Below are 71,562 nucleotides of genomic sequence, written 5' to 3'. Positions count from 1 at the left end.
ATAGAGTTAGAGTTTTCCAACACAGAGACCAACAATTAATGAAGATCATAGAAAGAGTACAGCAAGGTGAAGGTGGTGAGTTTGGATTTGCCAATGATGGTGCCCTAGTGCAAGGTTCTAGGATATGTGTGCCCGATGTGGACAATCTCAGAGATGAAATCATGCGAGAGGCACACTATACACTGTACAGTGTCCACCCAGGTTCCACCAAGATGTACCATGATGTGAAAGATAGCTATTGGTGGAATGGCATGAAGAGAGACATAGCAGACTTTGTGTCCAAGTGCTTGACTTGTCAGAAGGTGAAGTTTGAACACCAGAGACCGTCAGGGAAGTTGCAAGAGCTCCCTATCCCAGAATGGAAGTGGGAAATGATTTCTATGGATTTTGTGACTGGGTTACCTCGTACCACGCGAGGATATGATTCGATATGGGTAATTGTAGACCGCCTAACCAAATCAGCTCACTTCTTGCTTGTGAAGACTATATATTCTGTGGCACAGTACGCCCGGCTCTACATTCGAGAAATAGTCAGATTGCATGGAGTTCCGGCTTCCATAATATCTGACAGAGGGCCCCAGTTCACTTCTCGGTTTTGGAGAAAGTTGCAGGAGGCACTTAGCACGATTGAACTTGATGCGGCTTTCCACCCTCGCATGCAGACGGACAGTCCGAAAGGACAATCCAAACACTGGAAGACATGCTTCGCATGAGTGTTTTGGATTTTGGAGGTCAATGGGATGAGCAGCTAGCTTTGGTGGAGTTTGCCTACAACAACAGTTATCACTCCAGCATAGGGATGCCACCCTATGAGGCACTATATGGAAGAAAGTGTAGGTCTCCTCTGTGTTGGACGGAAATGGGGGAAGCGAAGGTGCATGATGTAGACCTAGTGCAGAACACTTCAGAGATAGTTCCTTTAATCAGGGAACGAGCGACTTTCAAGATGGCGGAAGAGTTATGCAGACCCCAGACGGAGAGATGTGGAGTTTGCAGTGGGCGACTATGTATTCCTGAAGGTTTCTCCAATGAAGGAAGTCATGAGATTTGGAAAGAAGGGCAAGTTGGCACTTCGGTATATTTGACCTTTTGAGGTTACTGATAGAGTTAGAGCAGTTGCCTACCGGTTGGAGCTACCACCCAACCTTTCTCACGTTCATCCCATGTTTCACATCTCCATGCTCAGGAAATACATTCACGATCCTTCTCATGTACTACAGTCGGATGTAATAGAACTAAAGGAGAACTCGACATTTGAGGAGCAACCTGTAGCCATAGTGGACTACCAAGTGAGACAGCTAAGATCAAAACAGATCCCTATGGTTAAGGTTTTGTGGAGGAGCCAGTCAGTGGAAGAGTGCACCTGGGAGTCAGAACGGGACATGCGTAGCAAGTACCCTTATCTGTTCAATGTGTAATCATGTACTTTATTACGCTTGTGTAAAATTCGAGGCGAATTTTACGTAAGAGGAAGAATGTAACACCCCTGATTTTTTATATATTATTATGGGGCTTCGTGTAGGTATCCTCAATTCGCGAAAATTCGACAGTTGTCCGGATCTGTGAATTTCCGGCGAACAGAACCTACTAGGAAAAGTCTCGGGTGGATCGAGGTTTTGGCTACCGCACCATTGTCAGGCATCCGGCGTGTTCTGAAGTCGGAATCGGCAAAGGTAAACCCGACGTTGCTTTTTGTAATTTTCTAGTGCTTAAATAGGATTAAAAATCCATAAAATATTCGTGGTAACTTAGAAAATTACGATTCTTTTTGCAATAGCTTAGTAATATTTCTAAGGACATGAGGCGAGTTTTATAATTTTTAGAGCTTATTTGAGCAGTTTTTGCAAAAATGATCAATTATAAGGACTAAATTGAAATTTTACATATTGTGATGGATGATTGATTTGATGGGCCCAGGAGGGGCTGTGTGATGTGATTGATTGTGGATATAGAAGTGTGTTTTGAGCCCTTTTGCAGGTTGGGTAGGTCCTAGGTATAGGGGAGACTCTGCCGGATTTTCGGCACGACTTAGGACGTATTGGGTCTTTTCTTGATTTGTATTGAGTCATTTGTATTAAATAATTGTAATATAATTGTCGGTGAGCGATGCCTTCTTCCTTCTCCTAACCGCCACAGTAATTGCTGTCAAGTCTGTGAGTAAAATATTAATTTTAATTGTAATTTCGATATTATTATATGTTCAAGCATGCCCATGCATCACTTATATGCAAATATTTATGTAGTTAAACTCTAGGCATGATTTATGTTGCATTCATAACTGTTAGCGTGCCATGGATGTTGTTGTGGTAATTTGGAGCAGTGTGCGTGCGTTGGCGTGCGTGTGATGTGGTGTGGACTATGGATAGGACGGGTAGACACGGCTTGAGATCTTATTGGGACCGGTCCTTCGGGGTAGACACGGCTTGAGTTCTTATTTGGGACCCCGATTTGGTTATTAAGTGGAAGTCCGAAATGAGTTCTTGGGCACAGTTGGATTTAAGAGAGCTGTATAGGGGATCAGCTCCCATATATTATGATTGATGTTACAGGGTGCGTGAGTGCTCCAAATTACCTTTTTGATGTTATGATGTGAAAATATTGTTGATGTTGCATTTCACTCTACAGGGTGCATTAGTTTTAGATAGTTATAGAGATTATGGTTAAAATTGATATTTTACTCTCTGAGTCGAACGCTCACTCCTGTTCAATATTTTTTCAGGCTACAGGAGGATTTTATTGTGGTTAACCTGCTTTTCTCCTTCGCAGGTTGTTTATCAATAGTTTTGTAATTTTATTTACTTCTAAAATTTCTGCATGTGTTAGAAATATTTAAATGATTCGGGTCTGTAATATAAATTGTCATGTGGACCTGTAAAATTATATGCATGTTTGATGAATTGGATGAGGGAGCTGAGCTCCCATTTATTTTTATGCTGATATGAGTATGTGGAGGGTGAGCTGAGCTCCCCAATTGATGATATATTTTGTTTACAGGTCGGGTGAGTCAAAAACTCCCCGTTGAAAGTTCCACTTTATGGCTGAACTCTGTCCGGTTGGTTTCTTGAAATTGGGTCCAAATGGGCCTTAGAGTTGGGTTAATGAACAGTTAGGCTTACTACGGGCCTCGGGGGCTTTAGGCTGGCCCAGGTCCTAGTGCCGGTCCGGCCCATAGGTTGGGTCGTGACAGCAATAATTTTTCCTTGAAATTTTAAGTAAAAATTGGGATCCAAATATAGGGCCAGCTTGTTATAGTTTGTTTTTTTAATTATATTTATTTATTTTAAATAATATTTATTATTTTTAGTAATTTAAATAAATTTTATTTAAATAATAATAGTAAATAAATATTGTTGTATTAAAGATAAATAAATGTATTTATACTAATAATTAAATATATGAAGATATTAATATGTAATGACAAGATAATTTAATTTTAGAAAATATTAGAGGTAAATTTATTTAATTTTAAAAGTAAATTTAGAAATTTTAGTATAAATAATTAAAGTCAATTTAATTTATCTTTAAAAATAAATTTAAAGATAGATAATATAATTTATTAAAATAGGAAGAGAGATCATTTTTTTATTTTTATAAGTTATTAATATAAATAAATATATTTATTTTTAAAGGTTAAATTAATATTAAATATATATTTATTTTTATATTTATTTTTAATTATATTTAAGAATAATAATAAATGAGGTAAATAATTATTTATTTTTTAAAAAATATAGACAAAAATAAATAGCATTTTAAATCTAAATTTTGATAGTATTTTAAATCTAAATTTTTAGTGTGAATATAATAATTTTAGCGAAGGACGTATAAAAAAAAAAAGAATTGCTTGAAATTTTAGTTTTTAAATTATAAATTTATTAAAAATATTTATGGCAGTGCTGGCATCAATTACTATGGTTGGTTTCAGTTTGGGACAAACTTCGTTACAATCATATTAGCAGAAAAGTGCGAGGCAGAAAGATTGTAAGATCACATCACAACCAAAGCATGTCATAAGGATTTATCTGTAAAGATATAAAAGCATGATGATCATAAAGATCACCTGAAACTAGTGTTTGCATCATACTCTCTCATAGGCAAGCATCATGTTATATAACAGAAGACCTATCTATCTATGATAATCTCCGAGTATGGTTTTGGCCCATAGAAAACCAAAACAAGTAGATAGGATTTGTGATTGTTTCAGTAAATTTGCGAAAGATCTGCCCACCAGATTTTTCTCATCATCTTTAGTGTTGCTTGCATCACTTGCTCTTTGAAGTACACTTGCTAAAACAGTGTGTTCTTTTTCTTAATTGTTTTTTTCGATCTCTCTTTTCACAATTGCACTTGGGTTGAGGGTTTTAGGTTTTGGATTCTGAAGAGAAGAAACTGCATAGCTTTCTTACCCCATTTTCTCTCTCTCTCTCTCTCTCACTGTTTTTTTTTTTTTTTTCCTTCTCATCCCATTAGCTTGTCGTCTTAAAATAGCTAAAAGAGCAAAGGAAAGGACTTTTCTCTGAAAATTGGTGCTCAGAAGACCTGCCATGAACAGAATGTTGAACAGAGAATCCAGATATTTTAATTATGATGATTGAAGCAGATGACGAAAGGTGGCGAGGAGGACAGAGAAAGGGAAGAGATGGGCCCTAAAAAGCCTGCGATAGAAATAAGTGACACTGCACCAAAGAGTAATTTGGTTTCCTCTCTCTCTCTCTCTCTCTCTCTCTTCTCTCCCCTCGTTTTTGCTCTTATGTGGCTTTTTTTTTCTCTCCATTTTAAAGTTTAATGGGTCCATTTCATGTATCTCCCCCCATCACTGCAGAAGCTTTTTTTGGCTTTTAGGCACTTTGTTTCTTGCTTATATAATGAGTTTTCTGATATCATTGGTGTCCTTTTTTTGCAAGACCCATTTGTGTTTGTGAGCTTTGAGTCTCGGGCGTGAGAGTCCGAATTTTGGGGTTATTGCAGAGAATGCCACTTTTCTGATCGTGCAAGTGAAACCCACTTTTCTATTTATTTTTCTTAGTGGGTTTTTTTTTTCTTCTGTTTTTTTTTCGGCCTTTCAGAGAAAGTAAATGCCTGAGTCCCTGTTGGCTTTTTCACCTTGCTCTTTCTCTTTTTCGTTAAAAAAACAAAAGTTAGCACTGTTTTCTGGCTTTTGATTACAGTCTTTCATGGAGAAAGAGTAACCAATGACTTACTGGGAAGTTCATGTTGAAGTAGCTTGTCATGGGTTTTCTGAGGAAGCTTATATATAGTGTCAATCATCATACAAACAAACCACTTTGTCTTGCAAGTGTTGAAAGCTATCTCATGTCTGCTTTGAGAAATCCTATGAATCTGAATCAAAATTCTTCACTTTATTGCTGGCTGCAAAACTCTAGTTTCCCAGGTTGGGTTTTTCTCTTGGTCGGTGATAGCTCCTCAGCAAATGAATGAAAGGTCGGTTAGTTTACATGCTTTCAATTTCCTTTGTTTACTGATGAATATTTCCAGCATTTTTCCTATTTGTGTGTGTTGAAATTAGCCGCTCAGAATATGGGCACTTCCATGCATTTATTTAAATCACAAATTTGAGTTTCTTGGCTGCAAATTTTAATTTTCATTCCGTTTTAGCACTGGGTTTGGGTTGTGTTATCCATGCTTTTAGTTTTGTGTGTCTGTGTGTTTATTGGAAGCTAGTGGGATTTATAATATTGTTATAAACTTATAATTAACAGCTCGAAATATGGGCTTTTCCAAGTTCCTAATAGCAGTCCATTTTGAATTTGATCCATGTTATAATACCTTGAGTGGTAGAAAATGTCCTTGTTATCTTTCCTTGCTAGCCTCATCCCTTGTGCACAATTTGGTCACAGTTGTTCACTTCTTTTCTTTTTTTTTTTTAAAGAAATTTAAATTATGACATTGTGATTTATGTGTCTTAAGCATTGAAGGTTATTGTCTTATCAACTACTCCCCAAGCATGGTCTATGGTCTTTAACAGGTCTGGGTTTGTGTGTGTCAGTGGGCTTGTGCAGTGAACGTGATGTGAATGTTGTAAATAGGCTTTCAAAGTTAAAACCACTTTTTTGCATGCTTCCCTGGTATTCCAACCTTTGCGCTTTATTGCAAATTTTTCCAGGTGGATGTTACTTGGTATATAGATCATCAAAAGAACACAGCATATCCCCAGCAAGTGAATTATTGTATTTCCTGAGAAGAGTTCCCAGAGGAGTAAAGAATGAGGTTCTGTAGATGAAAAATGGTCTAATATATAAATTAAGCATGAGAAGATTAGATAATTTTGAAGCTAATGCGGTTTTGCCTCTTGCCTTGTGATTTTATTGGTTGGTCTGATATGATGGAGAGTCGTTTGTTTAGTGTTCCTATGGATATAACCGGCAGGAATTCCATTGCCATGGAAGGAATTGGGTCACAGATAACCCCAAACTCAGTTGTCCAGTTTGATTCATTTGACCTCAACAACCAAAACCAGGCCTTGGAGGGATATACAGTGCTTCCTATGTTGCGAGGGGCACCTGTGAATGGTCTCCATACAGATAATCGGGCTGCAATTGTCAATTCAGAGGTATTAGTTACATCTCTTGAAAGGAATATCATTAGAGGTGCCGAGTTTCAAGAACAATTAGTGGGTGGAACTTCAATATCTGGTCCTGCGTTTGCTACTCTTGTAGCCTCAAGAAATGGTTTTCAAGAAAATCTGACCAACTTACCAATTTCAGAATCTTCAATTTATCCTTTAGAGGTTTTAAGAACTTATGTTCCTAATGACTTCTCTAATGGTTTAAACTCTTCATTTGCGTCTTCTGTAGACTATGGGTGCTGTGAAGTATTTGGTGATATGAATGCTAAGGAGGAGATTAACCGATTTGCCGCTCCTGTAGAGCATTCTGGAAAAACCCCTATAAGGACAGGGTTTCAATCTTATTCATCCATAGGAACTCTGGAACCTAATAGCTGGATATCTACTAATAGTGTGAATGTGAGCACAGATAATCCTTATGCTTCCTGTCATTTTAGTAATGAGCTATCTTTAAGTCTGGCTACATCTCAGCCTTCTGCCATAAATGGGTCTCATGTCCCAGATCAATGCTCAGAGATAACTTGTTCTGGTGTAACACACCACTGCTTGAAAGAAACAAGGTTATGCTCAGAACGAACTTCTCCAAGCAGTAAGGAGCTTTGTCTGAGTTGTGGTTCTTATGGGGCTGGTCAATTCGCACAAGTAATATCAGGATCCAGATATCTTCAAGTAATGCAGGAAATACTTGCTCAAATTGCAACTTACTCTCTTGAGAATCTAGACCAGATGAGTTTATCAACCAGTGGGATCAAGATTGGGGCAAATATACCATCCTCTTCGCGTTACCCTATGGAGGGAAGGATGCATTTGATGGGTCCTGATGAATCGCCTAAGGTGGATGGTAGATTTGGAGTTCAAGTGGATCCAGCACTGCAGAAACGGGCACTGGAAGCAAAGAAGACTCAATTGCTGACTCTACTTCAAGTTGTATGGTGGTTAAATTAATTATTAGTACTATCTAATTCTGTGGTGGCTTTATGGTTACGTATCATGTTTTCTTTGAATGAGACTTGAGCTGCTCTTATTCTTCATTATAATCGATACAATATAGATATAATAAAATGTCAAACTAACTAGCTATGTGGATCGAAACTGAAACTGAACAATTCAAAATCTTTAACACCAAGCAATTTGATCAGGTCAAAAGTGTTGTTGTCCTTGACTTGCTGTTTTGGTTTCACAACTTTCACTACAGTTATACTTCTAATTTAGCTGCTTTCAGTACACTAACTAGGCATCATTGTCATACTATTTTGCAAGGTTGATGACCGATATAACCAATGCTTGGATGAGATACACACAGTTGTATCTGCATTCCACGCTGCAACTGAATTGGATCCTCAAATACACACACGATTTGCTCTTCAAGCAATTTCTTTCTTGTATAGAAGCCTTAAGGGGAGGATCAGCACCCAAATCCTTGCTATGGGAGCACATTTTGATGGTGGACGTGCAAAAGAGGCAGAAGGATCTCATGAAACTTCCTATTTCCAAAAGCAATGGACACTCCAGCAACTGAAGAAAAAAGATCATCAGCTATGGAGGCACCAGAGAGGCTTGCCGGAGCGATCTGTCTCAGTGCTGCGTGCATGGATGTTTCAGAACTTTCTTCACCCGTGAGCTCTCTTACTTGATGACATCGTACGCATAATGTTGTGCATGGCTTCAACGTTAGTGAAATGAATTTCAGAGGCTTAACATTATGCCCCAAGCTTTAGTTCTAATACATTTGGTGCATCTCAGGTACCCTAAAGATGCCGAGAAGCATTTGCTCGCAGTCAAGAGTGGACTGACAAGAAACCAGGTATATATCTTGGTTTCATTTAACCTGAAAATTGCATGTACATTAGAAACACTATAATAATTGGCTTAATGGGGAAATACATATGTAGTGATCAAAACATATAGTTTGATGATCTAATAATTTCTTTTGTGATATTTTGGTATATGATGAGAAGGTTTCCAACTGGTTCATTAATGCTCGAGTTCGATTATGGAAACCGATGATCGAGGAAATGTGTGCTGAGATGAACAGGAGGAAAGTTCGGCAAATTGAAGATGGAACAAATAGCAATCACAGAAACCACATCAGCAATCTAAGATTTAATGTGAATTAAAGTTGAAGGTAGATATGTATGGCAATGGGACAAAGCTTTACATATTGTTCAATGGACGTGAGGAGCAGAAACATTCATAAATTGGATTCAACTGTATATAATGCTCCATAAAGTTGGATATCACAGCAAAAATGATCGATTAATGTTTAGATGTCTCATCAAACAATCCGAATCCAAGTGAGTTAGATGCAATGGAATTATTTTTGTATGTTCATCGCCATCTTTCTTTCTTTCTTTCTTTCTTTCTTTCTTTTTTTTTTTTAGGGGTGGGTGTGGAAGAGGAGGGTGGGTGTATGGCATTTAATGTTTGTCTTGATATAGAAAGAAAATTGGAGGTGCGTCAATAGCATTTGTTAGGTGCCTCACCGGAACGGGAACACAATGGGGCTACAACTCCCACCATCATTATATGAGTGAGAGGGTGATGCTTTCTCAAGCATCAAAAAAAAAAAAAAAATTGAGAGGATGATTGAGATGATGATAGATGCCTGGCTGTTTTGCTTGAGTGTGTGTATATATATATATATATATATATATATATATATATATATATATATATATATTCACGGATTGTTTGGTAATAATTTAAATTTTTTATTTATAATTTTTATTTAAGACTTCAATCTATTAAATTATATATTTTAGTAAAAATTTTAGTTATATTAATATATATTAATTTTGTAGTATTTAGCCTAAATCAAACTAGAAATTTTGTATGTATAAATTTTTAAAAGATATAATTGTAATTCTTGACTCAAAAGATCATTAATAATGTGAATGCTTAAGTAAAAAATATAATTAAAAGTTGAATATCTTTAAAATAGAAATATAATTTACGAATGTATTTGATAAATTATTTTTAATAGTCATGTGGAGATAAAGTTGAATATTTTACTCGAATTTAATATTTTAAAAAAGACTCTTAATATTTTAATTTTTAATTATAATAATGTCTTTTAAAAATTGAATTTATAATTAAAAAAATTAAAATAAAATTTCAAACACAATGAAGATAAAAATAAATTAAAAGATAACTTAGTTTAAATAAAATTATTAAATGTTATCTAATATCAATAATTAAATTTATAATAAAAATATATTAAAATAAATTTTTTGAATAAATTTATTTTTTTTTAATTATATTAAGTGTCAAACAACGCTGGATACCAGCGTTAAATTTGGTTAACAATTTTTAGTCTTTAATAAAAAAAAAATGGCCCCAAATCCTCTCCCTCACCCTCTCCAAAACCCTCCCCTCATCTCCACCCAGAACACCGCCAACCACCCTGCCAATCCTCCAAATCCTTCACAACCGTCACGGTATCCTCCTTACACATCTTTCCACCAAACCATCTCTCAGAAGAGAAGTTTGCCAATGCTATACTTTGACAACTTTCCATCAGATTGGGATGTCAAATCTGTATGGCATTCATTCTCTATGTTTGGTCAGATCATTGATGTCTATATCCCTAACAGATTAAACCATAGAGGAAAACGTTTTGGGTTCATTAGAGCCCCTACGATTGTTCACCTTAATGAGCTTCTGGATGCAATCAATGCTATTTGGATTGGTACATATAAGCTTCGTGCTTTTCTCTCTTGAAAAGGGCACAAAGGTCTTGACATATGTCCAAGCATGCCTCGGCAGGTTTCACAGTTCTCAAACCTAGTTGTAGAAGGGAGATATGTGGCTTCTGAAAATTGTCCAGATGAAAACAAAGAGTGTTTGGAGCGTTCTGTTGTTGCTAAGGTTCAAAATGTGCATTCAATCCCAACCTTGCAGACACGCATTCTTTCTCAGCAAGTCTCATCAATAAAAGTTTCTCCAATGGGTGGTGATCAGGTATTTCTTACTTTTGATAATAAGGAGTTGATGGAAGAATTTTTAGCTGAAAAATGTTGGCTCCAACAGTGGTTTGTTGAGGTCAACCTTGGCAGTCAATTTACGCACCATCGAAGAGGCTAGTATGGTTGCGTTTGCCAGGAGTCCCGCTGCATGTTTGGACTTCCGATTTCTTCAATTGGGCAGGAAGCTTTTTTGGAGATTTCATTTCAATGGATTACCACACTCAAGCAAAAAATAGATTAGATTCAGCAAGGATTTTAATCACCACAAATCATCAAGGCTTTATTAACAAAACTATTGTAACAACCATTGACAACATGTGCTTTCAAATAATAGTATCTGAAGAACCATGCCATGAGATCTTTGCATGGAATAATCCTACCAATCAACAAAATCATTACTCATCATTAAAGGGCTCTTCTGAAGAATTATGGGCAAGAGAGGATGATGATGTGGGCTCTCACAGCCAATTTGTTGATGTGTCATCCAATGTGGTTGCCAATAATGATACACTTGGACTACTTTCCTCTGGTAGTGCCTCCGAGCCTATGGAATCACAACCTTTGCATGTTAAGCTTCCTAGCACATCGTGTCCTAAGCTGAGCTACAACTCTATTAATACTAGAATATTGGATTTCATTCCCCAAAGAGCAGCTGAGAAATTGGGTTCCCGAGTAAACGCCTTACCATCTTCTCGCATGTGTCTAGAGCCTTCCACTTTTGAAATTAAAATGATGACTAAGCAACCAATGCTAGAGTACCCTCCCTCTCTCAATGTAGAAGAGTTTGAGCATGGAGATAACTATCTATCTACAAGTTATGTCTCTAATGAAATTCAACACGTGGATAATGAAGTGGACTCTTCTTATGAGCCGCCCGCCTGCAATAAAGTTGGATCACATGATGGCAGCTCAAGTCTCTTAAGTGACTTACCATTGTCACATTATAAAGTTAATAGGCTTTTGAAGCAAAGAAAAGACTCGAGGGCTATAGTTGATTTATGGGACTTATATCCCAAACTTTCCTCTGGTGGTAAGTTTAAGCGTCCAAAATCTAAGCCCAATAAAGCCTCCACAGCCACTAATAGTGACATATCGCCTCCAAAATCTAAGGCCAATAAAGCCTTCACGGCCACAGACAGTGATATTGCAAGAATGAACCACCAGTTATGTAATACGCCTAATGAAGCTTCTATCTCAACTACTCTCTCTTCAATAAAAGAAGCTACGGAAACTATGGAGTTGGGCGAAATTTGGGGTTAATTTTCGATGGGGACCAAAATGTTTATCTTGAGTATCTTGCAAGCCAAATTTCAGTCGAGAGGTTACTTTGTAAAGCGAAGAATTGACTCTTCTTCATAGCTGTTGTTGCTATGCTATCTCATTCTAGGTGCTTTTGATTTTTTTCCTACTATGATGTTTTGTTTTTTCACTTGGAACGCTAAGGGTTGGCGAGCATTGATGCGGTTGATCTTGATCTTCAGGCTGCTCCTGGATGTGTTGGATTTTATTGGTATGCAGATAATGCAATCCATGACAACTAATTAAACGGAAGGAGAGGCTTGTACAAAGCGAATCAATAAGCCCAAGGAAGAATTTTAACTTTGATGAAGGGTCCATAACTTTGATGTGTTTGGAGAATCAAGTAATGGAAGAAAGTTGTTAAAGGAAGAGTATTGAATATTTTTAAGTTGCTATTTATTTCTTTGTTTTATCTTGCGTATATGATGGTGTAAGCAAGGGTTGGAGCTGATGATCTTCAAGATCTCCTCTCGCATTCTATTGATTTTTAGCTTCGGGGGTGCATCACTTCGACTGGAGATATCTCGGTTTGGTGTCTGCGTGCTATAGTTCATTTCTACGGGCCCTTGAGTCTTTTTTGGTGGTTTTATGTGATCTAAGTCTTTCTATTTTCCCTTAGTAACTGCAGAATGTTCTTGGTCCTTGCTTTGTGTGATTCATTTTTGTCTCTTATCTTGATGCTAAGTTTTCCTTATTTCATTTAATAAAATTTCTTGCTTATCAAAAAAACAATTTTTAGTCTTTAGCTTTCACATATATATATATATATATATATATATATATATATATATATATATATATTAGAATAGATAGCTTATCTTTTTAATAATATTAATTATTTAATTATATATTAACATTGATTAAAATGTGTTATTCATTTTTTAAAGAAAATTAAAATTTAGGAGTCTAGCGTGTATATTTAAGTAGTGGTGAGCATTCAATTCAAACCGAATCAGAATAAATGAAAAATTGAATCAAATCAAATCGTTCTATTTTGATTCGATTCGGTTCAAACTTATCGGTTTTGATTTTTTATTATTTTTTAATTTAGAATTTATTTTCAAGTTATTTGATCTATTTTTAATATTGGTTTGAACCTAATAACTATTAATCAATGAAATTAAACAATTTATATATATATATATATATATATATATATATATATATATATATATATATATAATTACATATAATTCATAAATTTTTTCATAAAAATAATCAATTTAAAAATCAATAAAATTATTCAGTTCGACTTAACTGATTTTTTTCTCTTTAAAACTGAACCTAACTAAAATAATCAAAATTTTTATAATATAAAACCGAATCGAATCTAATTATTTTAAAAATTAAATCAAATTATCGAATTAAAGCGATTTGATTCAATTTATTCGATTTAAATTAAATAATAGTCACTCTATATTTAAGTATTAAGAATTACGAAACACTCATTTTTTATTTTTGATAAAGTGTTTATATCGAACTTTTTTTAAAAATATTTATTCAATATTATATTCACACCTATTTTATATGTATCTATACGAGGAATTATTAGGTGTTCCCAGTGCACATACACCTTCTTTCACAATCATATGGGATTCACTCCCTGTATAATAGAAAGGATCCATTCTCTGTGAAAGAGAGAGCACTATTTTTTAGTGCTCCTGGTGTACCTAATAATTAGCCGTATCTATACATATTAAAAAATTAAAATTTGAAAATTTTTAAAATATAAAATAAATATAACTTTTCTTCATATTAATTATATTTATATTACTATTTATAAAATATATTATTAATTTTTTTTAAAACATATAATTCTTAATTTTTAATTTATATATATATATATATATATATTTGGGTAATCGCATTCTTCAGGAGCCTCTTGGAATTTTTGGCTTACTTTTTCCGTAATATCTGTGGTGTCTCTCACTCTCGTTTTGGTGTGGCGTGATTGTTCCTGTTTCCTATATTAATAATAATTGAGATGGCTTTAAATCATCACATCACATGCAGATCTGATTTGATTTGATTTTAATTTTTATAAATTATTTTTATTATAAAAGAATAATTATAAATATATTTTTATATTTATTTTTTAAAATCATATATATCGACTGTTGTCAAGAAAATAAATTATAAATTATTATGATGAGAATAAAAAATAATAAAAAAATAAAATTAATTCAGTTGACATAATCATAATTGTTTAAATTTTTTTCTATCTTACATGATTTCAAATTTATTATAACGAAAATTATTAAAATTTTTTATTTTTATTAGTTAAAATTTAATAATTTTATAATTATATATATAATTTTATTTTTTAAAAAATATTATACATTTTTATATATAAAAATTAAAATTATATTTTGTATGCGTTCATAAAATAAATTATAAATAGATTAATTATATATATATATTATAAAGTCATCAATTTTTGTTTAATATATTTTTTATAAAATTTAAATTTTTTAGTGAAACAAATACTTTAATTGATAGCAACAGTAGAATCCACCTCATAATCAAATACCTAGTGAAAAGGAAGGTCTCGTTTTCATGGACTCTTATAGAATTCCAGGAAAAAAGAAGAATCCTGAGAATATTCCAAGAATGAAACACAGGCAGTAGAGTTTTCAAGGGATTTCACCTTCAGATATATATATATATATATATATATATATATATATATATATATATATATATTTTTCTCTTATAAATAATGCAGGACACGATAGCGTTCACTACATGGTTCATGCACCATGTTTCTAGTGCTTGCTAAGCTGTAATCAATCGACGTTAATACGCATATAAAACCCCTCCTCTCGTTGCTCTATCACTCTATGGAAAATTTGGGAGGTGGTCGTAGCATAGCAATGGCGAGAGTTGTGGTGGTTTTCGACTTTGACAAAACCCTTATTGATTGTGATAGTGATAACTGGGTGGTGGAAAAGCTAGGCGTTAATGACACCTTTACTGAGCTCCTCCCTACCTTGCCCTGGAACTCACTCATGGTTCTTATTCCTATCCCTTTTTCATCATCTATAGCTTTTCTTCCTTGTTCAATTTCCTTTGTTCTTTTTGGTTATTTTCTGTATGCTCACTTGAAAAATGTATCGTTTGAAGCTTTAGATGTTTTGGTTTCTCTAGTTTTTCATAATGGGGGAAAAGATGGGAATGTCACAGGATTGAAGCCTTGAAAATTAGTCTTATTTAGTTGTTCTACTGAAGGAAAATTGTTTTGACTTGTTAGTTCTGAAATTGGGGTTCCTGTAAATATGAACTAAAGACTTGATATTGTTTTCAGGATCGGATGATGATGGAGCTTCACTCTAGGGAAAAGACAATTCAGGATATTGCAGAGTGCTTGAAACAGGTTCCTCTGCATCCAAAGATTACCAAAGCAATTAAATCAGCCCATGCTTCTGGGTACTAATGAATTGCTTCAATGGTTCTTTCAAGTCATTTGTGTCAATTTCAAGATTGGTACCACACCATAGTATGCTTTCATATATGCAACATGTGCTCAAACTTTTTTCAGGTGTGATTTGAGGATAGTAAGCGATGCAAACACCATCTTCATCGAGACAATCTTGAAACATTATGGGCTGATGGATTGCTTCTCTGAGATAACCACAAACCCATGCTATGTGGATGCAGAAGGCAGGCTGAGAATCTTACAGTACCATGAGTTCAAGTCATCTTCTCATGGCTGCACAATCTGCCCTCCAAACATGTGCAAGGCAAGTCCGTTTCTAAGTTTAGATAAGATAACCAAGATAAGGGGGAGATTTTCAACAACTAATTACCGTGTTGCCCTCTTATCAATAGGGTCTGGTGATGGAAAGGATGCGAGCTTCTGTTTCTGCTCAAGGAAAGAACCGGTTCATTTATGTTGGTGATGGAAGTCCGGATTTTTGTGCAGCAATGAAGCTTGAACAAGGAGACATCGTGATGCCAAGGAAGAATTTCCCTTTGTGGGAGTTGATTTACGGCAACAAAAACCTTATCAAGGCAAATATTCAGGAATGGAGTGATGGGGAGGAGCTAGGCACCAGGCTACTCGATTCAATCAACACCATCCTCAATGAAGAGAAGTGCTGCAGTGTAGAACCTGGTCCTTTGGTTCCAGTTTATTGTAATTTTCAGAGAGCTTCATCAATCTCTGCACATGATGCACAAACCATAAATGTACTCCCAGTTCGTCGCTAGATGGGGCCAAAGAGCACCATTCTTGTTTCCACTGCTGTTGATTATTTACGCTAGCAATAGCATGACTATCTTACTGATTTCAAGCTCTTATGGCACGTCATCCAACCAATAACATGCCATGTATTCTTTCCATCAGTATAGTCCATTCTTAGTTCTTACCTAACAATATTGAGCAGTTAATTATAATTAAATAAAATAAAATCTATCAAGTAATTACAAATAAGGACTGCCAATCATTTTAATATTTGTGTCAACGTAGCTTCCATCAGCAGCACTTTCAGATAAAAGGAAAGGGACATTCCACTTCCCACCATACATCGTCAAGCCTAAGTTTAAAAAGAAAAGTTTGAAACTTTATAAGTAGCCTGCTTGTTCAGCTTAGCACTAAGGGCTTTCAATCTTGTGAACAAAGAATAGACAATCAAATTGATTGACGTGGAAGCCAACTTGAGAAAGCAGGAGTTCAACATCCACCATTTATTGCTATTATTATTGCTTATAACTGTGAAAAATTATTTCAGGAATTTACAACTAACTGAATACTCCTCAACCTCAACTAACACTTGTGATTACAAATCAAAGAATGGAAACCTCAGCTTTCTTTCTAATATATTTCCCCTTTAATTTTTTTTTTTTCCTCTTCTAATCTTTATCTACAATCTTCTACAAATCCTCCCACATTTATCTTCCCCAAGCTATCAAAGAAAATACAATAAATAGACAACAAAAAGTATTCTTGCCATCCATCCATATTCTTTCAGACCTCCACATGTGTTCGAGTTTTTATTGGCTTCAACTTCAAGCCCATGCTTTCCGGTGAAAGGAGCTCAGGGGAAATGCACAATGGACTCAAAGGGCTTCTTGGGCTGACACTTAATTTAGGTGGTCTATACATACCGTATCCCATTAGAAAGTACTCCATTGGTATTAACATGGCATGGGGCTGCTCCTCTGTCACCATGGATCCACATGCCTGAACCTGTAGGTGCCCCCACCCTCCAGTAAATAAAACTCCTTCCACTGTTCTAAATATTCATGCAAACCAAATTTGAAAATCAAAGTATATACCATTTTATACCTCAACTAAGGCACTGTATCTTCTATCTAGTTTTGATGTCATGTGCAAAGCCTCAGAGTGAAATGGAGAGTTCTCCCCGACAAATATCAGAGAACGACAATGTAGCTTTCTCAGTCCTTCACTAATGTCCGGTCTCCTGCAAGACACAAGCAAAATATAACAATGTCATATCAAAAAGCTAAAGCACGTACCACAAGGCTCACATTAATTTAGAACATGTGGCAACTCTTTGCAGGTAAAGCAGACACAAAACAGTGACATGTGTCAGGGAAAACAATTGCCAACAAGCACAACACAGATTTGCATTATTTACATGTGTAAGAAAAACTATTTAAAATCAGCACCTACCCATTTAATGCTTCAAGAAACCGCCAAACATTTAAACTCTGCCTTTCATCCAGCAACTAACAAATGAAGACACAAATACCATCAAGTTGGCGAAGTAATAGCTTCCAGAATGCTGATTATAAGTTGATTTAATGTTCTGGTTTACAAGCATTTAGCATAAATAAGAGGGAGAAAATAAATAAAAGAAAAAATAAGGCCAAAGGGCTAACTCTTCTGCAGGCTTGGACAATATCTGATTCTGGTACTTGAGCACTACCACGAGCTTCCTGCTATTACCAATTAGAACCCAATTATTTAACCAATCCAACGCTGGATTCACATAATCTATCGAAAAACTAGATGCATACCTTGCTGAAATACCGCTTCAGCAACAACTCTTTCACCACTCCACACATGCCATAGTAGTACAGTAAGTTACAAATCACCTGCAAATAATTTATCATTATGTGTAAGAATGGGATTATGTCACTCTCAACTAATCACAAAAAGGTGCAGGTAAGGAACCTTATTACACAACCACTCTGTCCATGAGGGTGCTTGGCACAGGGGAGAAATAAGTATCAAACCAAGAACACGTTGCCTATATTTCATCTGTTGCAAAGCAAGACGGAAAAAAAAAAGGATCAGTAAATCCTATGAGTTGAACATAATTCTGAATCAATAGAGAACAAATAATGTGGATCATGCCAAGGAATGGAGCATACAGCAAATAGAGTAAGAATGTAAGCTCCAGCTGTGACACCCATACACATCACTGACCCAAGTCTGGAAAGGAAGAAAAAACGAAACAAACACATCAGTTTATTTATTCTTATTCAAATAAGCAAATAAACAATCAGTAATGGTGATGATGATTATTTACAAAACGAAAAGACAGCTTAAAGCCTTTTGTGTATAGTTAATGTTTATGGTCACATACATTTTAGAAAACTAGCCAGAAGCATCACTGAGCAATAGAAAAGAGAAATATCATCATACAATATGTCCAAAGCAGAAGATAGATGCTGTACAGAAACCCTGTAATCAGGCAACATTTGAAAGAGAAATTTCAAGTCTGTGGAAATAACATGATTACCCAAAATAGTTTAGAATCTCAGCAATTTGGTCTGCCAAGTCATCAACGGAAAGCACAGGGTCATCAGGGCTACTTGTCGCAGCTCCTAACTGCAATATTTCTTGAAGAAAGTGCCACATGAGAAACAAAGTAAAATCATAGTATTCAACAAATATGATAATTAGCAGTGCAGACATTAAAAAATAGCACACAAGTAAAATTTACAGTGAAGTGGCCAAAGCTACAAACCTCATGCCCAGGAGGACTAATGTGGTAAATGCAAAAGTTGTGGAGGAGCAAAGAACATGCTTCCGGACAAAAAAATAATCCTTGAAAACATGATATATCTATTCAAAACATACAGGGACAAAACTTAGTTGGAGCTTGACTGGTAGCTTCTGCAGAATACCAAATTAAAAAAAAAAAAAAAAAAAAAAAAAAAACCAAACAAAACATTTTGAACTCCATCTTGTCCTATGACTAAGCAGTAAACTGAACAAATAAACACTGAATTTCATGTATCATCAATTTCTAATCCAAAGCCCTAAGAAAATTGTTATAGGAACATGGATATAGATCCTAATATTTTCCCACATTGCCAGACCAGTAGATCTATTTCTTTTCCATATACTTACGATTTAGAGCTAAATCAGGATAAGTAATGAGTGCTGGCTTGTCCTGGTCTCCATATACAGAAACAGATACACAACCATGGCAAGTTTTGACAAGGAACTCCTGAAGGCACAATTCCAAAAACATTATTACTCAACTAAAAACTTAAAAAGTAAGAAATAACTGAATAAAAATAAGCTTTTTTTTCCAGCACATCTATAGTTCTTTTTTTTCTTTTTTTCTTTTTTTTGCTAAAATTAATGAAGGGGGAATTGTTACAAATTTGAACCCCAACAGCCACCCCTTGTAAGCTTTAACAGAACATGAATTCCCAAAACATAATCCTCCCATCACAGAAGCTCACCTCCTTTTGGTTGTCATTCACTTGTTTTGAGAAAATGAATACTTACTCAAACTAATTAAGTATATTATGCAAATACATTGCTTCACATGTGCAGTTGTTCTTTTCTCAGAAACCTAACCAAGCTTGCCCATTTAGGCATAGAAGCATTTCAGAGTTAGGAAATGTAGATCTTAACTCAAACTTTATATTCTTTAACTCCAATTAACAGAAATTTGGGTTGTAAGCTGACCAGTATTAGCATTAGAAAGACATGTTAAAGGTCTGTAGTGGCTAAGTAAAAATATACAGCCACAAACTAGAAAACCAGTATTAGCATGCATCAGATAAGATAATCAAAATGAAAAAGGAAAAAAAAGTTCCAAACTACTCATTTTAAATGAATTTGACAAAGCAAAAAACACAGAATTTAATCAATTTATCATGCCTTACAGTTTGCATTTCATATTGGAAAGAGGAAAAAAAAAATCCTCCCAAAAAGGAGCTTTGCAAATGAATCAAAAATTAGAGAATACAAAATAACATTAAAATTAAAACCGTGTGAAAATTACAAAATAAGCAATTAAAGAACATAGATAATATCACCAAGAATATCAAAATGCAATCAATATCTCATTTAATTTCTCTTTAATTGCGTACCAAACAGAAACAAAAAGAAAATAAAAAAAAAATCATTACCACGTTATTCAAAATATAAAAGATAAAAGAAAAATTATAGATACTTGAAACTTTATCGTTTCATTTATTTTGTTTTCCCACATTTCCTCAAGAACCAAACAGCTTTAAAGAAACAAACACTAAATGGAAGCATATATGCAAAATCTTGCGTAGTATAAACATGTATTTGCAAATGCAGGTTACCTTTCCACCAAGAGAGAGAGTCTCCATGTCAACGGAGACAGAATCGCTTGAATCTACCATTTCCCTCTTTTCTCTCTCTCTCTCTCTCTCTCTCTCTCTCTCTCAATTGGAGGGTGCATTGGGTTTGGCTTCCATGGTTTAAATATCAAAATCGCTCGCTTTCTCTGAAAGATTTTCTCTCTCTTTAATTTTTTTTTCCTCTAAAAAAAAAAAAAACTTAACTCGCAACTAGTCACCGACGCTCGATTATGCCATGGAGACCAGGGAGAGGAACTTACGATTCGAGCGCCCGTACTCGCAGGGGGTAACCTGAGAATGTGGTTAATTTAACCAGAGTTAGCCAAGCCGACAGTTTTTGTTCATTTACCATTTTGCCCCATTTTTTCGTTTGGATATCGACATGCATACTACCTTATTTATTTATTTTTGTGGCTTTAAGTTTGGTCATCCATTGACTTTGACTAACCTAGCATTACTTTTTATTTTATTTTAAACATGGCACTCATTCCTCATGTTAATTTAAACATCAATTATTTTATTAATTATTACTAATTAATTTAAAATATAAATATTTAATAAAAATAATACTTAAATTAGTCATTAAATATAAAATAATATTATTTTCTTATTAATTATTTCTCATCAAATATCTAATTTAACATTTTTTTTAACAATTTTCACAATAAATACACTTATAAATTATTTTTTTACCAAATATATTTATAAATTATTAACTATTTATGAGCATTTTAACCAATCATTCTCCTAATTTTTGTGATGGAAAGTCGTTTTTTGAACCACAGACTGTGTAGTTGATGAATTAAAAAGGGGTTCATTGCATGAAATGTTTTTGGTGCAAAAAATGTCATTTTCTATTTGAGTTGGTAAGTGTCATTACCATTCACCAGACAGTAACCCACTACATGTCTCTCTTCCTGCTGCTTTCAAGTCCTTTTAAATGCCTTTTGCCAAACAGTTTTTTTTTTTTTTTTCCCTTTAAAAAAACATTATATTATATTAACAAAAAAAAAAAGGTTTTCCCATACTAAGAAATTAAAATTTTCAGCAAGAATTGCCACTTCAACTCACACCGAATAGAGTTCCCCCAAGAACACCCAATTCTTACAGATATAAGGTCACCATTGTGTTTGATTTCAGTTACTTGATTTTAACTCTGAAGGGGTTCGTTCGTTTTATTATTATTATTATTATTATTATTATTATTATTATTATTATTATTATTTTATATATATATATATATATATATATATATATATATATATATATATATATATATATATATGTAAAGAAGAAACAGTCTCATAGATTCAAAACCATCGACTTTGGTGAACATAAGAATTAAGGGTAGTTTTATAATTTTTAATATCTATAGCGATATTGTGCCTAAATTTCAATTTATGATATAAAATCTTTTAGAGTTTGTTCACTCATTAAAAATTGAAATAGTTTTTTGAAACATTTTTATAATCAAACTGAAAAATAGAGTTTTATATTTATATGTGAATTTTTAAATTTTAACTAAGTATTTATAATATTAGTTGTTTTAATTTTAATTTAATTAGAAATCTAATTTAATATATAAATAATATTAAAATAAAAAATATACTATGTATAAGAAATATTCATTCATTTTATTGAGTAATATTTCTTTAATTAAAGTTAAAAGACAATAGATAAAATTTACTTATCTCATAATCTATAAAATAATTATCTAAATAAGTGAAATTTTCATGGCATTAAAAGAAATTTAAGAGGTTTTTGAGGTTAAAATAATGATCCCATTTCAGAATCTAAAATTTAGGGTGTATAAATATAATTAAAAATTAAATTATTATTTAAATTAAACTTGCTTGAAACGAATTAATAAATTTTATAATTTTATATTTCGTATAAGGAGATTAATTGTTATTTGAAAGTCTCCTTTTGTAAACTAAATAAATAAATAAAATTTCCACACACCATAAAAAAAATAATCAATTTTACAACTAGCCAAAATTATTTATTATTAGTAATCAATTTTACAATCGATTTTGTGATTTCTGTTATTTTTAGTAAAAAAATTAATTTTTAAAATGTTAACAATCAATTCAAGAATCGATTATCAAATCGATTGCTATTAGTAATCGATCTATAATTAAATTTTAAATCGGTTGCTAATTGATATTAAAAAAATTTTAAATATACTATTGAAAAATTGATTACTATTAGCGATCGATTTAAGAAATTAATTACTAAATTAAAAAACTCTCTTAATTAGATCTAAAGTTAACAATCGATTTACAAATCGGTTGTTATTTGCAACCGATATATAAATTGGTTATTATTTATAACTGATTTTTCATCAATTGCTAATAGCAATTGATTTTTATAACCAATTACAAATCAATTACTAAATTTTTCTCCCTAAAAATTTCTACCCAATTTTTTATTTTTTTCATTTGTAATCGATTATAAATTGGTAGCTAATAACAAATTTCTGCCCAAATAAGTCTTGATATTGTTGATGGTATTATTTCCTAGTGGAGTCAAATTATCTAACGAAATTTGAGTTCTTTATTTCCTATTATAAATGATTTAATTAAAAGTAAAAAAGGCACTATTCATTATTTCATATTAGAATTTTAGCCTTCCTATTGCCTATAATCCATTCACACGTGGGAAAAAAGATTATATGGCTTTTTGACATGTTTAATGAATTAAAATTCATTTAAGACAAATATTTATGATTACGAAATAATAATTTTTTTTAATAATTTAAATGATGAAATAATGCAATTAAAAATAGATAAAGAAGTCTTATTCTTGAAAACTATATAAAAAATCTATTATTTACAAAAAAAAAAAAAGTTTTATCATAAAACAACATGATATAAAATATATATATTGCTGTGAATAATTTTTAATTCAAATGATAACATTGTATATGATGATCATAACAATTTTTTATTATATTAAAATGCTTTTAATTAAATAAGTAGTTAATGAAAAAATATAAAATATTGAGTTCATGGATCACTATTAATTAACAATAGATTTAATAATTTTAAATCCTTAACTTAAAATTCTGATTTCACAATTCATATTTGGATTAAAGCTCAATTTAACCCTTGTATTTATTATGAGAATTTAATTTAATTCATTTTTAACTTTTTATCTAATTTAATTTAAAAGTTTAAATTTAGATTCAATTTAATCTAAAAATCAAGAAAATAAAGAAATTGAGCTTATTAATTTTTAAGCTTAAATCAATAAATCCAAAAATTTAGTTTCTTTTTTGATTTAAATAAAAAAATATAGCTCATAAATTTTAAATTTTGGACTAAATTGATCTTAAATTAAAATTTTTAGACTAAATTAGATAAAAATTTAAAAATGGGTTAAATTAAATTTCTCTAATAAATACAGGGACTAAATTAAACAATTTGCCATTCATATTTTAAATTGGGCAAATTTGGAATATATTTTGACTAAGAAAAGGATGTTCAAATGTCACCAATAAATTTGTATTGTATAATTTATTAGTTTTCACTATCATCCCTTGGCTTGGGATTATGTCCCGTACAACCTCAACCATTCATCATTTTTGTCATGATCATCACCCATTACATTTTGCCATTATTCTTAGATATATGCAGCTGTAGGACCACTTCTTCTCCAACATTTTTATTCTTTTTTTTTTATTTTAATTTAAGAAAAATCCATGACTTTACTCAACAGCGTTAGCCTGCTTAATAAAGATAAGAATTCTCTTTCCTTGTCAATTAGGGTTTAATTTCACTGAGAAGTACTCTAAAATTATTTATTTTAATTATACGAAAGAATGCACCCTTAAAATTATTTAAAAAAGAATGCACCCTTAAAATTATTTAAAAAAGAAGTTATACATAATGCGTAAGAGCTCATTTAAGAATACTCATAATTATAAATTTTTTTTTTAACTATTTTTATGATTATTGTCATCAATGTATTCTTGGTAAGAAATAAACTCAATTTGCTCTCTGTATTTTTTAGGAATATCTAATTTAATATATTTTTAATTTTTGATCTAATTTAACCTTTTACTTTTTGTTTAAGTTTAAATTGGCTCAATGTGTAACTCACTCACTCGTGAGTTGCTTTTAAGTAATTAACTAACTAATGTTGATTACTTAGTTGATCATTTTTTAATGTTAATTAAATAATTATAATTAGTTAGTTTTTTATATTTAACTTTTTAATATTATTTTTTAAAAATAATTATTATTAAGTTTAAAATTAAAATTAAAATGACTAAAACTAAATTTAAAATAAATAAGTTAAAAAAATTTAATATAAAATTTAAATCAATAAATCAAACCAAATTAAACTAATTTATTTTATTTTATTTTATTTAAACTATTTTATTTTATTTTATTTTATTTTTCTAATTTAGTTTAATTTATTCAATTTACTATAACTATCAATTTTTAAATCTAGTTGAACTCACACCTACCTGCTACCTCTAGACTCTGATTGGATATAAGAAAAAGGGAGAGAAAAGAAAATAAATAAGATGAAATAAATTGAGGTTGTTACTTTTCATTATTTGAAAATGAAGAAAAAATAAGGAGATAAAGAAAAATAAAGATTATTTTACTCTTGTTATTTTCTCTCTAAATTAGAGAGAAAATAAAGTAATTAAAAGGAAAATTTGTACTTTAATCGATGAAATTATATATATATCCTTATTTTTTTATTTTAACTTTTTAATTAATTTATAAAATTAAGAGTAAAATAGTAATTTAAAAGAAAAAATACTACTTTATTTTCCTTCCCATCTCTTCTCAAACATGAGAAAATAAATTTTATTTTTCTTCCTCTCGTTATTTTTCTCCTATTCCAAACAAAGAGAGGAAAAATAAAAAATAAAAAATAAAAAATATTTTTCTTCCATTATTTTTCTTCCATCCCTATTGCATATTCAAACATAGCATTAAACTTGCTAGTACACTAATTTTTTTTAATAAATATGCACAAATATTTAAAGAAGGAGGAATGCACTATTTAATAAAATTATAATAATTTTCTTCCATCACAAGACAATAATTTTTTTTTTCTTTTTATTCCTAATCATTATCACTACCAAAAATGATGAACAAGTGTTGGTGGTATAGATTATACAATTATTAGCATATTTGCATGGATTATAAATTTATAATAATATTGCACCAAAAGACGAGAGTAAATTCATGCACAAGTCATCATCGGACGTAGTGGCCTACTACCATAAATACACCTTCGTTTATTTATTTCATTTAAATTCTTTTTTTTTTATTTATCCATTGATGTTATGTTATATATTAGGCAAATATTACGTATGTTCTCAATTAATTTCTGCTACATTATTTGCATGGTAAACAATTTAATAAAATTTATTACTAAATATTTATTGAAATTATTGTTTACGTATATGATCATTACCATAATTAAATACGACATTTATAATTTTTTTAGTTTTTGAATAGATATATGTTTAAGCATAATGAAGTCTCATTTACTTTTAAAGACAAATTTATTAATGAAGTCATTTTCATAATTATATAAAGATTTATATAAGTCACTCGAACACCTCAGAGATATCGAGAAAATTGTATTCCCTTTATTCATAAACAATAGTCACATCTAAAGTTTTCACGATAATTAAGAAAAAGATTAGATAACATTATTTTCATAAAAAAATACTAAAAATTTACTTAATTATCATTTTTTTGAAAATATGATGAAACGAATATCAACATGATAATTAGTTAGTTTAATTAAGAAATAGATGATAATATTAGTTTTAAAAAATATATAAATATTTATTATATTTTATAAAGATAAAAGGGTAAAATTGAAAAAAAAAATAGTTAATTCTCCTTAATCTACTAAATATGACTAATAATTTTAGATAAAATAAAAAGTTAAATTAGCTATTATTTATGAACGAATGGAGTAATTCGTTAAGACATCTAATAATTATTTATACTTCATTGACCAATCAAAGGATGTCAATTGTTTTTATCACCATATCATCCCATAAGTTTAAAAGCCTTTCGAAATAGTCAAACAAAGATAGGTGATATTCCAAGTGAATAATTACCCTCAACTCTATATATTCTTCTCTCAATACTATAAGACTAAGAGAGCTTTTGTGTTATTTTGGATGAGATAGTCCCGCACTTGTCCTCTAGTCATTTATTGACTTAACCATTGGAGGATTGAGGCCAAGTTCATACAATTTCAATGCTAATTGCCAGTGTAAATGTGAATGAATCAACAAAATGTGCATGGAATCAAACTCAAGTAATAAAGGAATCAAAACGCTCACTATGAAGCAGTGATTAGTGAGGAACTTTGCAAGGTCTTGAGGATATACTCTTTTCGTTTGCCTTACCCTCAATAATATGCTTGACCGTGTGGCCCAATACCTTCTTAAGATGATTGTCACCAAAACAAAACCCTAGAGGAAAATGCCTATGCATGATGGCGCAAGCAAGCCCCTTTAAGTTGATAGCTTGAACGATTGATAAGGACAATTTCTAAGGAGCTGACTCAACAGTCAATTTGATTGGCAAGGGCTGAAGAAGACGCTATGCCAGGAATAAAAAGTGGCAGAACGGCTGTAGGACCTTGACCCATTCCCATGGGAAAGCACAAGAGAAAGGTATAGGCTCGACCTTCCTCGTTGCTTTACCATTCTTTACGAGGTCTATGTCGAAGAGGAACTTCCTTCTCTCCCTCATTTCTTTTAGCTTCCCCTCTTCCTCTCCTTAGATCTCTTGCACGCTTACGAGGCTCTTCATGGGATTTTGTTACACTTGGCTGCATTTGGACCAGTTGCTATAAAATGTCGTCGAAATTCTAAAGGCCAAACCAATCACCTTAGCATTTGGAGCAACTAAACTTGATGGTCCAACTTTAATGTTTGTTAGATTCTCCACATACTATCTCACCCAATTTTCTAGCTCCTCACAATGAGGGCTAGCCATTCAAGATTGGTAATCCTCATCGGCCATGTTCAGGCCAGTCACCTCAACGAAGCATTAAGAGTTCCCTCTAAAGAAATCTCGATCGTGGAAGAGGGACCCATAGAGTTAGTAGCTACAACCAAACCAGTAATGAACATTCATCAAATCGATAAAAAATATATATATGTGGTGATGATGAAAGGACAACTCAAAGAGGCAAACGAGGATAAATTGGAGACGATAATATTTTATTAGCAATTTCAAACCGAATTGAAACAACTTACTAATATATTTACGAAAAAATCTTACTTATACCTTATTTATTATGAATTTAAAATATAAACTGGTGGGATCTATGTATTTATTAAGTAGGTCTCATCATATGTCTTATATCTTAGATTCAAATATATTTTTAATTGTTTATAAAAACATTTAAAAAAAAATTGTGGACAAGTCTGAAAGGCCGATGGCACGTCCGCGTAGGCAAAAAGAGCAAAAAAAGGTTGGTGAGGTGCTCTGAAGTTTAAGGGCAATTTTCTTTTGCTTTTGATTTAGGGCTCTCATCTCGTGTCCCTCAAATCTGCAGAGTTATTACTATCACAAGTGAATAAAGTAAAGTGGCATTGATTTGGTGCCTAATGCCAAATTTGGATGGAAATTCAAAATCAAACTCAGTCCCTTGCCTCTTCTTCTTCTTCTTCTTTATTAAGCAAAGTTTTGTGTGTCCAAGTTGCTTTAGAGGAGGGATTCAAAGCCATAATTTTCGAAACCTACCCATCTCGTAGAAGCTATAACAGTATGAATAACACGTGGATGAAGTAAGTGTGTTCACACTCGTCCGATCTACAGAGAAAAGTGCCCATTCCACAAGCATGGCTCTTTTATGGCTCTTTCTCCTCTCTGAATTGATATTGTCATAATTGCTCCATCCACACCACCCCCCTCTTTTTTATTTGCACATTTCAAATTTTCAGTAACAATATTTTTTGACTGAAATTTTCATTAAAAGTATTTAATATTTCAATTTATATATATATTTTAAATAATTTTATAATTAATATTTAATTTAAAATTGTTAAACCTATTTTTATATGAAAATGTATTTATAATAACTAAATTTTAATTTCCTTTTATGATAAAAAGGGGAAATATTTCATTGATTGAAAGAAGGATATAAAAGTGAAATGAAATGCAAATCAATATTTTTATTTTTATTTAAATGAAATTAATCACTTATGTAAAAAATAATATAAAGAATTTGATAAATTCGATAGTATTAATAGAGCATATTAGTAGGCCAATAAGCAGAATATGCGCTCTATTTTTTAATTTTGTTAATTTTTTTATGAATCCCAACTATGTAACTTTTAAATTTAAATATTTTACTAAAATAATTTCTGCATCTTGTAAAGCATTTTTATCAAAAAAAATAAATTATCCATAAATACACAACTTCTCAATAAAGAGAAATAACACTATTAATATAAAAAAATAAATTGAGCCTAATTCAGCCCCACAAGTTAATCAATGATAGAAAATTTACTTAAATTTTATATTTAATTTAAATATTTTGTTCTAAATCAATAAAAAAAATGATGATTAGAGGAGAAAAATACAAAACATACACTTATATTTATTAATAATAATAAATTTCTGAATTTATTTACTTAATATCTATTTATAATAATAGATGTCGCCACATTTTAATTTTTTTTTAATATCTTATATTTTTCAATTTAAATAAATAAATACTGGACTTTGACTATTTTAAAAAAAATGAAAAAAAAAAAAAGGAAAAGGTTAGAGCTTATCGGGATGTGAGTGAATGTCGGCAGACATTCAACGGCTCCTTTCAGGATCCCAGCTCATCAATGTACTAAAAGCTAGTTCTTTATTATTATTATTATTATTATTATTATTTTGTTAATTTTTCCATCTATATATATACATAAAAGCTATATATGAGTTGCCACTAGCTATAGTTCCTCACTTAGCTTAACAAAAATTTGACATTAAATTGTCACTAGAAATTAAAAAAAAAATTCATTTCTATTAACTAGATTCTTTTAGCAGTTTTAAGTTCTTATGAAAAGCCATTATTATCATCCATGAAGCACAACATGTGTTGCTCAAATCAAAGTTCCATCTTTCCTTTCTTTTGTTCAGAAGAAGGGCGAATTCAATTAAGAAGGCTTGGTGGTTATTCTAGCCCAATGTGCGTCGAGCTTTGTCATCCATTTTCTTCGGTTAACATCACAGGCCTCTGTAGATTTTGAAACTGGAGACAACAGTATTGTTCAAGTCCAGCCCATCATGACCATAGAGCAAACAGCCCAAACACCACAACACAATCAAGACGCCTATCTCAGTGTTTCTTTCCCATTTTTTTGCACATACAGAGTTCCACAATTGTGCCAAAACATGATTACCATTCGTACCATCTGAATGTAAAGTTTGTTAAATGTTAAAAAGCTGCTTGTTTGTATAGTTTATACAATAAACACCTAACATTCAACTACTTCCACGTTGCATACCACATTGGCATTTTTGATATAAAGCTAACATCATTAAGGTCACAAAAGAACAGATACTGAGCAAAAAAGCCATCATGGGATGTCAAAAATGACTTCCTAACTACAGCTATATGATAATACATGACTACGATCACAGGCTAATGCATTCAGTAGCGGTTGAGTTTTGGTATAGTAACAAATATGACATCTGAGAATAAACTCTTTGTCAGCATCTTTCCAGCTCAAATGACATAAATCCACCAACCACAGAAAGTTGGATGCAGAATCTTTGTCCTCTAGCATTGAAGTCTCTATCAGAGAAAGCATCCCACAACCCAATAGCTGCAAATGCAAGTTAGGCTACAATCAAAAAAGTTCCTATCCCATTTCCCCTAGCGCGTAAGTGTCATAAAAATACAATCACCGATGATAAGCATCTTCACATTTCCATTTCAACTTTCAACCAATACTATTGCTCCATGTATCCTGTGCGTTCACCAGTCACTAGATCATTTACCTCACTCCCACTAGTCAAAGCATCATCGACTTCCAATGGTAAAACCTTCTCCCTCACTGAATTTCCAGTAAGATGACATTTAACAAACTTAACTTGTTTATCCCCTTCATCCTTTCTCCCTTCTTTGCGTTTCCTCGTCCCATTAGTTTCCATTGCTTTCAGAACTCCAGGACCACCGAAGAACATAGTGTCCTCAAAATCAACCATCTCTAGATCACCATCAACTTTATCTGCCCCTTTACCCTCGTTAACACCATAAGAGAAATTATTTTCCACCAAATTCTTGCCATCTGACTTAATAACACAGAGCCCATCCGACTTAATTTTTGCACAGATATTGGAGATGTCACCATCAAATACTCTTACACCTTGATCCTCAAGAATCATTAGCCACTCTGGAAATTAGAACACTTCAAGAATCAGATAAATATTAATTCCAAATGCTATAAAATATCCGAAAATGGAAAAGAGTTGCAAAATGGGTGGCTCCTCTCTAAGCAGCTCCTACCCAAATTTGTTCACTTAGCAATGACAGTGGGACATGTCTCACTATAGAAGATGGTGCCACAGTGTACTCAGAAGGACAGCTGGTCAAGTAATTTAATCCTCCACTTTAACAAAGATACGACAGAGCCTCTCCATATCATAACATGCTTTCTGAGAATCATAATCAGAAAAGACAGTGCAAAAGATGCTAAACCTCTTACAAATGAGGTGAAAAAACATAAGCGTAGAGATAATTGAGGAACTCACTGATAAGAGCTAGAGGATTGGAAACTTTTGGTGTACTTGTTTTGCTCTGTATGCCAGGCAGACTCATAACCCACTTGATCAATTGAGATGGTAGAAAAGATGCAGAGAAAGCTTGTACATAGGAAAAGACTTTGGTCTGGTTACCATTTTCCCTATGGCCAATCAAATGATAGACGGATTAGTTCAGATGCTCTAATAAACAATTCCTGCCTCAACTCCAAAATCTTCTATCTCCATACCAGAGAAATCGGATGGCACAGTCAGCAACAAACAACCATGCTGTAGCAAGATTCTTTAAGCGTCCATCAGGTAGATGACTCCCTTTATGAGGACCAAGGAAGGAATGCTCTGCTATTATTGCAGTATCATACAGGATTTCTCGCAAAAAAACTTCTTCTTCAGAATTCTGTGACAAGAAAAAGAATATATGAACTCTTTCTGTTGTTCACGCAGACTAATATATATGACAAACATGGAAGGATAAGCATCAAACTATAGGATATAGCAAAAATTTAACAGCATTACACCATTTTTGTGGCATCAACTACCTGAGGTCCTCACTGGCATCATAACATGGAAACAGATAAAAATGCATTTGGAATGAGTTCTAGTTGAACATTATAATTTTGATATACAATAACTTGAATGATTTTTGCAGCCATGAAGTACGAATCAAGGTTATTCACAATTTTAGAGGCCTAAAAGCCAATGACTTGCATCAAACGAAGCCAAAGTTGTTAAAGGCACACCACACACCCGAGTGCAAGTTAGCACCGCTATCACTAGAAGGTAGGCAGCACTAATGAGGCAAGCACAAAGGCATGCCTCACCAATAATTGATTGTGCAGCTGCTTTTTGCTTCTTTAAAGTTATTTCATCTAGAAATCTCTACTGTTGATTTGGGTACCTAAGTGACCTTACCATGATCTCATACACACCAAATCAAATTAAACTAACAAAAAAGAAAATAAAGTATCCAACACTGCTTAGATCAGATTTTCTATAACACACAACCAAGTTCGCTTTGATATGGCATTTTCCATCTGTTATGAATCTTATATTCTAGAGGTTTCATTGCATTCTCTACAGTTAGACAAACCTGTATGGCTCTAAAATCTACGTTATATTTTCAAAGATTTTCTACATGTTACAACATTCAGCTTAGGAAGTTACCCAATGCTCAAGGGCAAGATAAAAAGTTGTGCAAAAAGCTATTCCTTGTTAAGTTTAAGCTACAAACATGGTTTGGGTACTGTCTACCAGCCAAAACCTGTAACGGTCTACCTTGTCTGTAGTCAAACAATTGATCCACGAAGACAGAAAAATAAAAGAGTTGTTATAACTAAAATGTAAAATACTGACCAATAAGGAGGTGACAGATAAGACTGGCTCTAGGAGCATCCTGAGAATGGTGTCTGCCATGAAAAAAACAGTTGATCAGAAGGAAGCCATATTTAACATCTGGGCTCTAGTGTAAAACAATCGCAGGTCCTTTACAGTATAATCATACAGTTTTTAAGGTGTACTATAGTTATACTAGGAAAGTAGAGATTTGACGACATAGTATAATCAAGCTATTTCAAACTAACAAATAAAAAATTTTAATTTTTCAGGTTGATAAAATGACAAAAATCAATTCCCACCAACGAAGTGATAACTTCGAAATGCAGTTATCGTCTGAACTGCCCAGCCGCGTAATTCTGTCTCCAGCTCTGCCCTTGAAATCCCCAATCGAAATTTCAAGCAAAACATCAATAAGAAAGTTTCACTCATGACAATCCCAGCTACGTACCCAATCTCACATCCGTCACTACCCATTATCCCTTTACGAATTTCATCACTAACGAGAGGAAAAAACACTCTCAACTCTTCACCTAACTTACAATTCTCCCCAATTTTTTCAACTAGCCAAACGCGTATCAAATCCATAAAACAAGAATTCAAAGCCTCAAATTCATCGTTTTCGTTAAAATTGGTGCCAGAACAAATGCTAATATAGCTAAAAATCACTTCAAATAAACTCTCAATCTCTTTCGTGAAAAGTTTTCCCTCAGAAACTAAACTATGCAGTTCATAGATGACTGGAGCAAGAACTGCGATCTTCTTAACCGCATTGCACGAAGAAGAGCAGGAAACCAGCAGTTGGAACAAGTCCTTAGCTACTACGACTTGGTTTGAAGAGTTTTCAGCGGTAAATTTCGTGGAGCGTAAAGTCAAAGCGGCGTAAAACCAGACGATTTCGAGCGGTGGATCGGGCAGATTTTGAAGAAAGCGGGAGAATATGGAGGTGAAATTCGAAAAATCGGTTGCGCCTTTTCGGTATTCGATTAAAAATCGGTCAACGGATTCTTTAAGCATGGATTGGAAAGCGTCTGGGTTTGGATTGTATGCGGTTCGGTTCATGTTGATAGCCAAAATCGAAGGAAAATGGAGCTATTTTGGGGTAAAATGGAGCGATTTTGGGGTAAAATTGATGAGTTTTGTAGCTTTGCAGCGTTTGCAGAAGGTTAGTGAGCAGCAAATGGGAGAAGAGTATAAAACCCTAGGTATGCGGGATGGTGCAAGGACTGAGGAACTGGAAAAGGAGAGGGAAGGTCGGGGCATTTTGGTAACTGCATCATGTTTTGAATTTGAGCCAGTGAAAAAACATTCATTTTTCCCCCTCATCCCACTCGATCACCATCCATGGTAAATGGGATGTCATTGTGGGCTTAAAGCTAAACTAAATCAGGGAAGTTTAATTTAGCTTAAGTCTAATTTAGTTAAAAATTAAAAAAATTAAGAAATTAATTATAAAAATTAAAAAAATTAATTATCTTAATTTTTAAATTAAAATTAAGAAATTAAAAATTTTAGTTTTAAAATTAAGAAAGTAAATTTTTTAATTTTTTATTTAAATCAATAAATTTAGTTAATAAATTTTAATTTTAAAGTTTAATTGAGTTTAAATTGAAATTTTTAATCTAATTTAGACAAAAAGTTAAAAATAACTAAATTAAACTTTCAATAAGTATATAAATTAAATTGAACATTTTATCTTTATTGTACGCTAAAACTATCAATAATAATAATTACAATAAAATCATTTTACCTGAATCTAAATCTAATAATATTTGAATTTTAATTCTAAATAAATTAATATTCAAAAAAATATTTGAACTTGTTTAATTTTAAATACTTTAATTAAAAATCTAAAAATATTTTTATCGGTAATTTATATTTTAAAAATTTAAAAGTTCTATAAATATTTAAATTCTATTTATTTAAAATATATATATATTATTATAAAAAAATACATATTTCATTTTTAATCAATTATTATTTATATAAATGGGAGCATATAAAACTCAAATTCGATCTGAATCCATTATCCTCAAATTTAAACTTATTCCAAATCTGATTATATAATACTCAAATTTGTTCTATTAGAATTCGTTAACACCAATAAGTACTCGACTCTTGAATCTTGTAGAACCTTTAAAAAGCCTATATGAAAGTTTTCACCGATCTTTAAAAGCTAGAAAATTTTACATCTTAAGAAATATTGTAAGGATTTTCACTTAATATTAATAAGCTATAAAATGGGAATATCATTGCCATTAAAAGGAAAAATAAATAAAAGATGCAAGGTCTTGTATTGTATGTTCGAGATGATTTATTAATAAAAAGTATTAGCTCTTATACATGATACATACAATTGAAATTATATCAATCCTCTACAATATCTACTTCTACAATAATATATATTGCATGCCAAGCCTACATTAGAAATGTCAATTGACTATGAAAGATTTTACCTTAGTGAAATCGACATGACTATGTTATTCAAGCTCATAGCATGAAACTTATTGCGTTGGTCCCTGATCACTTGAAAATCTATGGAGCTAGTGTAAGATTTACTCCTATGATAGTCTTTTACTCTGAAGAAAATGCTAAAATACATTAGTCTACCAAGAAAAAACCCCTCTTTAAAACTTCTAGAGAGAGAATTTGCTCTCAACTCTTTTCTTTTGTTCCTTGTAGCTATCGGTTTAGCTGAGTGAATATGGTTTTTGTTTTCCTCTCCTTTGCTCCGACAGGGTGTTGACATCCCTCCCCATCCCAGGTTGGTTGTTGATGGTGTAGGTTTTGGCTTTGGCTTGCTGATCTTGAGCTTCAAGGTGGGGGAGACATGCAAAATATCAGGTTGTCTAATAGAGCTAGGTTTGTGAAAATTTGGTTGTGTTTGTGATTTCTTAGGTCTGCTTTGGTGGGACAGAAATCAACATATTTGATGTCAGTATCTCCACGATTTATAGTCTTTCTCTTAGTTGAAGATGGTCCCTAAAGGCCACACAAGATTAAAATAGTAAGAGAGCTCGCTATCACTCTCCTAGCCATGCTTGCAGGTCTGAACTGGAGGTGATTGCTTCCAGTGGTCCTTTAATACTTTGAGACTTTTGGACGGTGGATGCTCCCATCCCTATTGATGGTCCAGCTTGTTGAAGGTTGAGGAGCAGCGGCACAATTCTTCATCACCCTTCGCAGGGCTGTTGGGTGGAATTTTGGGTTGAGCTTTTTCTCTGTGTTTGATCTGTTTTAGAGCTAGATTTGGGCCTTCCCTTCACATTTGTCAGTACTGTAGGCTCAACTTATGTACTAACATTTCTTGTAATTTTCTCACAAAATAAAACTAAAAATTAAAAAAATCATTTTCAACATTTTTACATCACAGTCACATACCCTATATATTTTTGCCTTTCCACCTCAAGAATAATTAAAAAAAACCAGCAAAAAGGAAATCGAGAAGCGTACACAATTAACAAAAATTAGCAGTAAATCCAATTATCAGCCTAAAAGCTACGTCGCATCTTTCACTCCGTCATTATCTGCCGGACTCGTAAAAGAAGAGCAACGGAAGAAATTAACAGAGGGCCATCGCGATTGAGAGAGGGAGAGAGTGGGTGTGTGTGTGGGCGCGCGCGCGTTTTCTATGCGTGGAATTTCGTTAATGTTCTTCAATCTCTGTGCTTCTGGTTCTAATGGTTGATTAATCAGGAGATATATCTGTTTCAAATGGAGATTGTTGCGGGTCGTTGATTTTGTTGTTCCGATTCTGAGTATCTGATCGGTTTTGTTTCCGGGGATTTCTTCTTGTCGAAGAGACGTGGAGCAGAATGAACGGTGCCGGCAGTGCGGAGGCTGCTGCGTTGGCTTCCGTGGGGGTGCCGCTGCAGCCGTTGGAGTGGAAATTTTCTCAGGTGTTTGGAGAACGTACGGCTGGTGAAGAAGTCCAGGAAGGTAGGATATTTCTCTTAGGGATTTTTTATCATTCATCTATGATGTTGGATTCTCCATTTAATTATTTCTTCGTTGTTCTTTTATTTTATGTCATTTTTTTTTTCAAATTCTGATTTAGTCTTGGGTATAACTATTGGTTTTGGTGTCAAATTAGTATCCATTGGGTATGGAACCCCAGCTGATAGACAGTGTGGGATTCAGTTTATGAGAATCCGTTTATCTGTTTCTATGTTGGTGAATGGTTTCTGAGTTGGTCTTTTTGTAGCTTGAGAAGTGTGAGTTGAAGCAATGTGGTGTTGGTGAAGTTTCAGAGACGTTATGCACATGTTGATTGATATCTGAGGAAGGATTTGTGAGGATGTTAGCCGCTGGAGTTTTGCTGCATACAAGAGTTACTTGTTTAATGAAGTTAATCCCAATATAGTTTATTGTATCAATGTTGTAGACACATGGTAATATTCATACAGGTCATTTGCTCCAAATTGATCTCAGAAATTGGGGTTTAAATTTTCAATACATTTCAAGACAGACTTTAATCCTAGAAGCTAAATGAAAACCAAAAAAGCATTTGCATTGGCTTCTGATAAGTGAGGAACCAGATTGAAATTATATTTTGCTATTGAATGAGTGTTTTGATTTCTAAACTGATTTTAAATTATTCAGAATATAGCAGAGTATCAAGAAGTAATATAAGTGGAAGGGCAATTGTGAGAATAAATTTGTAAATCTCTAGGATATGGTAGCTGGTGATGAGAACTTGAGGAGGTTATTAACTGAATTTGCTGGTTTGCAACATGGGATTGGGATTAAAGTTCAACTGACTTGAATGATATTACATGGTTGATATTATGATTTGTGCAATTAGAATTGCATCCACACTGTTTAAGAGCCTTTATGTGCCCGAGATTCATTTCTTCTGGTGTATAACCTGCTTATCAGTTGAAAATGTTGCAACACTATCATGCTGTAAAAAAAAAAATGAATTGTCAATACATCTAGGCTTGAGTGTAAGGCCTAGGTTGGAGGCATTTTTGTAGTAGGATACTAGGTTTAATTGAAAAAATAAGGAAATGAAGAGCAAGAAGACCTAGATTACGTGAAAACCTTATTAAGCTGTCAAGTCAGCGTATCAAACTGTTTACAACTGTAAATTTGGTGCATCTGCTTCTGATTGTGCTTGTGATGCATTATTGGAAGAGGAAGTTTAGATTTTATTGTTTAAGAATTCTATTAGGTTTAGAATTTATTAGTTAACTATTCTATTAGATTTAAAATTTCCTAGTTAGGATTGTTTTTTATATTCCTAGTTTGTTTTGATTTAGTATTCCTACATGGTTACTAATAGGACTAGTTGATAAACTATAAATATCTATGTCTAGTTATTTTACAAGACAGACTCTTATTATGATATTATTGACAATTGAGAATTAATAAGTTGAAAATTAGTTTTGCTAGTGAATTTGTTCCTCTTTCTTTGTGTCTTGAGAATTTGTTTCTCTTGATCCCTTTGTTTTCTTCCTTGTTTTACATCAGCTTGCCTTTTTACTGAGGTAGAGTTGTAGAAAATTCAAAGTGTCACAATTGAAAAAAATTCTTGTGCAAGCTTGCCAATGGCCGAAGCTGAGACTTGAAGTAGGGAACAGTAGGATTACTATTTCATTGTTCTTATAGGTTGGTCGGTAGTTAAGCACTTGTACTTTTGATTTTCTTTGTGAATGTTTATGTTTATTGGTAGAAGTTGTGCACTAGTGGATGCGAACCTAGAACTAGCTCTTATTTCTTTTACATTGATGTGTCCTTTTGGCGAGTGAATTAACCAAATAGGATTTGCCCTCTTGAGAGATATTTAAGGCATAATTCACTTCCTGACATTTTTTCTTGGAATTGTCTAAGCATTTGAGAATTATTGCAATTGCATATGATAAGAACCTATTGTCACACTTTATTTTATCATTGGCTTTTTTTGCAGTTGATATCATATCTGCTATTGAATTTGATAGAACTGGCAACTACCTTGCTACTGGAGATCGTGGTGGTCGGGTGGTTCTATTTGAAAGAACTGACACAAGAGAGGTATGCCAAGTTGTTTATTTCTTTCAATGTAATTTTCTTTGATGTTTTTAGCCGTGTTATGTGATATAACAATGAAATAAACTCACTTTGTGTAGCATGATGGACAACGAAGAGATCTAGAGCGGATGGATATTTCTATCAACAGGCATCCTGAGTTCCGGTACAAAACAGAGTTTCAGAGTCATGAACCTGAGGTGTTTCTTTTATTTGTTTTTTTGGGTGTTTTATGTGATTAATAGTTAATCAAATCTATATGTTTCAATTCTTTTTGAATTCAGGATTTGATAAGTACTTATCTGTTTTATATAGTTTGATTATCTAAGGAGCTTGGAAATTGAGGAGAAAATCAACAAAGTTAGATGGTGCCAGTCAGCTAATGGTGCCTTGTTTCTTCTGTCGACTAATGACAAAACCATCAAGTTTTGGAAGGTAAAGGCATCTTTCAACTTGTGAGATTTCACACATATCAAGGGCACTGTTGAAGCTTTTAATTTTTTCCCCCATAGCAAATTTTAGCTAGAGCATTATTGGCATACAAGCTTCATTTTAAAAAAGTTTGTATCTTTATGAAAACAAAAGATATGCTACAGGGTAGAGATAGGAGTGAATCTTTGTAAATGGAGTCTAAAAAGATACAGCCAAAAAAATGCAAAATGAGCTCTAGAATACAAAATTTCATTTGCAACTATAGAAGAAAGTTATACAGTAAAGTGTAATTGCTATATGGCTCAAAGGTGAAGGAATAAAAGTTGGTTTGGGTCTTAAGTTCAAGTCTTGTTTAGCAAGATGCAGGAAATAAGGGGGTTTGTGTTCTAAAGTAATAGCACATTCTTTTAACATGACAGTTTGCACAGCACGTTGGAAGATTTTTTTTTTTTTTTTTGGTCCATTGACTACACAGGGCTAGTAAAGGAAACATGGTTGAACCACGTGAATATTGCTACTTGATCAACTAGGATTTATCAACCACCCTTTAGTATTGCACCTGTCTAGCTTGGTAGATTCTTTCTTTTTATCTAATTGAAATGCTTTTGTTGTCGTCTTTTATGCATCTGTATGCCTTGTGGCGTATAATGTTCAGTTCTTTACTCTTGCTAGTAAAACAGTTTAATGGGTTAAAGGAATCTGGAAAAAAAAAACTTTGACACTTTATTTACATTGGAAAGTTCCTAATCCATGTAGTGTATTTACTGTTGTATAGGTCCAAGAGAAGAAGGTCAAGAAAGTATGTGACATGAATGTTGACCCTGAAAATGCCACAGGAAACGGTCCTATTCTAGGTTCAAGCATGCCAACAAGCTCCAACTGCAAACAGTATACTGCAAATGGAGGATCATTGGATGGACCTTTTGGTTTTCCAAGCAATGACTTTTCCTTCTCACCTGGGGGAGTCCCAAATCTACATTTGCCTATGGTACTTGTATTCAGTCTAGGACACTCGTCCCTTCATAGAAATCAAGATTTTGAAGCTTTCTCTCTCTCTCTTTCTCTCTCTATTTTACTTACCTTTGGTTCTAACAACACTTGCATCTGTATATCTAGTTGACCTGTCATGAAACGAGCATTGTGGCTAGGTGCCGAAGAACATATCCTCATGCCCATGACTATCATATTAATTCCATTTCTAATAACAGGTGCATTCACTCATTTTGTTAAATGCATATCTATTTCTTTCTTGTTGCTAGATCCTTGTCTTGAGCTGCCATCTTTAAATTCAATTATCAAAGTGTTCCTGCGCACGTGCTTAATTTTTTTTTTTTTCTGATTTCATATTTAATTTGGTACATGATCTTGGAATCATGTGAGATTGAGGAGAAATTATCTCTCTCTCTCTCTCTCTTCTTGTTTTTTTTTTCTTCACTTTTTAGAGGAAAATGATTATCATCATTGCGTGTTTTTTCAATTTTCATATCATTTTGGTGCTTATACATTTTGAAATTGTTGCTATATTGCTGAAATGTGTGCTGTTTTTACAATCACATCCATGGCATTTGTCATTCCTGCTAATTCCTTTCTTTATGTTGTAGTGATGGTGAAACTTTTATATCAGCTGACGATCTAAGAATAAATCTTTGGAATTTAGAAATTTGCAATCAAAGTTTCAATATTGTTGACGTGAAGCCTGCAAACATGGAAGATCTGACTGGTGGGCGTCTCAACATTTTGTGTGACACCCTGCATATATTAGTTTATTAATTGTAATCATCTAGGAGTTAAGGGAGTAAACAATATTCTGGTTAAATAAATTTAGAGCCTTATACTTGGTATACGGTCTTCCCCACATTCATTCCCGATTTTATTTTTCTTCCATTCCCCTTATTGAAGGCTGTGGGATTTGGTGAGAGGCCATTTTTCTGTTTCTCATTGTTTCTTGCTGTTGTCTACACTTGATCATTGAAGCTTGTTACTTTCTAGTAGAATTTTAAACTTTATTCATTTTTTTTGGCCATATGTAACTATTGCAAATATTTTTACTATGTTCATATATGCAGAGGTGATAACATCAGCAGAATTTCACCCAACTCATTGTAATATGTTAGCATATAGTAGTTCAAAGGGCTCAATCCGTTTGATTGATATGCGGCAGTCTGCTCTATGTGATAGTCATAGCAAACTGTAAGTTTTCTGGGTTATCTTGGAATGAAACATCCTTGTAACTTTGAAGGCTGCATAAGATATCTTTTCATTTTTTTAGGATTGACTTCTGTAATTATTCTTCTTGTTCTTTGCCTTTAAACTCTGTAATGATGCAGGTTTGAGGAAAAGGAAGTGCCTGGTTCAAAGTCCTTTTTCACTGAAATAATTGCCTCAATCTCAGATATTAAGTTTGCCAAGGATGGAAGGCATATACTTAGTCGTGATTACATGAATCTCAAGGTTCTAGTTTTCACATTGTGTTATTAATTTTTCAATCTCTGTACTCTGTTTCAAGCTATACACTGAAATTTGCTATCTTGCCTGCATAATTTGTTAATGCAAGGTGCAACTAATTTCTAGAAGATCTACACTTATAATATTTTTAGTGTTCAGAGTAAACTAATGGGAATGATGAGCAAGTGGAGTAAACTAACGGGGATGATGAGTAAGTCTTATTGATGGAAAATTAAACACGATAATGGGGGGATATGTGAGTTGTACAACAGAAAAATTGTTGCATCATGGCATTGTAGTTTCCTTTGTGCTTTTAATCCATTCTCTTCCACCATGGCTACCATTCTCTCATGTAGTTTGGATTTCTTGATTATCAGTTGTGGGACATAAATATGGATTCGGGGCCAGTTGCTTCATTCCAGGTTCATGAATATCTGAGGCCTAAGGTGGCACCTTATTCTGAGAACCTTTTGTTGAGTTTACATGGCTTTTAACGGAGATAATGTTGAATAAAATCCTGTCTTATGTAAATTTTGTTCCTGGATGGCCAGCTTTGCGATTTATATGAAAATGATTCCATCTTTGACAAATTCGAGTGTTGTCTTAGTGGAGATGGGCTTCGAACGGCGACTGGTTCTTACAGGTGTGTGTTCTATATATTGAATGATCTGTACTATTGTTCTTGTTTTTAGATGATCTACATGTCATAACATATGATGTCTTGCTGTTTCTGTGATTCTAGCAATCTATTCCGTGTTTTTGGCTGTTCCGAGGGGAGTACAGAAGCATCAACATTGGAAGCCACAAAAAATCCAATGAGGTATGTCTGAGCATCTATTAATGCAACAGAGTTTATACCAAGGATTTGTCTACTTATTCTTGATACACAAAGCTTGGTATTGGCGGACGTTTGACTATTTACCTTGTTATTTGAGTAGAGATAGAAAAAGTGTATTATCATGTTGATTTTCAGATAGATAAATTGACTATTGGTTAATTTATATCATGCACACTTCCAGGAGACAAGTTCAAACCCTGTTGTCAGGCTCTTCCAGATCTCTGGGCACTCTTTCTCGTGGCTTTAGACGAGGTCTGTGCTTGCTGAAATATTACATTTTATATGGTCTTGTTTAACATCTCAGAATATATATATATATATATTTGGTTAATTTTATTCCACACAATGGACTTAGGTGCCAATTATTGTACAATCATGGTTTTACAAAATCCTTTCTAGAAAGATAAATTAAGATCATCTGTTAGTTTTGGACCTTTGGCCTATGCCTTCAGTTTATTGTTTCTCAATTTTGCCAAGTTCACTTGTGTCAAGCAATCTATTTCAATTGTATTGTCATCTCAGCCTAGCCTAGAAAAGCACCTATTATGGAAATTTTTGGTTTCTGTGCCTGATTTAATTACCATCAAATTAACTTTGTTATTCTGTAATTTTTTTTTTTTTATCTAATGACTTTAAAAGGAGCTGACAACACTGGAGTCAATACAAATGGGAATGCTTTTGATTTCACAGCAAAGTTGTTACATCTAGCATGGCATCCAAGTGACAACTTACTCGCCTGCGCCGCATCAAACAGCCTTTACATGTATTATGCATAAAATGGTCTGGGAAGATCATGGACTTTTGCTTCACAAAACTATGGTTGCTACCTCTGGCAATGGCTTCCCTGCCTTATTTCCTAACACAGATGCAGAAGACACACCCATCACCAGGGGATGATATTGCTGTTGTTGAATTATCAAGGAAGTATATAACTTTGGCTCTCATGCAGGCAGGCATGCATGCATGCATGCCCCGCTAATTATATTCTTTCACAAGAAAAGATAGTCTTTCTTATATTTCTTCCTGGGTTTAGGTAAAAATGGAAATGCAATCTTAAACAATGCTTCTATGTAGTGCTGCAGTGCTGCTGCAAGGTTTGAGACTGATAGGATTGTTAAAATCCAATCTGGCAAAGGAGCTAGTAGGGGGTGATCAATTCTCATTGATGAATTGGTCTTCTACGTTGTACCATGAGAACTTAGGACTCAAGGCTTGTGAAAATTTTATCATGATTATTATTTCATATTCTAACCATTCTTTCTCTTCCACAGAGTTTGCTGATTTTTTATGATCTTTGCCAACGCAAGGCCTCATTCGAATCATTCTTCTAAGTTCAATTATGATTGCCAAATTATGTAAGGGTGTCCATATCTAACAGTTTCAGTTGTGACTCTCGATTGATTTTTTTTTTTTCATCTGATTGAAGCCACCTACCATTCCACGAACTGAAGGATAAACTTCTGTAGAATGTACAATGTAGACTAATTCAAGTGCTTTGTCCATGCTACTATGTCTCTTTCTGTGTTTACAATATTGATCTGGTTGGAAATTAGAATTTTACAAAAATTCAATTTAATTGTTCTTTATTTTGTTAATTTTTATATTTAGAATAAATGATTTTAATTTTTTTTTAATTAAAAAAATTATTTTAGAAGAAATAAAAATTAAACATGTTTGTGTAAGATTCAATTAAATTCTTTTATTATAAATTATATATTCTAAAGTATGAAAGATGAGTTGCTGAAGTTACCATGAGCTATAAAATGATAATTTGATATGATAGTAATCTCGAATTCACTATGGAAGGTGTTTTGCCGGCATCAGCATGCAATAGGCGTTGTATTTATTTCCATTATAGGCCATAAACGAAGGGATTAGTGTTTTTGGGATGCGTCAGTCCAGTTGCAATTCCCTTTCAATTATTATCGTTTAATCAATAATGACATTATTTAACAACACTGACAAATGGCCAAAGGGATTGACTACGATCTCTCAAGAGGTTAGCTCCTGGTTCTGGGTTTCGTCCCGTCTGGTCTAAGGTTAGCCTGGAGCTTCTGTCCCAGCTTACCTTCTCCATAACCTTTCCTTTTTGTTTCGTTTCCTTCATTTAACCATCATTCGTCTTTTGCCTCTCATTTATTACGCTGTTCTCATTTATTTCTACTTATCTTCTTAATTATCGTCACGTACCCTGTTTCCCTGTTTTTCTACCATGTCTGACATTCCAGAGGATATCTCTGAGATTATTAACAAAGCTCAACAACTAAGCTGCCAAGGGACCATTCTAAAATTGAGTATTGGGAAAGGACAGGGGGTTAATATGTAGAAGAAAATTCTAGCAGCGAAAATTTTTACTGCCAAGGCTTTTAATGTAGCTGTTGTGAAGGCTACATTGTCGAAATCATGGAAACTTAAAAGAGACTTAATGACACAGCCAAGAAGAGGAACATGTTTGTCTCTACTTAAATTATGTCCTTCAGAATCAACAATTGTCTACTCGAAATCAGCATATCGCTATTCGGGAATGGCTGCTGGACTTGGCCTTTAAAGAACTCAGTTTCTTTGAATCACTTTTTTGGGTTCATGTATATTGGCTTCCTACTAACCAGCTCAACTCTCATAATGCAAGGATCATTGGGATTTCTTAGGGAAATTTATGGATGTGGATTTAATGCAAGATGGACTGGTTGGTTATCCCTAATTCCTACATAAAGCTGTTATAGCCATTAACAAACCCTTTCTTATGAGGTTTAGGAACCAAAATTTGATGGCTTTCTTCAATGGATCTAATTTTGCAAGTCGGTAACTTGATTCTTAACAATGAAGAATATTTTACTTAGTCTTGAAGAACTTAGCTGGATCAAATTGGCTTGGTCAAAAGACTTAGCCATGAAAAATGTCCACAGCCCAAGTTGCCTTGATGTTAGTTCAATAATATTAATAATAATGATGATTATATAATTGTCCAATTCCTTACTTGCAAAGGAAATTGCCCACTTTTGGTTTAGAAAGGTGAGCCAAATTTTGTTGGCTATAAATAGGAGTTGATACTCCATTTTTTCAAGTAACCATTTTTTGGTAGGCAGCCCAATTTTGAGAAAGAGAGAATTTTTCTTGTGAAGTTTTGGGTGTAATTGGATTTATGGGTTTAAGTGATTTGCCAGAGAAAAATATTTAGTACTTATAATTATTTTTTTCGTAATAGAATATTTATTTGTGGATTAGGCTTATACAGAACAACTTTAAATTTTGTGTTCTTTAAATTGTAATTTATTATTTTCTTAACAAATTGGTATCAGAACCGAGGTTCATGAGATCCAAAATAGACAAGCACAAAATTTGAGGTGGAGCCATTGGATTGGAAAAATAATTTCAGTTTGTGGCAAAATACAGTGAAGGATGTCCTTGTACAACAAGGATTATTTAAAACTTTGAACGAGAAGCAACCGACAACTATCAAAGATTATGATTTGGAGAAACTTCAACAAAGAGCAGTGAGTACGTTTAGATAGACTTTAGCCCCTGATATGAAGTATAATGTCTTAGAGGAGACTTCGCCAGTCGTTTTGTGGAAGAAGCTAGAAAGCATATACATGTCCAAATCACTCACAAATTGCTTGTATTTAAATAAGAAATTGTACGAACTTAAAATGAAGGTACTGATATTAGAGATCTCCTCAACTGTTTCAACAAATTAATTATCCATTTGACTAGTGTTGGTGTGAAAATAGATGAAGAAAATAAAGTCTTTTTGCTTTTAACCTCTCTCCTATAATCTTACAAAAGCTTGGTGACAGTCTTAATATTTGGAAAAGAGACATTGAAGATGGAGGAGGTTACTGCAGTTATCTTAGATAAGTTCAAGAATACAAGTAGTAGCAATGATGGTGGAGCTTTTGTAGCGATTTCTAGTCATGGCAGAAGTAATACATGTGGAAGCAATTGGAGAAAAATAGTAGATCAAGCTCGAGACCACGAATAGACATTGCAAATAAGGAGTGTTACTACTGTCATTAGTAGGTCCACATTCAATATAATTGTAAGAAGATGAAAGAAGACCTTGTAGAGTTCTAAGAATTTAAGAAAATTCGTGAAAAATAAGAAACTGCTACAATTGCAACTGAGGAAGAAATTGAATGTGATATTTTAAGTGTGGATGATTGTAATGAAAAGACAAAGGATCCGTTACAAGATGAGTGGTTAATGGATTCTACTTGTCCTTTCAATATATGTTCAATGAATGAGTGGCTTGATAAAATTGAAGTAAAGAAAGGAGACAAAGTAAAGCTAGTCATTGGTAAAAAGATGGAAGTTGAAGGCATTGAAAGAGTGAAGATCAAGTTACAGGGTGATCATATGAAAATATTTGATAAAGTGAGATATGTTCGTAATTCTAAAAGAAACTTGATTTATCTTGGAAAATTGGATTCCTTGGGTTATGTGTGTTCTATTCAAGATGGAGTTATAAGAGTTAGCCGGGGTGCTTTTGTGATCATAAAGAGCAAGAAGCTTGGTGTGAGAAATCTCTACAAATTGAAAGGTAGCACATTTGTTGGAAATCTACAAGTTGAAGCAAAGGGTAATATCGACAAAAAGGAGTGAAAAGAATTACCCAAGTGTAAGTTGACTTTTACATAAATTGTGAAGGCTAATTGATTGTTGCAAGAGAATTCAAGTTAAGGTGGAGATTTGGAAGTCGGTGACTTGATTTTTAACTATAAAGAATTTTTTACTTGGTCTTGAAGAACTTAGCTAAATCAAATTGGCTTGGTCAAAAGACTTAGCCATGAAAAATATCCACAGCCCAAGTTGCCTTGACATTAGTTAAATAATATTAATAATAATGATGATTATACAACTGTCCAATTCCTTACCTGCAAGGGAAACTACTGACTTTGGGCTTAGAAAGGTGAGCCAAATTTTGTTGGCTATAAATAGGAGTTGATACTCCATTTTTCCAAGTAACCTATTTTTGATAGGAAGCCCAATTTTGAGAAAGAGAAAAATTAGAGAGAATTTTTCTTGTGACGTTTTGGGTGTAATTTGGTTTGTGGGTTTGAGTGATTTGTGAGAAAAAAAATATTTAGTGCTTGTAATTATTTTTCTCATAATAGAATATTTATTTGCGAACTAGGCTTACGCAAAACCATTTTAAATTTTGTGTCTACTGGATTGTGTTACACTTATGGTATGATGGGCCATCTCAATAACACAACAGATTAAAGAATTCCGATTGAGAGGAAGCTTCTATCTATTTCCCTTAGCTTAAAGTTACACTGAACCACAACCTAGCAAAGAACCCTCCTTCCACCATTACACAAGTTCTTCAACCAGGAACCTTGTGTATGATCTACCACCAATTTGTTCCTCCTCTAACTCACACTTGAATAGATAACCTAAAGATTCAACCACATACCTCACAATCAAACATGGAGGACACTAACCATGAACTCCGATCAAATCCTTTGGTTTCTCCACAACTTGAACTGCCAACTACACAAATCGCCATTGCACCTACCAAAACCACCTCGCCAAACTAAAACCACAACCCAAATCCAATTTTCCCAAAAATAGCAACCTAGAAAATGGAGATTTTCCCCCTTCATGCTTCTTTGTGCCATATGCCACATGTGATACCACCTACCATCTGTAAGCCATAGATTAACAACCTAGTCAAATCTCTGAGATGTTTCAATAATATATGAATTCAATTAGGAAACCCTATGTCAATGCAAATCGGCTCTTTGAGAAATACCTTTTCTTGGTATATCACTTTCAAACAAAGACAATTAATATGTTGTAGTCTCCACAGTTCCTATGTCCTCTCTTTTCAACTCGAGAAAAAAAATGTTGATAAGGCTTTCTCTATGGCTCTTTGCTCTACTAGGGAGGGTCTACAAGATACTAAACCTCAGAATGCAAAAGGATCTGTATCAGTTAGGTAAAATAACATCTTTTGATTTACAAGTGTTAAACCAATGGACTCGCTAACTATTAATGCTTAGGCCCAAAAGACCTCCCCATCTTAAGTAGGCTACAAAAAGAATAGTGCTTGGCAGAAAGGGAAGATGGACTTATTAGTGAACAAGATGCCTATTATCATCCCAAACAATCAGTTACGCCCAGAATAAATTTTTCTATGGGATGTTTTAATTGGCATTACAGTGGAATTAACTCAACCTTTTAAGGGTGAGGTGTCTCTAGTGATCAGAGTGGTGAAGACAAAATTAGTGTTATGCTGGTTCACACTTGGAAAAGAATGGCTTGATCCCAACACTAGTAGTAAGGAATAGTTATCCAAGAATTACAAAAAGAATGGGATGGATCAGAAGTTAATATTGATGTTCAGTTGAATGATTTGAAGGAGAAAGAACCAATACAAAAGATAACAAGGAATCACTACCTAAAAAGATTTGCTCCACAACCACTCGCTTTGAATTGTTGAGGAAGGCCAACCAAAAATGGCCCCACTAGGAATAATGAACCTTTTATGTTGGAATTGTTAAGGATTGCGGAATCCCCCGACTGTTCATAACTTAAGAAGGATTCTCATCAATGTGTGTTTTTATTGTGGAAACTAAAAATAGAATTAGAAAGGTGAAAATAATTCTCAATTTAAGTGTTTTTTTATTTAGTAGTGGTTGGTCTTCAGGGCATAACTAAAGTCGTTACTTTTGTTTGGAAATCTGCATGTTTGATCTTATTGTGAAAATGGTTGGATTCTTTATCCATGCTAAGATTGATGATGTAAAGCTTGGAATTAAATGGAATATGCTTCTTGTTTATATTAGTTGTGATGAAGCTATGATGGATAAGCAATTCAATTTTTTTATTAATTACTTTCATATTTTCAACCACTTGTTAATTGCATGTGACTTTAATGCTATTCTAAAATCTGTGGAGAAAATAGGGGGCAATAGTTAGCTGACACCAAGGCCTTTTTTATTCAGGAACTTTGTTGAGCAATTGAATTTGATTAATCTGAACTTTAAAGGGCCATCGACTACGTGGAACAATAGGCGTTCAGGTCTCTTTAACATTCTGAAGCATTTTGATCGATGCCTTGTATCACTTCATTAGTTCTTCAAATACCCAAATGCCTTGGTCCACCACCTTCAATTTGTTGAGTATAACCATCACCTAATTTTTGTTGACATGGATCCTTCCATCATAAAAGTCATGAAGCAGTTCAGATTTTATAGTCATTGGTAGGATATCCAAGAAGTAGAAGAGATGATAGTTGAGGCTTGGGAATCAAACACCACTGGTTCAAATTTATTCGGGGTTATTTCAAAGTTGAAGTTTTTTAGGTATGCATTAATGAATTACAACTGTCAAAATTATAGAAACTCCAAGGAGGCAATCATTTGCCTTTAAGACCAACTTGAGCAGTGTAAAAGAAGTGTGTATGGCTGGGATTTGGTTAGGGTGAAACTATAGAGAAAGAACTTGAAAGGAAGGGGTGAAATAAGGAGCAATATTAGGCACAAAAGGCTCATTAGAAATGGCTCAATCTAAGGGATAGGAACACGACTTATTTCCATGCCAAGATTCAGAGGAGGAAACGAAACTCAATTGTGTAGTTGCAAGATGGTCACCGGAATCAGTAATTTTCCCTGTAACATATCCAAGGTATAGTCCTTAATTATTTTTGGCATATGTATTCCTTATCTTCTCTTTCAAATTTTGTAGCAGTGACCTTGCTATGAATGATGATCTTATGAAGGAGGTCACTAATGAGGAAACATGAATGGAAATTTTTGTAATAAATCTAAGGCCCTTGGCGAGGATGGACTAAAAGGTTCATTTTTTCAAAGATACTGGAGTATTATTGGTTCAGACATTTGTGTAAATAGTAAAAGCTTCTTTGATAGAGGGAGCATGCTTAGAGGTCTTAACCATACAATGTTCACATTAATTCTAAAAATTAAAGAAGTGCAAATAATGAAAGACCTATGGAATATTAGGTTATGTAATGTACTCTGTAAAGTGATATTAAAAATTCTTACTCATCGCCTGCAGCCAATTATGGATAGCATTATTGATCGAGAAGAAAATGCTTTCACAAAGAGGTAGCTTATTTTAGATAATATCTTCATCAACCATGAATTGATGCATAATCTCAAGCAAAGAAAAGAGGGTAAAAACTATGGTATGGCTCTTAAACTAGATATTAGTAAGGCTTATGAGTGTGTGGAATGGCCTTACTTGCAGCATATGCTCCAATTTTGGGTTGTAATGACAAAAGGATTTCTTGGATCATGGAGTGTGTTTGTACAATTACCTATTCAGTTTAGATAAATGGCCAAATATTTGTTTTTTTTTTTTTTTTCTCCTTAGAGGGGACTTCGTCAAGGAGACCCACTTTCCCCTTGTTCCTTTTTTGTGTGGAAGGGCTTTCTTATTGTATTAAGAACTCTCTTTTGGCAAGGTTATTTATATCTAGACATGGTCTAGCTATCTCCCATCTGTTATCTCCAAACAATTATATTATCTTCTTTAAAGAATCTATGAATTCTGCAAGGTATATGGACCAAATTTTCATTGGTTATGCTGGAGCAAGGCACCAAACCATCAACCTAAATAAATCAACCCTTATCTTTAGTTCCAATACACCTTTGGAGTTGAGAAGACAGATAGTTGCTATTATCCAAATTGAGAGGGTAGATCATCCAGATAAATTTTAGGCCTCCCCATGGAAATTCCTAGATCCAAGCAGCAAATTTTTTCCATGATAAAAGATCAAGTTTATAACAAAACTATGGGCTACAAGTAGTAATTGTTGTCCAAAAGGTCGTAGGGAGGTGCTCATTAAGCCCGTTACTATGGCAATTCCAATTTATGCTATGTCTTGTTTGAGGCTTTCATCAACTTTATGTCATTCCATTAACTCTCTATTGTCTAATTTTTGGTGGGCCCAACGAAATGATGAACGAAAAGCTCATTAGATATCATGGAATTCTACGTGTATGTCGAAGGCCAAAGGAGGGCTAAGTTTAAAAATTTTGTCACGACCCAATTTCTGGGTCGGACTGGCACTAAGTCTTAGATCAGCATAAGGCCCCCGAAGTTCGTAGTAAGCCTAACAATTTCTAGCTCAATCATAAAGCTGACAAATATAGTCCAATTTCAAGAAAACAAATGGGTAGAGTCTGGCCATAAATTAGACTATCCAATGGGGAGTATTAACTCACCCAACCTGTAAACACAAACTATCAAAATCTGGGGAGCTCAGCTCACTCTTACAATCCTTAAGCAGATTAATAATCTAATGGGAGCTCAGCTTCCTCATCCAAAGAAATGATCATCTCATGCATCCAAGCATATCCATATAAATAAGTTTACAATTCTAATAATTTTAGTTATTACAACCCTAGATAAGGTTAATACACTACTGTACATGCGGAGTTCTAGAATATGAATGAAGGAAATGAATACACAATTAAACTTCTTTTAGTAAGCCTGCAAGAAAGAAAGCAGGTTATTCTCAAAAAGTCCACCTATCACTTGAGGAAAAATAGTTGATCAAGGATGAGTAAGATATTGATTTTAAATATAATTTCTATAACTATCTAAACCTAATACATTACTATATATAAAATGTAACATACACACATAATTTCAAACAAGTCAAATAATATTCGCATAAAATATAATTTAGAGCACTCATACGTGTCACATCAACATATATATACATATGGGAGCTGATCCCCTATACAGCTTTCTTAATTCCAATATCTGTCATTGAGGTCAACTTAAGCCGAACTTTCTCTTAATAATCCAAGTGTGAGGGTCAGCTAGATCAACTCAAAGCCGTACTCATCCTGACTTATCTATATATAAAGATCGGATCCCAACAAGTCAAGCTCCAGCAGTGACTATCCGTCCTACTCAAATCCATATTCACACCACACACATGCCAACACACACACATAGTTTCAAATTACCTTAAGATGACATCCACAACAATTTCATCAATAAAATATGCAACACAAGAGCATGCCTAGCATTTAACTATATATACATATTTATAAGTGAATGCATGAGCATGCCTTGAATATATAACAATAATATTGAAATTATAAATAAAATTAATATCTACTCACTGATCAACCAGAGATTACTGAGGTAGCTAGGCAGAGGATGAAGGTTGACTCGGATCACCTAAACAACTATATCTGTGAATCTATCAACATTAAAATAAGATAATAATTTAAAGGGTCCAAGACATCCTAATTTTATGCTGAAATTCGGCAGAATTTTCCCTATACCTAAGACCTACCTAACCTATAAAGCAACTCAAATAACACTTCTAAATCTAAGGGCCTCAGGCCTGCATCACAACAACATATTACAGTCCCTTCTGAGCCTACCAAACCAGCCAAAACTCAACTAACTACACAATTTAGCTATAAAGCTTAAAACTAACATTTTGCAAAAACTACCCAAATCAACCCCAAAAATTCTATAATCATGCCCCACAGTCCTTACCAATGCTATTATGCTATTGCAAAAGGAATTACAATTTTCTGACTATCCACGAATATTTTATGAATTTTATTTTAAACTTAGCATTAGGTAAAAAGGGCAATTTGGAGTTTGGGTTTACCTACGCCAATTCTGATACTTGAAACGCGTCCGGGGTATCTGAAAATAGTGGAAAGCATTGTAATATTGACCCACTTCCGAAGTAGGTCCAGCAGCCCACCTGTCCGGCTCGAAAATACAGTCCTGATCGCCGGTGGAATTTCCTCGAAACGCGAACACCTACGTGAAGCCCATAATACCAGGAGTTAGAATATAGTTTTTATTTAATTAAATAGACTCATTAAAGACCCAAAAAATTACTGCTAAGCTCATGGGATCCACCGAAATTTCGGTATTAGAAAAATTCCAAATTGTTATCATTGCGAAGCTCTCGATGAGTAGAGCATGTTGTTGGTCTCGGAATCTTAGTGGGATTCACGATTTGAGAGAAATATAGCTTAAAAATCGAAATAGGCTAAAAATTTTTGGGTTTGATTTGCACAAACCGTTCGATAAAAATTGGCAAAATAGATATCTATGGAAAGCTCTCGAAGAGTAGAACACGAAAGAAATTGGACTCGGTCCGATTGGTAGTCGGATTGGCTGGAATTGGCCCAAGAAGCTAAAATGTCTCGCGTGAAAGGAAGAGGTTTTAAGCTCATTTTCCTATTAGCTAGAGGGTTGGCATTGGTAGGGGAGGGTAGCCAGAGGTGCGCAGGTGTGTGGGGAAGGCCGGGGAAGGGTCGGCTGGTGGTGGGGAAGGGAGGAGAGAGAGAAAAAGAAGAAAGAAGAGAGGGAAGGTGATGCACGCAGGAGAAGAGGGAGGGGAGAAAAAGGAAAGTTGGTTCGATTCGACCAGTCAAATCTAATCCGATTCGATTCGATTCGGTTGGTTTGATTCAAGGTACCCGAAATTTGATTTTTGCTTTGCTCTGGGATCTAAAATGAGGCTCAAAAATTTAAAAAAAATTACAAAAAACTCGAAAAAATTTATGGAGTCCAAATATATTTTTAAACTTACCACGTGGTCTTTAAATTAATTTTTTAAAAATCACCCAAATTAATTGTCTTAAAAAATAAAAACCGAATTTTAAAAATCCAAAAAATTCAAATTAAATATTATTGTCACGACCTAACCTATGTGCTGGACCGACACTAGTATCTAGGCCGGCATAAAGCCCCCGAGGCCCGTAGTAAGCCTTTACTGTTCTCAAACACATGACCAAGCCCACAATTTAGGCCCAATATGCATATAAAATAATTTAAGTTAAACCGTTATAATTTTATTTCGGGCCAACTTTAGCCCGGCAATTATCCGAAACTAAAATTAGGAGAGCCCAGCTCAACCCTGTTACATCATTTACAAACTATTCAAGACTCATAAAAATTTTTCATTTGTTAATACAAAAACTTAAATTCATGTAGTCCCTGACAGGATTAATGCTACTACTAGTACATGCAGAGTTCTAAATTACAAATTTAGATAATAATAATAATAATAAAGTTAAGTAATTTTTATTTTCATAACCTGCGAGGAAAGGAACAGGTTATTCTGAAAAGGTCTTCTCCTGTAACTTGGAAAAATATGGTGAACAGGAGTGAGCGTTTGACTCAGAGAGTAAAATATCAATTTTAACTATAATCTCTATAACTATCTAGAGCTAATGCACCCTATAGAGTGAAATGCAACATCGTCAATATTTTCACATCATAACAGCAAAAAGGTAATCTGGAGCACTTATACACCCGATAAGGTCAAATAATAAATATATGGGAGCTGATCCCCTATACAGCCCTCTTAATCCAACATGTGCCAGCGAAGAACTCAAGCTGGACTTTCGCTTAATAAATCAAATTGGGGTCCCAGCGAAGAACTCAAGCCATGTCTACCCCGAAGGACCAGGTCCTAGCGAAGATCTCAAGCTGTGTCTACCCGTCCTGTTTATAGCCAACACCATATTACACGCACGCCAACTCACGCACACTACTCCAAATTACCACAACAACATCCATGGCACTTTAACAGTTGTGAATGAAATATAAAACATGCCTAGAGTTTAACTACATAGATACATATTTATAAGTGATGCATGGGCATGCTTGAACATATAATAATATCGAAATTACAATTAAAATTAATATTTTACTCATAGTACATCGAAGACTATTGTGGCTGTTGGATGGAGGAAAATAGCTGACATCGATCACTTAATAATTAAATTATAAATTTATTAGTACTAAGTCAAAATAAAACTCTAAAGAGGCAACAGACAGCCTAATTCATGCCGGAAATCTGACAGAGTTTTCCCTATACCTGGGACCTACCCAACCTGAAAAAGGCTTCAAAATACACTTCTATATCTGCCAATCACACAATCACAACTCAATCACATCACAAGGCCCCTCCTGGGTCCACCCAAACAGTCAACGATCCACAATTTAAAAAATTACAATTTAGCCCCTATAACTAGTTCTTTTGCAAAAACTACCCAAACAAGCTCTAAAAATTCTAGAATTTTGCCCCGCGGTCCTTAATAATATTATAAGGCTATTGCAAAAGAAATTATAATTTTTCGATTATCCACGAATATTTTATTCAAGAATATTACTCAATTCCATAAGTTTCCAACAGCTAACATATTTTTAATTTAACCTAATTCAATATTTACATATTTAAATCTTCATCTTTAAGCTTCAACCAATCACATAAAATTTAAATATCATAATTTTAAATAATCTTATATACCCATATGCTAAAAATCTAACTAAAATCTATCTATATTTTTTTTCTAAAATATTCTACAATCACTCAAAAATTCAACAAACACCATAGAATATCTCCAAATAATTTTACTTTCATCATATATTTTTCTTAGAATTTTTCTCCAATTTTTCCTGTTTAAGAAACACTGCATTTATGCTCCACATATAGAGAAATAATGAAAATAATCTTACATGAAGCTTATCTGTGTCTCAAAAATTCTAAACATTTATGAGGAAGTCTCTGAAAGTTGAATCATCTCCAAAGCCCTCCGGAGCCACCGCCGGAACCACCACGCACGGTGGTCGGCTGCCGGTCACCGGCGATATTTGTCGGATCCGATCATACCATCATATTCTTCTCCTCTCCCTCAGTCCATAGGTAGTCTCGGATCGTCAATCCAACGATCAGATTGTCGGAAATCTCATCAGAAAGTCAAAGAAAATTCGATTTTCTCTCTCCTCTCCGAGGCCAGAAACGGCCACCAAATCTGGCGAGGCTGGTCTCATCTGAAAGGGCTCGCTCTTAGGAGTCCATAGCCGCTGGAATCACTCCAATCGAATGTCGGGATTGCCGGATACGAGCATTCAAAGTTTGGGACCCTTTTTCTCTCTCTCTCTCTCTCTCTCTCTCTCTCTCTCTCCACTGTTGGCTGGATTTCGGGCTACTGCTGCCACTTGGGAGGTCGCCGGCCGGTCACCAGAGAAGGAAAGAAGAAGAAAAGAGGGGAGGAGAGGAGAGGAGAGGAGAGAAATTGGGGGGGGGGGGGGGGGGCGCCGCCTGATTTTGTTTTGAAATTTTTTTTTTTAATAAACTGGCAGTGACAGTGGAAATCCACTGTCACATGCCAAGTCCCATCCCCATTTCCCTTTTTTTTTTTGTTACATTCTTTCCCTCTTAAGAAAATTCTTCCTCAAATTTTCGAATAAACAAAAAATAAGGAAAAGAAGATTATTAGAACAAGTGCAATCATTACTCCTCCAGCTATGCAGAGATTGGTAAAACATTTACTTTTCAAATTCCTCGTGTATTATATATGACATTCTACTACTCTCTGATTCTGTTATAGTGTCCTATTTATTATCATCTCTTTCTAGAAGGCTTTTATCTTGTAACTATTCATTGACCATTTTTTCGACATTTTAAGTATTTGCTATATTTCACTGCTCTTGACTTGATGTCTCATAACTTCAATCAACTTTGGCGCTTATCTCACTTTTATTACACCCTAACGTGTCTCTTGGTGACTTCAGTCCTCATTCCTTTGTTTCAATAATCTCTGTTTCCCCAAAACATAACTTATGTTCCTTACCCTATTATGTTCTATAAGATGTTTCCTGTAGCACCTATCACAGGCATCTTATTCTAAATCTTTACTTGTCCTTTGACCTCAATGGTTAGCACCTATGCATCTTGTTCGAGATCTTCACTCTTCTTATGACCTTAGTGGTCAATACCTATAAATCTTCTCACTCCCATGATACTTCAAATTTTTAATCTCTTTTGTATCATTACTAAGGTACTTAGACCAACCTCTGTCCATCTTATGTAACTAGTAAGGTAGAGTTCCCTCAAAGGGTTAAGTGTTCCCTTTATCAACATTGGAAAGCAAACTGGGTCTCTTCTCTTATAGGACAATTGTATTTGTATTCCCTAACAACCCAGTTAATGCAATTTTATCGTTTTCCACTCCTTCTCTGGAATGGAAATATCTAGACTTCTTCCTAAAACTTCTTAGTATGTGGCCTACTTCTGACACACTGACACTTAAGTTAAGGCTCCACTACTCCTTTAATCTATCATTTCATAATAACTTGTTTCAAACATCTCTTAGTATGTCACTAGCAGGCTTATTCCTTCTTATTCTCAACACTGTAACTAAATCTATTAAGCTCTTTTCTTGTCCTTTGGATCTTATCCACTTTTTTTTTTTTGGTTTGTTATTGTTGATATCCTTTTAACCTACTGTACTTATTCTTTAACCTTTGTCCTTTCTCATTCTTATACTTTTTCCTTCAAGGATGTCCATCCCATCATTAATTTTTGCCTTCCTTTCGTTCCTTAGTCCTATCTTGATTACTAGTTCCATTACTTTAGGAATTTTAACCTTACAATTTACTCCTACCAGCACATTCTTCACCTTATGTAACACTTATAATTACCCATAGAAAATTCTTTTTGTATCCCCTTTTTCCAACTTAACTATCAGAACATTATTATTCCCCACCAGCCTCAGTAGCAAATTGCTCATCCTGGATGGATAGGAGCCCTTGAAACTATAAGTTCCATATGAACTAACACGGCTGTGGGAAATGTGTGCCATGCCTTAATTCTAAACAAGATACTTCATGTGTTCATTCTCCTTAATATAATCACATATTCTGCCTATAGCTTTCTAAACTTGAGCCTCACTTTTCCCATTAGCAATAATTTCATCTATTGAAACTCATCCACAATTAGTATTTCCTCTAGTTCGTAGTTTAAAATGGTGGCAAGCCTTGGTAGCTAACTCCATTTGACTCCGGTAACTATTCTGATCATCCTTTCATTCTTAACACTAGGTATGCACTTGCTGTCATTCTCATATCAGGAAATTGTGTATGAATTGGTGCCTACCAAACTCTCAAATAACTAGGTCTCCTTGACTCAGTCTCTGCTCCTTATACAACCCTCTAAAACCAAAAACACAAGCTAAACTTGAAAAGAAAGAAAAATATCCTCTTATATTCAACTACGCCTATTGTCCATATAATAACGTTTAACCTATGTTTCTTGGTCTTTCTCTTCAAATTTCATCATCTCCTAGCACAATTGTGCTCTACCTATAAGGTATCATCTGCATGAACCCTTTACCGTACCATTGTCCTTCCTGACATAATACATTATAATTTATTAACTTTACTTATACTCGACCTATGATTCATATCTATCATCGTTTATATTGTGCCTTAACTTTTGTTGAATCTTGAAAGATTTCTCTTACTAATAGATTCTTCCAGCACTAATTCCACCCTTACCTATGGTCATTAATTTGATCCTTGAACTTTCTAGTGATTTATAACTACCCATACTTGTCGTTTTTCATTCTACCCCTACTGTTGTTCTGTCGTTATTGCTTCACTGCAAAGTGATTATGTTGATCACACTAAAAATGTTTGCCTGACATTCATAACGAACCCCTAACTACCTTATCACTATCTCAAAAGTCTAACCTAAAGCCTATGTGTCATTATCTATTATTCTTTTCCTCTCATCATACCTATTTGATCCCTTAGATTGACTTTTATTCAACTTACTGCTTACTAACTTCTCTTTCTCTACCTAATTAGATAGTCCGCAATACCATCGCACACCTTCTAGCATTTACTCATTATTATTGTATTCCATACCTCCATCACTATTCTCACTAATGTGGTCCCATTTTGGGTTTTCCATTCTTGTCATTCACCTTGCCAAGAATAACACTTAGCCTACCCTATATCTTAACTTTGTTTCTTTTATTAAGCGCTCTTCAGGTTGTCCTTTTGTTTATTTCCTTTGTCATACCCAAAATACAACTTGACTATTCTATCCCTGATTCTATTCTTCTTTCTAACATGACAGCTGTACTTGCTAACTATATCTTTCAGAGTCTCTACCGCGTTATCACATATCTTTGCTACTCAGATTTGGTCCTTTGACCACTCTAGCTAGTACTTCCACTGGCATTTAGATTATATTGCATCTGCAATCAATTGTCCAAACTTTCATTCTGCACTTTCTCTATCCATTGGCCTTCTATGATTTATCTTCGCTAATTTATTACTCTTAATACTGTTATAATTAGAGTATACTATTGTTTTGAACAATATGATGTTAGAAAGGAACTCAGGAAATTGTTGTTATACTTTTATTGTATGATCTCTATTCTTATCCTTTCGCTTACATAATACCCTTACTATCTCGAGAATTGATTCTGCAGCAAATTTATTTATTTGTTATTATTATTATTATTATTATTATTATTATTATTATTATTATTATTATTATTATTATTATTATTATTATTATTATTATTATTTCTTTCCATGTTTACTCAATTAACCAAAACTTAAGATACCGGGCACCCAAACCCGCCATCCAATTCAAAGGATTTACATCCATCATGATCTGATTATATATGATTCTCATAATGGAACTTGTATCCTCTCCAGGATACCCGAGCCAACTACTCTCTACCACACTCTATAGTCTCATCTGGGGCACTATTTTGTTGGTCACCATTATTAGTAATAAACTTCGATCCCTTCTGAAAAGATAGGACTATACCCTAACTTACTGTAACAAAGGTACTACATTTACCACCTTGCCAAAACCATGTCAAACTAATGACTTTCTTATCATATCATAGCTCTGTGAATCATCAATTCATAGTTCCGACCTTCCTTAGGTAGTAGGGTTTACACCTTGCTGATAAACACAAGGTATACTATTCTCACTAAGCTCTAAGCAAAATGTCTGTCGTACTGTAAAAACCATCCAAAATTTCATACTGAAGACCAGATGGTCTCACTCTATAGATGTCACATTTACTTTGCAACTAATCTGCAACCTCTGGTCTGATGGAAACTCTTGATGTAACCCTAGCTCATGCTAAGGTAACCAAGTCACTGACTCTAGTTACCACCTAACTGTGACCTTTTGATATTCTAGCTCTAGATCCCTAACTAGGAGTTTCCAACTCCTCTGCAGATATAGAACTCTATTATGGCATAACTATACCAAAACAGAGGCCATCCGCAAACACCCTCATTATGGAGCACCACGGGGATGCACACAGCTCTACACAATAATCTCATATCGGTATTGTAATCTGCAGCTTACAGAGCAGACATCGAGAACATTGTATAGTTACTACGATACGTCCTGACCGACTAGGTCTCCCAATTTCTTATCTCTCTTGAATCTTCTATTATCACAAACTTATTCTGACTAGGTCATCCGCTGATGACTGCCAGCAGTGGTATCCTCATCCTTATCTAGGGCAACCGTACTTTCAAGACTCACCTTTATGTACTCGTGCCTTGCAAGAAATGGGCACACCATTTAAACCCATACAGACATAAACATAGCATTTCTTAGAGTACGTATCCTCATGATAGATCTCAATATGTCTGCTAACTGTATTTCACATTTTTATGTACTCTACAAAAATCAAGACACTAACTGAAGCACTTTTATATTTCCCAAGGTATAACGCAGAATCTAGAAACAAAGAATTACAAAAAAAGACAAACAGAATCCTATACTCCGCATGTAACATCCTAACAAGACTCATTTTACACTCCCAAGTATATTCTTTCCCATGAATCTGGAGCCTAAGCTCTGATACCAACTTTGTCACGACCCAACCTATGGGTCGGACCGGCACTAGGACTTGGGCCAGCATAAAGCCCCCGGAGGCCCGTAATAAGCCTTACTGTTCTCAAACCCATGACCATGCCCACAATTTAGGCCCAATATGCATATAAAATAATTTAAGTTAAACTGTTATAATTTTATTTCGGGCCAACTTTAGCCCAGCAATTATCCAAAACGAAAATTAGGAAAGCCCAGCTCAACCCTGTTACATCATTTACAAACTATTCAAGACTCATAAAAATTTTTCATTTGTTAATACAAAAACTTAAATTCATGTTGTCCCTGACAAGATTAATGCTACTACTAGTACATGCGGAGTTCTAAATTAAAAATTTAGATAATAATAATAATAATACAGTTAAGTAATTTTTATTTTCATAACCTGTGAGGAAAGGAACAGGTTATTCTGAAAAAGGTCTTCTCCTGTAACTTGGAAAAATATGGTGAATAGGAGTGAGCATTTGACTCAGAGAGTAAAATATCAATTTTAACTATAATCTCTATAACTATCTAGAGCTAATGCACCCTGTAGCGTAAAATGCAACATCGTCAATATTTTCATATCATAACAGCAAAAAGGTAATCTGGAGCACTCACACACCCGATAAGGTCAAACAATAAATATATGGGAGCTGATCCCCTATACAGCCCTCTTAATCCAACCTGTGCCAGCGAAGAACTCAAGCCGGACTTTCACTTAATAAACCAAATCGGGGTCCCAGTGAAGAACTCAAACCGTGTCCACCCCGAAGGACCAGGTCCCATTGAAGATCTCAAGCCGTGTCTACCCGTCCTGTTCATAGCCAACACCATGCCACACGCACACCAACTCACGCACACTACTCCAAATTACCACAACAACATCCATGGCACTTTAACAGTTGTGAATGCAATATAAAACGTGCCTAGAGTTTAACTACATAGATACATATTTATAAGTGATGCATGGGCATACTTGAACATATAATAATATCGAAATTACAATTAAAATTAATATTTTACTCACAGTACACCGAGGACTATTGTGGCTGCTGGATGGAGGAAAATAGCTGACATTGATCATCTAATAATTAAATTATAAATTTATTAGTACTAAGTCAAAATAAAACTTTAAAGAAGCAACAGACAACCTAATTTATGCCGAAAATCTGGCAGAGTTTTCCCTATACCTGGGACCTACCCAACCTAAAAAAGGCTTCAAAATACACTTCTATATCTGCTAATCACACAATCACAACTCAATCACATCATAAGGCCCCTCCTGGGCCCACCCAAACAGTCAACGATCCACAATTTGAAAAATTATAATTTAGCCTCTATAACTAATCCTTTTGCAAAAACTACCCAAACAAGCTCTAAAAATTCTAAAATTTTACCCTGCGGTCCTTAATAATATTATAAGGCTATTGCAAAAGAAATTATAATTTTTCGATCATCCACGAATATTTTATTCAAGAATATTACTCAATTCCATAAGTTTCCAACAGCTAACATATTCTTAATTTAACCCAATTCAATATTTACATATTTAAATCTCCATCTTTAAGCTTCAACCAATCATATAAAATTTAAATATCATAATTTTAAATAATCTTATATGCCCATATGCTAAAAATCTAACTAAAATCCATCTATATTTTTTTTTCAAAATATTCTACAATCACTCAAAAATTCAACAAATACCATAGAATATCTCCAAATAATTTTACCTTCATCATATATTTTTCTTAGAATTTTTCTTTAATTTTTCTTGTTTAAGAAACACTGCATTTATGCTCTATAGACAGAGAAATAATGAAAATAATCTTACACGAAGCTTATCTGTGTCTCAAAAATTTCAAACATTTATGAGAAAGCCTCTAGAAGTTAAATCATCTCCAAAGCCACCGTCGGAACCATCGCGCATGGTGGCCGGCCGCCGGACACCGGCGACATTTGCCGGATCTGATCATACCATCATATTCCTCTCCTCTCCCTCAGTCCATAGGTGGTCTCGGATCGTCAATCCAATGGTCGGATCGTCGGAAATCTCGTCGAAAAGTCAAAGAAAATCTGATTTTCTCTCTCCTCGCCAGCGCTGGAAACGGCCACCAAATCCGGCGAGGCTGGTCTCATCTGAAAGGGCTCACTCTTAAGAGTCCATAGCCGCTGGAATCACTCCAATCGGACATCGGGATCACCGGATACGAGCATTCAAATTTTGGGACTCTTTTTCTCTCTCTCTCTCTCTCTCTCTCTCTCTCTCTCCACTGTTGGCCGGATTCCGGGCTACTGCCGCCCCTTGGGAGGTCGCCGGCCGAGTGGGGAGCCGCTTGAAAGGTCGCTAGGCGATCACCGGAGAAGGAAAGAAGAAGAAGAGAGGAGAGGAGAGGAGAGAAATTTGGGGGGGGGGGGGGGTCAGGGGCTCCTCCCGATTTTGTTTTGAAATTTTTTTTTTTTTAATAAACTGGCAGTGACAGAGGAAATCCACTGTCACACGCTAAGTCCCATCCCCATTTCCTTTTTTTTTGTTACAATTATAATATTTAATACATTAAAATATAATAATTTACACATAAAATAATTATTTAAAAATTCAGATTGTTACAAATTTGAAGAGCTTTAATAAGTCCTTCCTTGCTAAGTAAGGGTTGCACGTTTTAACCAAGCCACATTCTCTGTTAGCCAGAATATTGAAAGGGAAGTATCTTCCCTTCTCTTCTTTTATGGAAGCTTAGGAGGGTAGTAGATCGTCATGTGGGGTGGAAGAGCATTCTCTAGTGTAGGCAAGTGCTGGAAAAAGGGCTTAGATGGCATGTGGGTGATGGTAATTCGATTAAGTGTAAATCAGAAAGATGAGTTCCCAACTCCTTTCCATCTATTCTAGAACAATAGTCGGATCACACTCCAAAAATTGTTTGGGTGTCCTAGCTTATTAGCAACATTACTCACTCTTAAAATGTGAGTTTGGTGAAATCTAATTTTGTTGATGGGGATGTGAAGAATATTTTAGCTATTCTAGTTAGCATGTTTCAGCAAGAAGATTGTTTGATTTTGCATTATAATAAACATAGTTGTTACTCAACGAAATATGGATATTGTGTTGCCAAGTTTTTGATTAATTCTTCCGGAGGCTTGAATGGTACAGGTCCTGGGCTATCGTCTCAAAAAGGGGCGAAGCTGCCTTTTTGTAAGTGGAGTCAGTTGACCCCACTGTTTTTTTTTTTTTTTTAAATTACATATATTAATAGTAAAGAAAAATAATATAAATGCATATGAGTGGATCAATTTGACGCTACTCAATTTTCTTTCTTTTTTTTAAGAAAAGAAAATCCTTAGATGAATAGATAAAAGACAAAGTTAAAAGACTACATAAATACGTATTTACTAAGTGCTTGTTTGATATTGAGATTATAGGGTTAAAATTACTTTCTAAGATAAAAAGCATAATTTTAAATATTATTCTGTTGGAAAAAAAAAGTTATTTTTTTATTTTAATATTATTATCACTAACTAAAACTTATTAAATTTAATTTTAAATTAATTTTTAATACTCTATAACTAATATTTTTTTAAAAAAATATTTTTTCTCAATAATAACTCCAACATCAATACCAAATAAATCCTAAGGATTTAAATCAATGGTATATAGTAGATGATGAAGTGATCTTGAAACATTTCCAAAAAATAAAAACTCATGGAAGACAATTGTAAATTTAAGATTATAATGAGAATTTATAATTTTTTTGTGAAATTATTTTATTTTTCTACCCAATTATTGTTATATATTGAAAATTTATGTGCATTATAATTTTTTTTTTCTCAATAAGTGTTTTATTATTGTATACAATATTTTTCCCTCTAAATTGAGTAAAATAAAAATTTTTTTGACTCTACTGAGTACTGACTCCAAATCCTGGCCGCCCCTGCTCTCAAAGCAAGATGGATCTAATTCCGAACCAACTCTGTAAGATTAAATGTCCATCTTTTTATGGAGTTTATTGAAAGAGAGGCTACCATGCAGCTTGTTGGTAAAAAACCGCATTCCTAATGTTTCCCCTGATTACCAATTTTGTCGTGAAAGAGAGACTCTAAGGCATGCATTCTTTGATTGCCCCAGAGCTTCACTGATTTGGTTCCATTCTCCAACGAATCTTCGGTCTACCTTCTTGCAAGGTGCATCAGCTATGGATTGTCGGGTTGAGTTGACAGAATTTCTATTAAAGCATAATGTAGGTGAGGAGCTCATCCAAACAACGGCTTTCATTTGCTGGGGAATTTGGAAATGCCGGAATTTGCTCCTTTTTAATGGACAACAGCAGTCCTTCCTGGAAGTTCTCTCGTTGGCCAATTCCTTTCAAGGAATCTTTTTATCTAAGCTTTTGCTACTCCCGCTACGCCATCTATACACCTGGCTTCCACTCCTTATGCTTGGATCCCCTTCAGTTGCCTGTGCTCAAAGTAAATTTTGATGCGGCTACAAAATAATAGAAATAGCAGATGAGCCACAGCTGCTGTTTTCCAAAATCATCGTGGAATCATTTTGCATTGGAGGTGTAGATTACTGAATAATTAATCTAGCCCTCTCATTTTGTGAAGTGTTGCCTGTCGAGATGCTCTTCTATTAGCCTTGGATAGAGGTTTTAATAGTCACAGTGGAAGGAGACTGTGAGGTGCTCATCAAAGCTATTAAAGGTCATCAGCTGCCCGTGGAAATTCAAAGCGTGGTGCATGATATTCGAGTTTTGGCTAGAAGGCTAAATGAAGTTTCTTTCTCCTTTGTTAGGCGCTCTGCCACTAGAATCTTCTTTATTTGAGCCTTTATTTTGATTTTAATTTTAGTTTTAATTTTAATCAAATTTAACAACTATTTCTAAAATAGAAAAAAAAAAGATTTTAACTCAAAATTAAATCAATTAATTTTAACTCGATTTAAATTTATTATCGAAATAGCAATATTAATGCATTACCAAAATCAATAGTAGCCTTTCATTATCCTTTAAGAGGAGAATTCATATTCTATTCTTAGATAATGTATTATTAAAAAGGGTAATCATAAATCCCGGAAGAATTAGCATTTTCTGACCACGGATATAAACGATACCTTAATATAAAAAAAAAATAATATTGTAAATATTTGATAGTTTCAAGTATATTGTATAATTTATGCTATTTTGATTATATTAAAAAAATTCAAAAGATACACTCATAATAATTTTGATTATAATTTATTATTCTCCAATATATATAGGCATATTTTATTATTAAGTTATTTTATTAGGTATTATTTAGTTGAAATAAATTAACTTATAAACTTTTAATTCCTAAAAAGTTAATAAATTTGACTTATTTTAATTGATATTTTGTCGTTTTTACCTTTTGAAAAATAAACTTTAAAGGGAGTGGGTATTATAAAGCTAGTTTAAAAAAAAGAAATTTAACCAGATTTTATATATAGTATAAAGTTTTTTGTTTTGAATTAATGTGGATATTACACTTCATCACATTTAAGTATAAATATTTGAAGCGTAAAGTTTACAAACAAACATTCTGTAAGTAATCCCATATTAAATCATGATAGGCTTTAATACCATATAGAGAAAATAAATAAGTTTAACTCAAAAGTAAGAGAAGAGATTTGCCAAGTTTTATTATAGCTCAAACACCTCATGCTAAATCAACATGAGACAACATACATTATCATTAATTTATTCAATGAAAATTATCTAGAAAAGTAAAATATATATGTATTATTACTCTCTCTCTATATGTGTGTGTGTATATATATATATACACACCAAGAAGGTACTCCACAAAAGTTGATATATGACACTTTCTTTGAATAATTTATTATCTGTCACTTTTCATAAATAACTATCTTTTATACTAATTATTATTTAATTCTTTTTTATTGCTCTTTAAATTATTATTATTATTTTTATTATTATTATTATTATTATTATTATTATTACCTTAACTTTTATATTTAAATTATTATTTTTTAAAGTTTGATTTTTAAAACCTTTTGTGATTAAATACAATATTTACAAATTTTTTATATTATTTTTTATAAATATATTTATGTAAAATTACTATTTACTACATGTCATCCTTCTTAATAATAATAATAATAATAATAATAATAATAATAATAATAATAAAAGTCACTAATGGTCATTAATTTAAAAAAAATACCATTAATTTATGATCTCATATTTTTAAAATATATATATATTTGTATATATAAAAAACATGTAGGTTTTCTCTTAGTGCTTTTATGTAGACTTTTAAATCTATTATATATATACAAAGTGAAAATTTTAAATTATATTTATTGATGATAATTTTTCTTTGAAAAAAAAAATCAAAACTCACGCTTATCTTAAAAGAAAATCAAAACCATTTAGTGAAATATTTTTAGGCATATTTACTGTAATTAAATTTATTATTTAATTATTGATGATTTATCAATCCAAGACATTTAATTTTAAAATTCAATAAACATTATTATGACTTTCTAGTTATTGCCATAACTTAAGGTATAATTTTCTTTAAAATATTAGTTTCAGATTAGAACCAAGTATCAATGGGTATTTAAATTTTTATGACAAATTAATGATTAATTTTTTTTTATATATGTCTAATTATAAAAAGGCAATATATTCATTAATTTTTTATTTTTTTTAAGATTAAATTTTTATGTATTTTCTTATTATTAAATAAAATTATCACCCATTTAAAAATTAAGAAATATGTTATTATTATTATTATTATAAACAAAGAATAATTTATGACCATTAAATAAAACTTATAACAATCAAGGCTATTGATTTGAAAAATACTGTTACATTATTTGGCGAAAATTTATTACTAAGAATTTTTAGTTTTAATATTTTAAATAATAAAGTAAAAATTATTTCAATTAAAGAATAATATTTTTTTTAAATAATAATTATTTAATGGCTTAATTAAATCTGATCTGAATTTTCTCTAACTTTCTGCCCATAAATAATTAATATTTTCCATAATTTGACACACACTAAACTTTTTTTCTTTACACTAAATAATTATTTTTAAATTCTCTTTTAATTTGCTCTATTATTTATATTATTTTGGAGTTATTAGTCTATATTCATAAATCTTATTATTTTTAATTCTTATTTCACTTTTCTTATTCTATTAAGCACAACAAAATTAAAATAAATTAATTTTTTTATAAAAAAGAGTTGAATCGACACAAATTATGAATTAAATTAAAATAATTAAATAAAAATTAATATTATATTATAGTCAATTAATATAAAATCAACCTACATTCTTTGTATAAAGTCACCTAAGCATATAATATATACTTTTTTATATAATTAATGCAATTTTTTTTCTAAAAAGTTAAAAGTTATTTTTCAAGTCTTCACTACAAGGAGTTAATAGCCATTTTTTCTCTTTTTTTTATTTGTTTTTATGCATCGAATTATTTTTCTTTTTTATTTAAATAACTATATTCTTATAAATAAATAAATAGCTATCTTTTATATTAATTATTATTTAATTATTTTTTATTTATCTTTTTAATAATAATAATTTATTATTATTATTATTATTATTGTCTTAACTTTCATATTTAAATTATTATTTTTTTAGTTTGATTTTTAAAATTTAAAACCTTTTTATGATTAAATGCAATATTTAAAATTTATTTATATTATTTTTTATAAATATATTTATGTAAAAATATAGCCACATGTCATCTCAATAATAATAATAATAATAATAATAATAATAATAATAAAAGATTACTGAAAGCCATTAATTTAAAGAAAATTTGTCATTAATTTATAATTTCACATTTTCTAAATCTATGTATCTCTATATATAAAAAGCATATATATTTTCTCTTGGTGCTATGACATATGACGTAGACTTTTAAATCTATTACATTTATACCAAATGATAATTTTAAATTACATTCATGGATAAAAGCCTATATATACTTTAAAGTAAAATCAAAATCGTTTAATGAAATATTTTTGAGCACATTTACAATAATTAAATTTATTATTTAATTGCTAATGATTTATTAACACAAGACGTTTAATTTCAAAATTTAACGAATATTATCATAACTCTTCAGTTATTGTCATGAATGAAGGTTTAATTTCCTTTAAAATATTTACTTTAAATTAGAACTAAGCATTAAATAATATTTAAATTTTTATGATAAATTAATAATTAAAATTTTTTAAAAATATCTAATTATTAAAGGTAGTATATCTATTAAATTTTATTTTTTTAAAATGAAAGGTCAATATTATTTTTTTAATATTTTTTAAATAGTTGTAATATATAATTACTAAACATAATTACCATTCATTAAAAAATTTATTATTATTATTATTATTATTATTATTATTATTAAAGAATAATTTATAGCCCTTAAGAAAAAAAAAACTCATGGCCATTAAGACCACTTATTTGAGAGTAACTGTCAATTTATTTAATTAAAGTTTATAATTAATGTTTTAGAGTTTTAATATTTTAAATAGTAATATTTAAAAAAAAAGAGAAAGGTCAATATTAAATTTTTTTATTTTTTAAATAGTTATAATATATAATTACTAAACATAATTATCATCCATTAAAAAATTAAGAATTATATTATTATTATTATTATTATTATTATTATAAATAAAGAAAAATTTATGGTCAGTAAGGCCACTTATTTGAAAGCAATTGTCAATTTATTTAGCTAAAGTTTATGGTTAACGTTTTAGAGTTTTAATGTTTTCAATAGTAATGTTAAAATTCTTTTAATTAATGAATAACTTTTTTAATTAATAATTATTTAATAGTTTAATTAAATCTAATGTGAATTTTCTTGATCTCTTTGTCTATATATGTTAATACTTTTTATTATTTGGCATACACTAAATATTTTTCTTTATTCTGTCTTCATTCAATTACTCTTAAATTTTCTTTTAATTTGCTCTATTATTTATATTTATTCTTTTAAGAATTATTAATCTTGATTCACAAACTTTATTATTTTTAATTCTTATTTTATTTTTCTCACTCTATTAGGCATAATAAAATTAAAATAAATTTTTTTTTTAAAAGAATTGAATTGACACAAATTATGAATTAAATTAAAATAATTAAATAAAAATTAACATTATATTATAGTCAAATAATATAAAGTCAACTTATAATCTTTATATAAAGTCATCAAAATACACAATTTACATTTTCATTATATTATAGTCAAATAATATAAAGTCAACTTATTTTTTCTTATTTCATTTTTATTTGCTTTTTGTCATTGATTATTTTCTTGTTTTATTTAAATAATTATATTTTTATACATAAAAATAGAATCACATAAAAAATTTGACTACAAGAAAGAATAAATGAAAATATTAACTAAAACCAAATAAAAAAATAATAATTTGGTCAATGAATCAAAAATTAAAATAATCCAATTTATAATTTTATTAGATTAAATAGTAATTTAGTGTCATCTAATTTATTTAAATTATAACTTTAATAAATTTTAAATTTTTTTGGATAAAATAATGTTATTATATTTTAAATAAAGTAATTATATAAACTATCATTAATTTATATATAAAAAGAAATAAAAATATATTTTTTAAATAATTTTTGTCATGCGTTAGTTAAAAAAATTTAAATTCATTTAAATAAAATTAATTAAATAAAATTTTAAAAAATTAATTTAATAATAAAAACTTATATACTACAACAGAATATTCTAATAGTAAATAAAATTTATAAATTATATGATGAGTCATTGTCCCCAAATTATCACAGATTACTTCAATTTAAAAAAAATATTAAATATTATTTATTGTCCCCTTTCCTGCGGTTCATACTGTGACACGCATCTAGGCAGTAATTAGAAGTGAGATCCCCGAAGGCCAAGCAACCAAATATACATCGACGGGGAGCACCAGCGTTGGAAGAGTGCGTATCCTTCTCCGCTCGCCATGGCTATGATCTCTAGGAACACCGCCTCACGCCTTCCTATCATCCTCTCCCAGCACCGTGGAGCTGCCCTCTCTCTCCACACCACCGTCCCCTCCCTCTCCCCGGAGGCAGCGCCACCCACTCCTTATGCCAGCCCACCGCCCCCTTCCACCACTTCCCCTGCCGGCATTTCCAAGGCAGCGGAGTTCGTGATTTCCAAGGTCGATGATCTTATGAACTGGGCTCGCCGCGGCTCCATCTGGCCCATGACTTTCGGCCTAGCTTGCTGTGCCGTTGAAATGATGCATACCGGTGCTGCTCGCTACGATCTGGACCGCTTTGGTATCATTTTCAGGCCCAGTCCTCGCCAATCTGATTGTATGATTGTCGCTGGTACCCTCACCAACAAGATGGCCCCTGCTCTTCGCAAGTAAGCCTCATGATTCTCTCCTAGATTTTGGGTTCTTCGGTTTTTACTACATGCTGTTTTAGTTTGTTATTGTTTTTGGCTTTCTCTGAGGTTTTAGGGTTCTGTGACTGATTTAGGTGGTCTCGGATCTCTTAAGGAATTCTAATATATTCTTGTGCATTCTGATTATTTTGGTAATTGGGCTAATGTTAAGTATTTGATTCAATAACCTTCTTTTGCCTAATTTTGGTAATGTCTAAAATTCAAATGGTTCTAGAGGCAGAAATTTGTTGGAACA

General features: G+C 32.8%; 7 protein-coding genes across 10 annotated transcripts in view; 5 read left to right on the top strand and 2 right to left on the bottom strand.

Annotated features, from left to right (window-relative positions):
• The first annotated feature begins 4,081 nt into the window (after positions 1–4,081).
• On the top strand, positions 4,082–8,923 carry LOC110647171 (BEL1-like homeodomain protein 3). Of its 3 annotated transcripts, none has more exons than XR_009148292.1 (5): positions 4,086–5,442; positions 6,125–7,513; positions 7,847–8,256; positions 8,330–8,390; positions 8,545–8,606. XR_009148292.1 is itself a non-coding variant. In XM_021800877.2 (5 exons), exons 2-5 carry the CDS (start codon positions 6,296–6,298, stop codon positions 8,701–8,703), a joined length of 1,794 nt encoding a protein of 597 aa, XP_021656569.2. In that variant the 5' UTR covers positions 4,098–5,442; positions 6,125–6,295; the 3' UTR covers positions 8,704–8,923. The 3 variants fall into 3 exon arrangements, 1 of the variants encoding a protein (XP_021656569.2); XM_021800877.2 differs by having other exon boundaries at positions 4,098–5,442; positions 7,847–8,202; positions 8,545–8,923; XR_009148293.1 differs by lacking the exon at positions 8,545–8,606 and having other exon boundaries at positions 4,082–5,442; positions 6,125–7,518; positions 7,847–8,202.
• Positions 8,924–14,578: 5,655 nt separating this feature from the next.
• LOC110647175 (thiamine phosphate phosphatase-like protein) lies at positions 14,579–16,136 on the top strand. Its single transcript, XM_021800880.2, has 4 exons — positions 14,579–14,861; positions 15,155–15,276; positions 15,389–15,590; positions 15,679–16,136. The coding sequence occupies exons 1-4, from the start codon at positions 14,691–14,693 to the stop codon at positions 16,057–16,059; spliced, it is 876 nt and encodes a 291-aa protein (XP_021656572.2). The 5' UTR covers positions 14,579–14,690; the 3' UTR covers positions 16,060–16,136.
• Positions 16,137–16,518: 382 nt separating this feature from the next.
• LOC110647170 (protein NDL2) lies at positions 16,519–20,552 on the bottom strand. Of its 2 annotated transcripts, none has more exons than XM_058145821.1 (11): positions 20,374–20,552; positions 19,175–19,274; positions 18,789–18,886; positions 18,561–18,649; positions 18,190–18,250; positions 17,990–18,076; positions 17,833–17,910; positions 17,695–17,754; positions 17,486–17,541; positions 17,138–17,273; positions 16,519–17,038 (listed from the first exon to the last, which is right to left on the bottom strand). In XM_058145821.1, the coding sequence occupies exons 1-11, from the start codon at positions 20,431–20,433 to the stop codon at positions 16,817–16,819; spliced, it is 1,047 nt and encodes a 348-aa protein (XP_058001804.1). In that variant the 5' UTR covers positions 20,434–20,552; the 3' UTR covers positions 16,519–16,816. The 2 variants fall into 2 exon arrangements, with proteins under 2 accessions (XP_058001804.1, XP_058001805.1); XM_058145822.1 differs by having other exon boundaries at positions 17,695–17,751; positions 20,374–20,549.
• A 9,320-nt stretch (positions 20,553–29,872) lies between these two features.
• On the bottom strand, positions 29,873–33,780 carry LOC110647176 (uncharacterized). The gene is made up of 5 exons (XM_021800882.2): positions 32,789–33,780; positions 32,508–32,560; positions 31,385–31,551; positions 31,146–31,297; positions 29,873–30,787 (listed from the first exon to the last, which is right to left on the bottom strand). The coding sequence occupies exons 1-5, from the start codon at positions 33,546–33,548 to the stop codon at positions 30,345–30,347; spliced, it is 1,575 nt and encodes a 524-aa protein (XP_021656574.2). The 5' UTR covers positions 33,549–33,780; the 3' UTR covers positions 29,873–30,344.
• A 2,115-nt stretch (positions 33,781–35,895) lies between these two features.
• LOC110647172 (serine/threonine protein phosphatase 2A 55 kDa regulatory subunit B beta isoform) lies at positions 35,896–43,461 on the top strand. The gene is made up of 14 exons (XM_021800879.2): positions 35,896–36,425; positions 38,395–38,498; positions 38,594–38,692; positions 38,808–38,927; positions 39,700–39,912; positions 40,041–40,132; positions 40,526–40,644; positions 40,991–41,114; positions 41,252–41,375; positions 41,747–41,815; positions 41,921–42,012; positions 42,112–42,189; positions 42,389–42,459; positions 42,847–43,461. The coding sequence occupies exons 1-14, from the start codon at positions 36,302–36,304 to the stop codon at positions 42,981–42,983; spliced, it is 1,566 nt and encodes a 521-aa protein (XP_021656571.2). The 5' UTR covers positions 35,896–36,301; the 3' UTR covers positions 42,984–43,461.
• Positions 43,462–64,851: 21,390 nt separating this feature from the next.
• On the top strand, positions 64,852–65,346 carry LOC131179488 (uncharacterized). Its single transcript, XM_058146346.1, has one exon. It carries the CDS (start codon positions 64,852–64,854, stop codon positions 65,344–65,346), a length of 495 nt encoding a protein of 164 aa, XP_058002329.1.
• Positions 65,347–70,747: 5,401 nt separating this feature from the next.
• LOC110667405 (NADH dehydrogenase [ubiquinone] iron-sulfur protein 7, mitochondrial) overlaps positions 70,748–71,562 on the top strand; it is a 2,750-nt gene continuing 1,935 nt past the window's right edge. The window contains exon 1 of the mRNA XM_021828230.2: positions 70,748–71,285. Within this exon, the coding sequence (XP_021683922.1) occupies positions 70,876–71,285 (410 nt within the window). The 5' untranslated portion in view covers positions 70,748–70,875. The remainder of the gene's footprint in view (positions 71,286–71,562) is intronic.

The sequence above is a fragment of the Hevea brasiliensis genome, chromosome 4 (genome assembly GCF_030052815.1).
Source record: "Hevea brasiliensis isolate MT/VB/25A 57/8 chromosome 4, ASM3005281v1, whole genome shotgun sequence".
Lineage (NCBI taxonomy): Eukaryota > Viridiplantae > Streptophyta > Magnoliopsida > Malpighiales > Euphorbiaceae > Hevea > Hevea brasiliensis.
The sequence above is the reverse complement of the archived record's forward strand: the minus strand, read 5'-3'. Positions and strand labels throughout refer to the sequence as shown.

Coding starts and splice junctions, on each gene's coding strand:
- LOC110647171 (XM_021800877.2), top strand. CDS start 6,296: ATGCGGTTTTGCCTCTTGCCTTGTGATTTTATTGGTTGGTCTGATATG. Junction 8,203..8,329: donor TTTCAGAACTTTCTTCACCC/GTGAGCTCTCTT, acceptor GGTGCATCTCAG/GTACCCTAAAGATGCCGAGA. Junction 8,391..8,544: donor GTGGACTGACAAGAAACCAG/GTATATATCTTG, acceptor TATGATGAGAAG/GTTTCCAACTGGTTCATTAA.
- LOC110647175 (XM_021800880.2), top strand. CDS start 14,691: ATGGAAAATTTGGGAGGTGGTCGTAGCATAGCAATGGCGAGAGTTGTG. Junction 14,862..15,154: donor TGCCCTGGAACTCACTCATG/GTTCTTATTCCT, acceptor TATTGTTTTCAG/GATCGGATGATGATGGAGCT. Junction 15,277..15,388: donor AAATCAGCCCATGCTTCTGG/GTACTAATGAAT, acceptor AACTTTTTTCAG/GTGTGATTTGAGGATAGTAA.
- LOC110647170 (XM_058145821.1), bottom strand. CDS start 20,433: ATGGTAGATTCAAGCGATTCTGTCTCCGTTGACATGGAGACTCTCTCT. Junction 19,275..20,373: donor CTCTCTCTCTTGGTGGAAAG/GTAACCTGCATT, acceptor TTGTGCCTTCAG/GAGTTCCTTGTCAAAACTTG. Junction 18,251..18,560: donor GAGATTCTAAACTATTTTGG/GTAATCATGTTA, acceptor CTTCCTTTCCAG/ACTTGGGTCAGTGATGTGTA.
- LOC110647176 (XM_021800882.2), bottom strand. CDS start 33,548: ATGAACCGAACCGCATACAATCCAAACCCAGACGCTTTCCAATCCATG. Junction 31,552..32,507: donor TATCTGTCACCTCCTTATTG/GTCAGTATTTTA, acceptor TTCTTGTCACAG/AATTCTGAAGAAGAAGTTTT. Junction 30,788..31,145: donor CAATCCTCTAGCTCTTATCA/GTGAGTTCCTCA, acceptor TCTAATTTCCAG/AGTGGCTAATGATTCTTGAG.
- LOC110647172 (XM_021800879.2), top strand. CDS start 36,302: ATGAACGGTGCCGGCAGTGCGGAGGCTGCTGCGTTGGCTTCCGTGGGG. Junction 41,115..41,251: donor TGTGATAGTCATAGCAAACT/GTAAGTTTTCTG, acceptor GTAATGATGCAG/GTTTGAGGAAAAGGAAGTGC. Junction 42,460..42,846: donor TTCTCGTGGCTTTAGACGAG/GTCTGTGCTTGC, acceptor TGACTTTAAAAG/GAGCTGACAACACTGGAGTC.
- LOC131179488 (XM_058146346.1), top strand. CDS start 64,852: ATGTCCATCTTTTTATGGAGTTTATTGAAAGAGAGGCTACCATGCAGC.